Source organism: Chelon labrosus (genome assembly GCF_963514085.1).
Source record: "Chelon labrosus genome assembly, chromosome: 7".
NCBI lineage: Eukaryota > Metazoa > Chordata > Actinopteri > Mugiliformes > Mugilidae > Chelon > Chelon labrosus.
This window is the reverse complement of record NC_140343.1, coordinates 22486811-22558606: the sequence shown is the minus strand read 5'-3', so window position 1 is coordinate 22558606 and position 71796 is coordinate 22486811. Positions and strand designations below refer to the sequence as shown.

Genomic DNA, 71796 nt, shown 5'->3' with positions numbered 1-71796 from the left:
TTTGAGTACCAATAGGTAGAAAGGCGCTGTATAAAAACAAGGCCATTTATCAATTAACGTCTGTCTGAAAAATGGAGGACTGGCGTTTTAGCTAGCTCTTCTGGATTCTTTCACTAATGTGCATTGTTCATATTAAACAGGCTGAGAAATTAATTAAATATATTAATGTCCTTAAGTCACACTGAGCCATCGTATCTTTTGTATGTCATGCTAAATGCTCCATTTATATTGATTAGTTTACTTATTACCCAAATGACTGAACTTCAAACTACTTTTACAGTTTTTCTTCAAATAATTCCACCCAGCTGAAACCACCAGCACCAGCTGACATTTCTAAAATCTGTTTATACTGAAAGAAGAAAATCTTTAAAGTATAGCAAGGTTAGTGTTCAACATTAGGGTCACAGGCTTTCTCTAAGTACTAAGAGATAAGGTGGTCTTAAAGGTCCCTTCCACTTGTTCACAGAGTCTAATGAAAGAGCTACACACAAAGCCACAGATGAATGAATGGGGGCATTCAGAGGTGAATGGTCACCAAAAGTGGAAACGCGTTAAGGATCAAATGCCAGCAACCGTGTGAAATCAAAGGCAAAGACAGACAGTGAGGCACCTTTTACCATTTAGAGGCAGCTGTATAGGAAGTGCAGCTTTCATTATGGATGTAATGGAGAGCCAGCCAAGGTCAGAAAGCAATCATCATCCTGACACCTCGCCCAGCAGTGGTGCTCCTCTGAGCTCCGCCGGAGCTGGAAGAGCCGTCTTACACATAACAACAACAGGTGACAGAGGCCAAAGGCAATGTCACGGGCCACACCTCCATCGATAACAGTGCAAAGGACGTGTAAGAGAAATTTCTCGTGGCAGAAAATGGAGCCTGTCAGCGAGCAAAATTCTAGGGCTTCATGTCAGAGACCGTAATCTGTCGTGTGATCATGGGTGTGGACATGTGTTGACTTGACATGCTATGTATCCAAACTGGCTGGAGAGGAACTGAGTCAAGAATAGGTGTCTCTTTTATGGACAAATGTCGGAGCTATGTGCGATAGGGCCGGGCCCGTGGCGGCTTAAAACAGGAGGCAGAAGAGTGCGGGCTCGTCTCAGGCATGAGCTGCCATCCCTGTAGAGGAGCCCTGTAATTAGCAAGGCTAATGAAGAATCGGGCTGAGGACTAATGTCCCCGCTGACCTCTTAGCCCTGTTGGCAGGGTGGTAGGGTGGACTTCAACAGAGCAGAACATGATACTATGCTAAAGCCATTAACCCTGACCCAGCGCTCCCCTCAGGCTTACATCTGGTGCAGGACTGGACCGGTACCAAGTCTCAGTGGGCAGCAAGACTGAATACTTGGGTCCACAGGTAATGAATTGTCAGATAGACCCTATTATTTCTCATCTACTCCAATTCATTAACTGTAAATCCAACCTTTAGAAGACAGTGTGTTATTACCAGGTTGTTATTCTCCTGCTGCTGCTATTGACTTAAAAATGCTAACATACACCTGAGGCACACACATACTGTGGATATTCCATCATTATAAAAACTGTTGTTGTGTGTTGTGCACAGCATGGGTCCTCACACTGTGATTACATACTGGAGGGAGACACCTGTCACATGGAGCTGTTATGGGCTGTTACTAGCTGTCATGGCGTCCTGCAGATTGGCTGCTGCTCAAATGAACGCGTAGGGAAAAAAAATGACGAACCTAATCTTGAAACATATCATTTTTGCCTGCGTATGCCCTCATCCCAGTTTCAGAAACAAAATGCCACAAATGGTAAAGAGGCAAAACAATTGCAGGGGTTTCAAATCGAGTTTTTGTTCGAGGCTGTGGTGTTACTGCTAGGTGTTTGAGATTGGAGACAGGAGGGCTAAAGTGCTGCTGTGTATGCTGTGTATATATTGTATGCATTAAATGACTTGTGATGACATATTTGAGTGGCAACAAAGCAATATGACTGTCACCAGCTGCCATTATAAACAGCAGCCCCACAGATCTGTGTCAAGATTCGCATGTAAAAAAAAAAATAAACAATGCAAAATAATGGACATTCCAGAAGAAAGCAGCAAAAAGCACTGATGGCTATTATCACAATTCCTCAACCAATCTGTCAAATAATGTTAAATTATAATGAAATCACGAATAACTATTGAAATGGTCCAGTTACGTCCGGGAAGGTATTGTTTAGCTATGCTAGTGATGTTGGTCCATCATCATTTTCACCACATACATGAAACTACTGTACGAATTGTAATTCAGTCTAGACATTAATGGTTCTCATTGGAGGAAGCCTAATAATTCTGATCATCCCCTGTTGTCAAGCATCACAGTAAGGTTGGCATTTGGGACCCTGAGTGAGTAACCTCTCCAAAGATTGGAGAGGTCTTCTATAGGTTTAAAAGAGGAAGGAGTAAAATAAATTTAATGATTTCTTCTTCATTAAGAGTTATGATCAGGTCATGCACCGATCAGACATAACATTATGACCACCTTCCTAATATTGTGTAGGTCTCCCTTGTGCCTCCAAAACAGCTGTGATTCATCAGAGAATGGACATGGTCCTTCTGAGGGTGTCCTGTGGTGTCTGGCAACAGAATGTTGTGGGGGTCTTTGGGTCATATGGTTTGAAGGGAGGGGCCTCTGTGGATCAGGCTTGTTCCAGTGCATCCCACAGATACTTGATCAGTTTAGGATCTAGGGAATTTGGAGGCCAGGTCAACACCTTGTGCTGTTTTTCATGTTTTTTTTGTTTTTTTTTAGTTGTTATTAAACCGTTTTTGTGTGTGTGTCAGGCTGTATCCTGCTGGGGATGGCTGCTGCCATCAAGGAGTGTCATTGCTTTGGGGTGGGGGTGCCTGGTCTGGTCTAGGTGGGTACTACATGTCTAAGTAACATCCACATGAATGCCAGGTCCAAACGTTTCCCAGCAGAACACTGTACTGTCACAAGATGTTCAATGTTATTTACTTCTCCTGTCAGTGGTTTTAATGTTGTGGCTGATCATGTATTTGTAATGAGTCACAGAGGCCATTACTCGAAATGGGCCACATGTCCAGTCTACTGTGGCAAGTCAAAATGTATGTTGTGAAAAACACCCATACTTGAAATTTCCATTACCTTGGCCATAGCGCTAAATGTTAGCATGCTAACATGATTCTGTTTTCTCAAGACACCATCTTAGTAAAGGCTTTTGGCATGCTAACTAATGATGTTTAGGAGGTATACGATTTACTGTGTTGCTGTCTTGTTTAGCATATTAGCATTGCCATTGCAATCGTGTTAGCATGCTGACATTAGCATTTAGCCCAAGGCCTCTCAGTATTGCCAGCATGGCTCTGGACTGTTAAGTCTTTAAATTATAAATCATCAAATGAGACAAAAAGAGAAAGCGCTTCCAGCCTTAAGATATTTTATGTATTCTTATTCTTGTGATACCAATACAATAGCATTAGCATTTCATTATTTAGTTTTCAATGATAAAATGTATGATAAAAAAAAAACTATTTTATTCTAATTAGGCTGCATCGTATGGGCTTATTAAAACAGTCGTCTCATGTATTCTACTCATATACTGCATCAGAGTTGTACTATAAGGTTTTATACACAGTGGCATTGTGTGAAAGAAAAAAATATGGTCTGGATAATCAAATGAAACGCTCCTGTAAAACAGTAATATATACAGTGGGATATGTGAAAAGAAGAGTTAAGAAAAAAGCTATGTATGTCTGTTTGATTAGACCAAGTTGAGGAAGAGGACAGATAAATATTGTATAAATGAATTTATTGTGTAATGTGAGCAATCAAATTAATTAAGGGGTCCACAGCTGTTGGAGGCGAATAAGGCCATGAATTTTTCAGTGCTACCACTTCTCCCTAAGATTTTACAATAAATATTTCTGGAGGTCTTGGATGAATTTTTCATGGCTGAGTGGGGGAGATGAAAGGCGAATGAGGGATCCAGGGGACGGGAGCTCTCTGCTGCTGACACACCACAGAAAGGTGCATCGGCTCCAATCTTTATCAATGAAACCCAACCGGCACTATTGCTTTAATTACCCTGCTTTGTCAAGCATTCCGCTATCAATAAAGAAAGGCTGGGCCGCGTGGTCGGCTAAAGGAGCGGGAGGAGGGGGGCGGGAGGAGAGCTGAGCGATGCCGGGAGTTCAACTTGTTTTGTGCCCTCCCGTTTTAAGAGAGGAAATGATGTAACCGTGATCGAAGAGACTTACCTAGACCACCTCTTCATGCCACTGCAATACAACTGCAACCTGTGTTTGGTGTAGAGGCTCGGAAGATTTCCTCACAGTCATTTAAATCCCAGCAGCGAGGTGGTGTCAGAAACAGCGGCACCACCTTTAAATTCAAGGCTGTATCTTTTATTAATCCATGATATCCTTGTAGGAGACAAATCAATGAGGCATCAAACTGAGATATATAGTGTTCTGCCGTACACTATACGCCATGAATGAGTAACAGACGCCATTGATTTGCATGCTGTTGTCTAGGCATGAGGTATAGATTGATGAATAAATCTGAATTGGGCTCAACATGTGTGTTTGCCCTGATTTGGTATTCAGGGAGGGGGCAGAGGTAACTAATTCAGAGGAGACATCTGTTTGGTGGGCAGTACACCAGCAATATTCCACCTGGAATAGCATCCATAAACAGCATCCCCTCATTGTTTTTTTACCCCTCCGGTGCTAAAACACAGGGGACAGAGAGTAGAGGGGGTGGTGATGGTGCAGGTTATATGATATATGCACAGGATATGACAGTTTTATCACCACTTATGACAGGTTTTAAATAACTTGCCTCAAGATTTTGAACAGTCTAGTACCTGAGAAGTAGTCTAGTGTAGCCAGACTTGATTCTTATCAGAGTCTGTTAACACGCCATTGGGATTTCATTACGTTTCAGCCGACACAGAGGAAAAAACGTCTGTACACAGTTGGATAGTCCTGCAACCAATTAGAGTCACTTTGTTGTAAACAAAATCAACTCCACGTTGCTCAGATGGTGCGTATGACTGTGTCGCTGTTACTCTTCTGTCCATCACTGTATAAAGCCCACCTAAACGTTTTGATCAACCAAAGTAGTTCTGGCCTCTGTGGATCAGGTTTGTTCCAGTGCATCCCACAGATACTTGATCAGTTTGGGATCTAGTGAATTTGGAGGCCAGGTCAACACCTTGTGCTGTTCTTCATGTTTTTTGAGTTGTTCCTAAACTGTTTTTGTGTGTGTGCCTGTGTCAGGCTGCATCCTGCTGTCATCAAGGAGTGTCATTGCTATGGGGTGGAGGTGCCTGGTCTGGTCTAGGTGGGTGGTACACGTCCAAGTAACGTCCACATGAATGCCAGGTCCAGAGGATTCACCAGAACATTGAATTGTCACAAGATGATGTCAGTGTTATTTGCTTGACATGTCAGTGGTCATAATGTTATGCCTGATAGGTGTATATCACAGTAACTGTTTGGGGAGGGCTTTATTTCTGCAGCAACATATTGATGTCACCGTGCAGGAAGTTTCCAACACGCAATTTCCATCCAATCCAGTCCCATGCAGGCTTTAATATCTTTAGCCGTACGTACAGTTGTCATGCGCAGATATTGTAAAGAAAATGATCTAAATAACCCATCGTTCCGTACAATTGTCCTGTATCAACAGTAGTAATGCTCCTGTCACAATGGAAAGAAATCTGCAGCCAGGTTCATGCAGCAAATTAATGCCCGTGGCTGTAATGTCTGGCTGTCCAGACATACTTTCTACTATATAGTGAATTGTATATTGCAGCTCAATGCCAGTCTGGTATTCTGTGTCCTACGAGCTGTTTTTTTTTTCCCTCACAATCTATTAATAGAAAGGAAAACAGGCTTTCTAGAACAGACAGCTCCACTCTGCACTGCTGAGGAGGACCGATTGTTTAATTCTGTTATATTCTCTCCAATCAATGCGTTCACTTCAAAGCGATGGGAAACGCTTGCATCCAAAGTACATTGATCAGTTCTAATACAAGTCATTAACATACAAGTTGTTAACAAGTGAGGCCTCTGTACTGTATCTCGGAATCAAGAGAGCCATCGATAAAGCCAATTTAAGACTTTTAACGTCTTAAAACCTTGAGTACACACTCCTCCACTCCAGAAGAGGAGAAAGCCACTGTTAAACCGTTTTCTCTCTTTCCCCCGCGCTCTGTTCCTCCATCTATCTCTCTCGCTCTCTCTCTCTCTGTCCTCCGTTCGCCCGCTCAACCACAGCCACTTAGCTTGAAGCCTGTACCGCGGCATGAGACCACTGGTATACTTTACTGATGATAAATTTATAAGCCAAACTGAGGGGAAACTATTAAACAACCTTGTGAATAGCCAGGGTTCGCTTTAACCGGGGCGGCGTATCTTTTTCATCAACAAAAATAACTCTTCAAAGGCAGTAAAAGCATGCTTAGAAAGTAAAAGACCATTTTAGCGGACGAGGCCAGCGGTGGTAGGGGTGAAAACAGAAACAATCCAGCCTCTGATAGCCCACAACCACCCCCCTACGCACACACACACACACACACACACACTCCCTCCAGCCCCTCCCTCCTCTCCCTACTATCCCCAACGCCTGGCCACACCACAAGCAACACAGCGCATATCCCACCCCTTAAAAAAAAAGCTAAATCAAGGCTTTGAAAAACATACAGTGTCTTTAATAATTCAAGCATTGGTGGGTTTGAATAGCCTCTTTAGCATAGGAATATACAGTCTCCTGATATAAGATCAGTCCCTCAGGGGGGCCCCCTCACCATCTTACTGCACTGTGCCCTTTCCTAACAGCAATATGGGCTCCTGCTTAAGATGCAACTACCTGCCTGATTAGATTAAGCAGAGAAATAGAATGTATACACAATTGTACAGGGTGTACCAGCAGTTTCAAATATATATATTTTTAATGGGCGCGCGTTTAAAAAAAGGAAAGCGCTCTGAACTTGTATAACACCCTCTGAATCCATGAATCAAGCGCAAAGTTTTGCAGTAAAGCAATTATTGCAGTTGACTAGCATCTTTACTGGGGTTGTGGACTAACACAGGATTGTAAATATTTAACTATCTTTGCACCCAATGCACATTCATATTTCATCAGGTTTCTTGCAGTTTATTCTCAAAGCAAAGTGTTGGACTGCATAATTATTTCAGTTTAGCATTTTTTTTTTTCCTCCAACCTATTACTTCCATAAATACAGGAATTTGAGTTATAGCTCCTTGGAGGGCTAATTTAAGAAAAGCATGCATTAATTAATACAACCTAGATGGAAAGGAAGAAATCCCTAAGTAAGTAAGCTGTTGGCAGATATGAAGGATGATTTTCGCCTTCAAAGGAAATGGGGATGGATTTGAGAGGATGCGGCGGTTTAATCAATACTGTTGACTCTTGAGGTTGGCAGGTGTGGTTGGTGTGTACTTCTCAGCAGAAGCATTTCCATCATTCAGGAAGAAAACCTCAACGTGCCCGCTGTGGAAATCTACTCCCAACTTTCCAAGGCCCTCGGTTGTCGTTCGAAGTGCTTAATCGCAGTTAATTTCCGACTTTGCTGTAGGAATGGGCGGCAGCCGCGTTCATTTACATTCACCCAGGCCCTTCTTTGTCTTTGCTTGGACCACTTGAGCGTGCAGTACAGCATGTGACTTTAAGCCTTTTGTTGCACGCTTCCATTTGTGTGTATGTCCATTCTCACATCTGATGTGTGGAATAATGAAATAAATATCGAAAGCCTTAAATATTTTAGTGCATTCTAGGAGTAAAGTGGAAGTGTTTTTCTGACAGACCTTGCCTGCACCCCACCACCACACCGCACCCCACCCCCGTTTCTCTTCACAAATGCATTGTGTGCACCGGCCGGCCCAATCCATCACTCGCCGTCTGGCGGGAGAAAAAGCACTTTCCCAGGGTGGGTGTTTTTTAGTTCTGCCAGCGCTGCTGTTTCAGTGGGCACCCGTGAGACCTCGCTGATGGACACTCTGGTCATCACTGGCAGGGAGCTTTGGGACTCTCTTCAACCTCCCATCCCTCCCTCTAACCCCCCCTCTATCTCCACCTCAGCCTGCTCCACTCACCTCATGTTTTCACCAGCACCTTCCTTTGTCCCAGCAGTGTTGTGCACTCCCTTTTTGACAATGATGACTATTGTACCTGCCTGAATTCTCCCTTGCAAAGTGGCTCGGCCTTCAGAGACCAGCCACACTCCGTTCGAGGGCTCGGGCCTCTCAGGGTGTTGGGAGACTTTTACCACATGAAAACAAATAGACTGTAATAATGCTAGCAGGGGGAGACACACCTTTCCGATGGTAATTTCTGTAGTTCTGGTCGATATTTAAGTTCGAAGCCTAGCAGACAGTTCCATTCTGAAGGGAATCTCAACGGTGCAGCCAGAGAGACGCTCACCGTATCAGCCTCATTTTGCATCACAACCAGGCAAAGCGCAGAAAAAGAGGGGCTTGTGCATGTATGTGCTCAGAACAATTATGTAGAAATAAATCTATTCAAATTGAAGCCTGCTCCAGTTTTACTCTGACAAACTGAGATTTGATTTCCAAAATGCTCGCTCGTCTCTTCTACACAAAGAAGCCAGCGGGGAGAGGGTGCAATCGCTGGAGAGAAGTGGGCTGGAAGGCAAATCTAGGTGATGCGTATGTTCTTAGAGTGCCCCTGGGTCTTCCATGGGTAGGTAGGATCTGACAAAAGAGATCTGTACAGCAAAAAAATCCTCCACTCTGCTTGAGCATGGGAAATTAAGCCCAGATAAAGATTCTCTCTTAAACATACTCCCTTCTCTCTTTTCATCCCTCCTTTTTCCCCTCCCTCTGCAGTGGCAGAAGAAATTATCCATTGTAGCATTAGATAAACCCAAACAGCCCTCTTCGTAAGACCTCCAGTTCCTCGTGCAGTCCCAGCTTGGCGTCCCTCGGGTGTTTGTTCAAAAGGAAAACTCTGCGGTGCCTCCAGGGGATGTTTAACTCATTGCAGTGGCAAGTATTTAGAGAAAACTCAACAAGTTTGAGGCTGTCAAAGCCAGAATCCAACTGTCAGGCAGAATTATGTCTCCAAGGCATCTGATGTGAGGTAATGACCAATTGCATCATTTTGACAAACCCACCGTCGATGAGAACTAGGGCAGACTGCGATTGCTTTTGCACAAGTGTTTCATTTGAATTTGAAACACTGCTGCTAAGTGCATTAAATGATGCTGATTAACTAAGATTATGGCTGCAGCAGGGATGTGATTTCTGTTTTGATACGGAGCATAAATTGAGGCAGAGCAAACAGTTTTTTGAGTGGCTGATGAATAATTGAAAGTCAGCAGAGGGTACATCAATAAAGTGGTAATGAGGCATATTTGTGTGAAATTTCTAATTCTCAAACTCTGTCACTCTCCGAGCGGTCTATAGCATCTATTACTACTACTGTACCTGCAGCTACAGCTGATCATGGCTGCTTATTGTTACTAATAATTACTTTATTTTTCACTCAGAATATTTACCCTTGTTTCTGTCATGTTATTTTGACATCTGACCCAAGAGAGAACGCTAACCCTGACCCCAAACCCTAACCTCTGGTTATTATTAGTCGCTGTCGGATTATGCCCATGTCGTGTAGCCAGCTCTTCCAAAATAGAATATTGCCAAACCGGAATGCATAATGTTTACAGTTTTTAATTGCCTCCAGTGTTTGTCATGTCATGTAGCCATCACCAAAAGTCAAATTTCGTAACTCTTACCTTCACCCCTGCAGAAAAAAAAATTACTACTATCAGGTTCTCGTCACGCCATTTAGCTGTTTCATCAGAACTTGTCCAGTTGTGCGTGTATTTATGTAATCTGTCCCATGTTATTTACACTGACAACCAATTATCTATATATAAAATATAAATATCTATTTATATTGGTTGCATTCGTGCAACATAACCGTCCCTGTGCAAACAGATATTTAGTGAAATAAATTCCTTCCACATCACAGATATCACTATTATTATTATTATTATTATTATTATTATTATTAGCCCTCTGGCTAGCCTCTAAGGCTATAATTAAATTAAAATATTCACTAACCACTAAGCACACAAAGCATTTCAAATCATCTGTGTTGATCTTTCAACAGCAATCCTTCCAAATCTGAGCCTTTGGTGCCCTCTATCTTTCAGTCTGAGTAGCAAAAAAATCAAAACCATTATTGACTCAATTTAAACTCATCAGCCATTTCTTGACAATTTCATTTGGAGTCATTCATGATTAATTTCTTTTTCTTTTTTTTTTGTGTGACACGCAGGCATAAATCTGTGATGGACATGACACTGAATAACAGATTATTCTGTCCACAGACACATTTTTATGTATAACCTCACGGTGATATTGTTGTTGATGCTGAACGATTCACTTTGAAAAAACAAAAAAAGAAGAATGAACAAAAGCATCACTTTGATTTTTTATTTACGACAGTGTTCTACAGGTCACTTTCTTTGGAGAAAAACTGTTCCTTTGTTCTGCCTTTTTCTAACAACGGTGTGGCATGTTGTGTCCACCTGGAGTACTGTTGACCTTCTGCGAGGCAGCTAGCTAGTTAAAGAAGTCCATTTTCAAGGCTGTTCTTGCTCATATCAAAACTCCATTATAGATTTTACCTCCAGGGGAACCTAGGGCTCACAAGGTCCTTGGCAATTTTACCTGAGGAAGAAGCTAAAAGGATTTGAATCTCCCAGGATGGGTGAGGAGGGGGGAGGGTGTGAGGACAAGAGAGAGGGTGGGATGCACACCCCAGGACCCGAGCCCCTAATCTTTCTCTGCCAAGCAGGGAGCAAAGCAGAGCAAAAATGGAGATTTGGAGATGGTTCACTGGCACTGAACCCTGAACATCGGGGCCTGCAGAAGTGGTGGAGGAGGCAGGGAAACCTTGGAAACGAGAGGTGGAAAAGAAGAGCTGAGAGATTGTTGTCGAGGATTGCTAAGGGAGCTAGTTTCAGCTCCCAGAAAACAGAGCTTCCAATACATTTAACATATATGAAAGAACAACTGCTCTCTCTCCTCACACCATCCTTAACTATGTGTACTAACAAGACAGATGGAGGCCAAAGATGCAGACAGATCACATCAGGACATCTGTCACTTCATGGCAACAGCCTCCTTAATAAGTGACAAGGCTTCCTCACCCCGTGGGCACAGGATGGGGGGAGGTGGGGGTTAGTGTCTCGGAGCTGTGGCTGTGCAAAGCAGCCGTCAAAGTCATGTGGTGCCCCTTTTTTTTCTCTTTTTTTTTTTTAAACAACTTTTTCCAATTACAGCCAATCACATGCGATCTGTGCCCTTGATTATCATCCTGGGCAGTAGACATCAAAGCTGCCTTCTATGGGTGCTGACACGAGGCTGTGCAGTAATTAGCGGACTTCACTGGAGAGAGTTTCATCACCAAATGTTTTCAAAATACTGAATGTCTTAATTTGCGGGGAGGAGGGAGGATGGGGGGTGGCGGGGGGACGGTGGGGTGGGGGGTGGTGGTTTCACGTCGGGAGAGAATAATGCCCCACAGAAATAATTAAAGCATAATTACAGCTCATCAGCTGTGCAAGTGCTCGCAAAGTGCTGTCGCTGAAGATCTGCTGCTCGGGGGCATCGGGCTAGTAGCAGGCCACGTACGAATACAAAATTCACAGCACAGCCGCATTTGGACCCAATAAATACTCGTGTCTTATTACCAGAGATACCAGAAGGAAAATCAATTGGACGCAACAGGCCAAATACAAATGAATTTCTCTCGCAGTCACACGGGTACGTACAGCATGAGCACTTATTATCCTCAATAAACACCTGCATTTGTTAAAAATATGTTGTCTGCCAAGGACAAACCAGACACCGCTCATCAAACCAAAGAAGCCCAGAATGCACAGCAGGTCGTTATAGCAATAACTTGTCTCCTCGGCTGATGTGTCAAACCGTATGCTCAATGCAGGACTGAGATGCACGGACTGAGGAGGCAGTCAACCTTTCAAATTGACATCATGTTAGCTCTCTGTCCCCGGGATGCAGTATGGCTTCATGGCTATTCTATGCTTTACGTTGACCACTTCCTACAAATATGGCTGGGAGTGTGGTCCTGCAAAGGGGGCGGGGGGCAGCACACGCTAAGTGTTTGTGACGAGTGCTAAGGCCACTGCTTGATCCCAAGGAAGTAATGAAGGCTGGACTGCAGGCCATGTGTTTTCTTCGTCCACCTGATGGCCGACTTATAACAACCCCAGTGTCAGGCCGGCTTAAAGTCACGCATCCTTTTCCTCTACTGCTGCACCCGGAGTTATCATGACATTTATTCACCCCTCCTGGGCCAGAGCCCAGCAGCCACATGGCACAATGGTCACCATCAAGTCTGCTTTGATGATACTGTTTGCCTTCTGTGTGCTTGTTTGCATGTGTGTGTGTATGGTTGATAGAACATGAGCTAAAAGCATGCTGGGATAAAACAGATCCGCCCTCTAGTGGTGATGCACTGTACATGCACAAACAAGATGAGAAGGAAAAATGAAAACATAAATATCATTTAACAGGATTATAGACTAACGTTACATAGTAAAAAGTGTACTATACACTGTACTATACTGTTTCTGTAAGGCAAAATAAATGCATCTGCACGTTTGTAATGTGTGTATCATAAATTATACTTCACATATTAAGTAAGTAACTGGTGCAAAAACAATTAATGAATGCTTGGTAACACAGTTTAACATAACTGTATGATTACATGTGTAAATAAAGGCAGAACATTACAAACCAAACTGTTTCTGTACACATGAACAAACTAAATGTCAAAAAAACTAGACAAAAAAAACCCAAAACATTACAGTGTGTTGTAATCTTATCAATGCATTCCAGTGCTTGTGTTTTTCCTTCTTTGAAACATATTTTATGGCACATTCACACCTCCATATGTAGCCTGATGCACAGAATCACACATAGTGAACGCATTTGACAGTCAATTAAATACTTAATGTCTGTAATGATGATCTCTTGTGAGATATCTGCGCAAATCCACAGAGTAAGACCTTGGTTAGTTATTTCTTGACTGGATCAAGGATATTCTACCCTGTTTCTGTTCCTGGAATCAAAACTTTTAATTGATTTTCACTACATAACTCACATAACATTTGCAAACTTGGTCAACAGGTTCCACGCGGTGTAGAAATGCCAGTCCAACGCCACACAGAAGACCTGGTCTGGATGTTGTGTGAGTAAAGCTGGGCACACACTACACAACTTTCACAGTCTTTACAGATTTTGAAAAGACTCAGAGCACACACTAACAGACTGGCTTCAGCAGATTTTTGTATGACGACTGAAAGACCGGGGGTCACACACTTAACAACTGCAGACTATAGGATTTGTCAAACCAACTAAAGCCAACCGAACGCATCAAACTCTCATGGTATGCACTGCAACTAACATCATATACAGTCATGGACGAAAGTATTGGCACCCCTGGAACTTTTCCAGAAAATGCACCATTTCTCCCAGAAAAAGTGTTGAAATTACAAATGTTTTGGTATACACGTTTATTTCCTTTAAGTGCATTGGGACAACACAAAAAAGCAGAAGAAAAAAGCCAAATTTGACATAATTTTACACAAAACTCAAAAATTGACTGGACAAAATCATTGGCACCCTCAACTTAATATTTGGTTGCACACCCTTTGGACAAAATAACTGAAACCAATCGCTTCCTATAACCATCAACAAGTTTCTTACACCTCTCAACTGGAATTTTGGACCACTCTTCTTTTGCAAACTGTTCCAGGTCTCTCAGATTTGAAGGGTGCCTTCTCGCAACAGCAATTTTTAGATCTTTCCATAGGTGTTCTATGGGATTTAGATCCGGACTCATTGCTGGCCACTTCAGAATTCTCCAGCGCTTTGTCTCCAACCATTTCTGGGTGCTTTGTGAGGTGTGTTTTGGATCATTGTCCTGCTGGAACACCCATGACCTCTGATGCAGACCCAGCTTTCTGACACTAGGCCCTACATTACGGGCCAGAATGTTTTGATAGTCTCCAGATTTCATGATTCCTTGCACACAATCAATGCACCCAGTCCCAGAGGCAGCAAAACAACCCCAAAACATCTCTGAACCCCCACCGTATTTGACTGTAGGTACCGTGTTCTTTTCTTTGTAGGCCTCATTCGTTTTTCTGTAAACAGTAGAATGACGTGCTTTGCTAAAAAGCTCTACCTTAGTCTCATCTGTCCACAAAACATTGTCCCAGAAGGATTGAGGCTTACTCAGGTATGTTCTTGCAAACTGCAGTCTTGCTTTTTTATGCCTCTGTGTCAGAAGTGGGGTTCTCCGCGGTCTCCTGCCATAGCGCTTCATCTCATTCAGACGACGACGTATTGTTCGAGCTGACACCGTTGCATCCTGAGTCTGCAAGACAGCCTGAATTTGTGTGGAAGTTGACTGAGGTTGTTTATCCACCATTCGAACAATCCTGCGTTGCATTCTTGCATCAATTTTTCTCTTTCGTCCACGTCCAGGGAGATTTGCCACAGTTCCATGGGTTAAAAACTTCTTGATTATATTGCGCACAGTTGACAAAGGAACTTTAAGATCTCTGGAGATTGACTTGTAACCTTGAGATTGTTGATATTTTTCCACAATTTTGCTTCTTAAGTCCTCAGACAATTCTCGGCTCTTCTTTCTCTTCTCCATGCTTGGTGTGGCATACACAGGCAAACAACACAAAGGTTGAGTCAACTTTTATACATTCCAACTGGCTTCAGTTTTGATTTCTATATTGCCAGCACCTGTTACTTGCCACAGGTGAGTTTAAATGAGGATCACATGCTTGAAATGAAATTATTTACCCACAGTTTTAATAGGGTGCCAATGATTTTGTCCAGTCAATTTTTGAGTTTTGTGTAAAATTATGTCAAATTTGGCTTTTTTCTTCTGCTTTTTTGTGTTGTCCCAATGCACTTAAAGGAAATAAACGTGTATACCAAAACATTTGTAATTTCAACACTTCTTCTGGGAGAAATGGTGCATTTTCTGGAAAAGTTCCAGGGGTGCCAATACTTTCGTCCATGACTGTAGGTACTTCTGCTCCTGACACAACTCAATTAATTTCTCCTCCATTTCTGTGGTGCAGGTTCACTTTGTCCCCACTATCGCATTCTTGCTGCCATCCTTGTTTTTATATTCACGCTACTTGTCTTCTGACTCTGTTTCCTGTGCCTCTTTTTCATTGGCTGTCGGCAACACGTGTTTGCAGTTGGGCCATTAATCACTTCACACTACCCAACTGCGTCCAGATTCCGCTAAAAAAAATTCAAACATGTTTGATTGACTGCGACTGAGATCAGGTCAGGTCCTTTCCCCTCACACTCTAATAATATGCCAACTACCCATGCCGGCTGTCCCCAACTAAAGCAGACTGGTGCAGACTTTGCCCAACTGGGAATTATGGGTAAAATCTGGCAAAGAATCTTGGTAGTGTGTCCTCAGCTTAACACTTTCATGTTGCTGTGCTTCTGTCTGACTACACAGAGCAGGACAGAAAATGAACTGACAAAGTTCTGGAGAGTTACGTGCATTTTTACCAAACCTTAGTTTTAAAGTCGGGTCCGTCAAACTGATGAGGTAGATTCTTATAATCTAATTTACACTAAATAGCACATGTGTGGATGCTTTCTTTGTACACCATACAAATGGTGGATATGCTCCACACATGCGTTAGTGCTCTTTAAGTTTATCTATCTAATTTGTGTGACATCATAATATGCAGTTTTTTTCGTAACTGCTCAGTCAATGAAAATACACAGAAATACTGCACGTTCTTCACTTCACTGTTTCAAGTCACCTTTGCACCTTGTAGTGGTTCATAGGTGAAGCCAATAATGAGAGTGTTAAACACTTTTTAACATGAATACAACAGAATACATGATTAAAATGAAATAAACTAAAGTTATGGCCAAAAACCTTTCAATAAAGCCAAAAGCCAGACTAAAAAGGTAGATTTTAAGTATATGTTTGAAGACATCAACCATTTGGATCACCCGCAGGCAGTGACCGCCTGAAAGTCCACCAGCTGTAGAGAAGGAGGCAAGCAAGCAACGACAATTTCAGTTCTCTGGATTCAGTTCTATAGTAAACCCCATTCAGGTGTTGATTGTTAGAGACTGGATAAGACTGAGTGATGCTAAAATATGAAGCGGTAATAAAGGCATGGATGACTTCACACATCAGAGTTTCATAGAACTGACCTGAGTTTGGAGACTTTCAGGTAGAACTTTATGAAACGGGATTAGACTTCCAGAATTTCTGTGCTGATCACGAGACGTTTTTGCATTTTAATTTAGAAAAATTCTTGAATACAATTACTGAGGCACTTGAGGTTCTTGCACTGCAAAGGTTTCTTGAGGGAGGTAGATTTGTATATAAAGAAAAATTTGATCAATCACTAAATTGTTACCTTACATTTACTTAAAACAAATTATATTTAGCCTGTATCTTGACAATATACTGTAAATTTAAGTAAGCCACGATTGAAAAAAAAGCATGTATGTAGTAACGCTTTATTTCCACCAGGGGGCAACACTACACAGGAAATGGGTTTACTTTGGTTTCTGTTTGGTATCATTTTCTCCTTAATATGTTTGTGAATTTTGATGTTGACGTTAATAACGACTATAGTTTTCAGTAGTAAATCCCGGCAGTAACATTACAAGTGATATTGCATGATCTATTTTTTGATTTCACTCAAAGAGTGACACTGAAGCATACTGCAGGATTGTAACCCTAACCCTGACCCTAAGCCCAGCTTTAGACTTTCATCAACTGTAAACATGTGCTAGAGGTCCAGTGGGAAAGAGTGAGAAATACTTGAAATGTTGGTCAACAGTCACGCTGTCTGAGAAGCTGCTGTCTTTTGTTATATTCACGTGTTTTGGATCTTACAGTTCATAAAATCCATGTTGAACCAACTGATGTACATGTGATTATCGAGTGTTTATTATCCTGTGAACAGATAGGGAATAAAAGAGGTCACGTATCAGAAAGTGCCAGAAACACTGGATGAGTTTGATCCGATTATTCTAAAACATGAAAACTGGTTGTAAATTCAGTACATGTTGTTTTTCCTGTAGTGAATGATTTGCATCCTAAAAGAACACACACTCCTATGAATGTTGCGTGTACACGATGTTGATCATCAGAATATCCATTAAAGCTATAGTAGAAATCTAGAAAATAATTTGTGATGTTAAATTTTCCAAAATGTGGTGAGGACTTGGTGTGCAGGCGTGTCATTACACAATAATTTAGCAGAAAGTTTGTTTTTTAGTTCAAAAATAGGGTTGCAATGCAATTTCAGTGTCATGTCTATAATAATTCCTTTATTCATATAACACAGCTTAAAAACAGCTTTACAAACTGCTGTTCTGAAAGAACACATAAAAGACAACTGGAAAATGCACATGAGATATACGGTAACATAATTAAACCTAACAGCAAAAGTACAATTAATTAAAAGCGTCATTGTGGTTTGGATGAACACATGAACGTTTTTTCCCCCCACTTCCTAGAGAAAATCTACCGTATCAAAAATAATTGCATGATTGAAGACACAAGAAAAATAGAAATGGTTTATGTCAGTTTGGTACACAACATGAAACTATGTTACGAGCATACTGAAAGTGGAATGCATGAGTTTATTAATATTATGTCATGGATTTGCGGTATATAATGTCGTGGTTTTACAAATATAAGAGTTTTTAAAGGTTGAGGATTATAGGTCATTCTTGATAACGGCTGGAGAGGAAAAAATCGACTTCACTTGGTTTTATTTCCTGACATTCTGAGAAATCTGTCTCCGAGATATTTTTCTCCATCCTGGTACTAAACTAATTTTATGTTGAAAAATGTACATGCAATAGATTAATAAAAAAATGACATACTGGTTAAAAATGAAATAAAAAGCAACAAGGCCTGAATTATTGAGGATTATGTTACTGTTTGATTTTTGTATATTTGAACTGACTTATGTTTATGCTTATTATACCAACCACCACAACAAATTCCTCGTATGCGTGAACATATGTGGCAATAACGACGATTCTGATTCTGAGAAAGCAATAAAAACTATGGCACATAAAATAAATAATAAAATAAATGTGCTTGGTTATGTACCGTATTTGATTTTTATTTTTTATTTAAATGTGCACTGACCCTTTAAAAGAGATAGTTTGACATTTTGGGACGTTTTTTCATCTTGTGTTAGATGGAAAGATTAATACCACTTTCATGTATGATAAATATGAAGCTACAATTAGCTGGTTAGCTGAGCTTAGCATAAAGAAAATAAGCACCACCAGCCAGGACCAACGTTACAAACGAGATGCTTGCTGTTAGCAAAACCAGCTGTTTCCCCCTTTTTCTTTACTCTTAATACTCAGCGAAGGCTCTCCTGGTTGTAGATTCGTATCTAATGGACAGATATGATTATTTAACAGTGGTACCGATCTCTTCATCTAACTCTCAGCAGGTGAAAATAACTAAATGAGCCTATTCCCAAACTGACAAATTTAGGAAAACATTATTTAAGCCGATACTTCGGTATCATGGCAGTCAACTGTTTGTTGTTTAATCTGAACCTACAATAAAAAGGGACTGTTTAAAAATGATACAAATTTCCCCAAATCCACAGTATTTGTGTATATAAAAGATTAAGAAATACTTTCCTAAGTGGTACCAACCTTGTATGTGCTGTGCTATGATCACTGACCATGAAGTGTACTCTACTTTGAACTACTGTTTCTAATAATAATGGTATGTTTTTTTAAAAAAAAAAAAAACTATGATGATATGCCTGACATAGGATGTTACAACCGTCCGTCACTTAGACACTTACACCCGTTTGCAAAAGAAACAGCTGATTCCTGATTGATGCTCTCTTTGACGTCAATGGGGAGCGAGTCAAAGAGGTGATCCTCCACCATCAGGCAGCTCCTGCGGAGGAGGCCGCACTGGCCGAGCTGAGCTGGGAGACGATCCAGGCAGTTTCCCTTCAGTTCCAAATGTGTGAGCTGCGAGAGATGGCCAATTTTCTCAGGAATAGAAGAGATACAGTTGTGGCTGAGGCATAGTGTCCTTAGTTTGGTGCACTTGAACAGTTGCTTGGGGACTACTTCCACTTTGTTGCCTGTGATAGCAAAATGCTGGAGGTTCTGCAGAAAGCCTACCTCCAGCGGTATTGTAACTATAGAGTTATGGCTAACATCGAGGTACCTCAGCTTGAGAAGGGTGAATAACGATGAGGGTAGAGACTCCAGCTTGTTGTGCGAGAGATAAAGCGATTCGAGGTTTTTGACATGGCTGATAGACAGTGGAATGGTGATGATCTTATTGTGCCAAAGTTTGAGGCACGTTAGTCTTTTGAGGTGCTGGAAGCTGATGATCTCCTCGATGGTACGAATGTTGTTGGATTTTAGATCAAGTTCCTGAAGGGTGTTCAAGCTAAAGATGGCGTGTGGGATTCTCTCCAGCTCACAGTTATGAAGCTCCAGCTCTGCAAGGTTCAACATTTTCTTCAGACTATTCAGCACTAAGAGCTTTGTGCCGTCGTTATGAATTACCAGCTTGATCAGATGTGGCGACAGATCTGTTATGTTCGTCGGAATCTTTGTGAGGTTGCTTTTGAGATGCAGAATCTTTAAGTGCCTGAGATCTCGCAGGGACTCGAGTCCGATCAGTTTGTTGTTTTCTGAGTTCAGGTTACCCACCAAGTACAGTTCCCTTAAATTTTTCAACATGTACACCCAGCTAGGAATCTCAGCGACGTCTGTGAATTTGACATGAAGGCACCGGAGGTGATCACGAAGGAAAATGAAAGCTGTCTGCTCAACTTTGGCAGGACAGTGGTAGAAGTGTAGCTCTTGGAGGTTTATCATTTGTGAGATCTTAGCTGTTATCCTGGCCTCTGGGATTAATTCTAGTTTCAGGATTTCCAAGTCCGTGAGGTCAAACACGGCATCTGGCACTCCAGATAGCATGAAAAGATGAAGTTCCAGCTTTTCTTGAGGATTGCGCGTCACATGCTGCCTCAACTTCTCAAAGGTCCACTCGTGGTTTAGGCTGATCTCCCGAAGTTTGTTCTCACTCACCTCCGAAAGAAAAACCCCAAAACGTTTTGAATACAGCTGGTCGTATTGATCAACCATATGCAGGAGGAAGGCAAAGTCATTCTTAACATCGGGAATGTCACTGAAGCTGCTCTCCTCTCTGACTTTTTCAAAGGAATACTCCTTAAGTGGTCGCCGAAAAAGCCAGAACAGTGTGTATATACAGATAACACCATAAGCGCATATGAGAGCAATATAACTGACAAGGAGTTTCTTTAGCATAAAGGCCATGTTATGTGTGCAATGGAACTTAGCATATCCTGTCAAATGCTTTATTTCAGGCTCACACACATGGTCAAAATCTATAGAGGCAACAAATGTCATTGTGTAGCACAAGATCAAAATGAACTTCACTGTTTTGATGACTGTCTGAATGGCGTAGAGTCTGTAGATCAAATCACTGTCTTCCACGTGGGCACGGAATTTACGGACTTTTTCGAACAAGGCCTTCGCTTGCTCGCCGTCTTTCTTGTCCAGTATGGTCATGGAGGGAACTTCACTCACGAGCTTTTCTGCGGAAAAGGTGACCCCAGTTTTAGTGAGTATGGGGGCGGACTGGTTCGGACTCCCCTCCTCGCTGCTTGTGGACAGATGTTTGAGGAGAGAGGAGGCGCCAGCTAGCCTCTGCTTGTTCTCCTCCGAGTCCTCGCACGCGGTCTCAGACAGTGCTTTAGTAGTCCAAGGGGATTCGAAACATTTTCCAAGTATGGAAACAAAATGTTCTATTTTTGAACTCGTCTTTGGGTATTTGAACCAGAAGTTGCTACTGACCATTAGTACTATAGTGTGAATAAGAGCAAGGTATGGGAAATATTTGGAGTACCAAGGAAGTGCAACATGGTAGCACATCTGGTTGACAAAAACATATTGCTGAAAATCCAGCTTGGTCCTGACTCCTGTAGGCTGGGGCTGCCCAAGAGCGGGCGCCTGTGTGAAGTGTATTGTGGGGGCGATGTTGTCGGGAGGCCTTTTAGCCATTAGAGGAGCAGCTTGCTCCCCAATGGCGCTCTCCTTGTTCCACAAACCATCAGTCGGCTCTGGTGGCTGGGGTTCCAAGAAGCCCCCGGCCCCCTCAGGAGTTTGTTCCAGTATGGGCAGACAAACCACCTGGTCCTTGGTTAACTGCATGGTTCCAGAGAAGATGGCCAGCATCAACATGACAATACCCAGATAGTCCATGAAGACATCCCACCATGGTTTCAGTATGCGGTACGTTGGCTGGATGTCGTTCAGGGAAGCTACTTCTGTGAGGGTGAACATTCCTGAAAAAGAGAATATCAATTAACATGCGTTTAATGATTTTAACTGAACTGATGTCAGTCTTTTTTTCCTGATGCTTTTTGTGATTACATGGACCTAATGAATTGTTTCCTCATAATGTCTACTATTTATAATGGGCCCTATAATGGGGCAGCTATAGCTCAGTAGGTAGAGCGGTTTGTCCATGAACCAGAGGGTTAGCAGTGCGCTTGTGTGAACGAATTTAACTGTAAATTGCTTGGAATACCAATAAGGAGAGAAATACAAGACCTTTTATGATTACTCAAATGGACGGACTGTTACTGATCCCTTACTTTCTCACATACACATTGGCCAAACAGCTGTTTCCCAGAGCTATTCCTGGTGTTTTGCAGTAGCCCCTCCCAACTTGTAAAGAAGGGCAAAGTGGTAAACAAGTTACGACCACAGTATGTTTACAGTGCAAAGTGTGACTTCTGTGTTACATGTAGCTCAGTGATGCGTTTGTCAATGTGATGATGAGGAACATATCCAGGCCGCCGTGTTTACGTCTGGCCATAATCCATTATTCACATCCTGCAGGGGTTTGCTCATTGGTCCAGTTTAGAGAACTCAGGGATAGAAGGGCTGTGCCCATTGTAATCCACTGTAATCCAACACAACAACGCCTTTCCATAAATCATGCCTTTTGTGACACTTTTAAAATGACCCTGACAGAGAGAGAGAAAGAAAGAGAGACAGATGGGTGTGGATTGCTGTTATTTAAGGTGGTGTTGCGTTACATATCTTTAAACTGTAATCTGTAGCATATATTAGATAACAATGCTTTATATTTACACCTCTGTGACTAATACAGCATCATCAAGAGCATAACTGAAGCAGATAAAACAATTTTAGCGAGACCGGATCTGTTTTCTGATGAGCTGATGAGAAATAATGTTGTTTTTTCTCACCTCAAATTTCAAGCAAGGCCACATTTCTCTGGCACATTTAGACAAGGCACAGAGGGGGAAAGCCTTGCGAGACTGGCATGGATTTAAAGAGAGGGCTGCCCTTGAACTAGGGCACAGCGCATGACATGTGTTGTCAGTGTGTGTGTGTATATCATGTGTACATGCCAGACCAACTCAAAGTCTGATTCATCAATCTCGTGTCTTTTCTGTGTGCTGTGCCTTTCTCCGCATCTTACTCCACATGAGCCCAGACGAGTTTACAGTCGGTGCCCTGACAGCTCAAATTCTCACTATAATACTGGCTCAGTGAAGCCTGGATGTGTTGACAGTAAATAATGTTTGTGTATGGCGAACTCGGTATACACATCAAACTGTTCCAGTGCCGTTGTTACATAAAAGACATATTAAATAATAAGCAAAAAAATAAAAAATTATTTCTGCAATATCACTGCGATTGGAGTCGATTGTGTGCATGAAGGTCACTATTTCTACTGAGTCTGCAGAGCAGGCTGAGACCGGCTCCCGGCGCATCCATAGACGCAAAACAAAAGGTGGAGCTGATGTCCGTGAAGCCTTTAAACGCAGCACTACAGTCCGGGTTCCGCCGCAGAAAATCCCGACGTGTTCGCATTAAAGCAGTATATCCAGTATCGGTTTAACCAACCCACTGATCAGTGCCAATACATTTCACCATGCTACGTAGCCTGCTAACATTAGTGGGCCGAAGCACTGCGGCGATATCTCTACACTTCACAGGACCTCAACTCTAGCGTCCGGATACTCACCTTCAGGGGGTCTGATCCAGTTATGTGGATGCCAGCGGAACCGAGCAGCGCTTCTTCTTACAGCCCATGTTCCGCTGATGTGATGACGCCGTCCATTCTTCTCACCAGTTCAACCGTGGGCCTGCTGGCAGGGCGGTAAGCAGCTTAGCTGACTACCCCCACTCCGCTTCAGATGGTCGGGTCCTCTGCCTCTGACTGGCGACACAGCACCAGCTGCTGGAGGTGTACCCGCCTTGATGTGAACACGTTCACCGAGACGGATCCTCCGCAAGGTTCAGCAGGACAGACACCTGACACGGTTGTAGGGCGAAGCTGAAATCTCGCCTGATGTTGCACAGTTTTTTTTGTTTTTTTTACTTCAGGGACCGATATGATGCAAAGCATAAGAGCGTTTTGAAAAAACCGTGCTCGAATACACAGTGAACGGGATTATTACCCCCTGAAATTAGGGACCGTCGTAAAAGTACATTATGATTATGTATCAATCAACCAGGTCTCTGCAGGTATTATGGTGTTAAGAATGTAAGGTTGGTGTTGCTCCATTAGAGGACAACTGTTCTGTCATGACTTTATGCGTGCAAAATGTAAATATTAAATGTAAAAATGTAAATATTAAATAAATCTGTGGCCTTAGATTGTCTTATACACTGATCAGGCATAACATATGACCACCTTCCTAACATTGTGTACGTCTCCCTTGTGCCTACAGAACAGTCGTGACTCAGAGAATGGACATGGGCCTTCTGAGGGTGTCCTGTGGTGTCTGGCAACAGAATGTTTTTAGTGGGGGCCTTTGGGTCCTATGGGTTGAAGGGAGGGGCCTCTGTGGATCATCCCACAGATACTTGATCAGTTTGGGATCTAGTGAATTTGGAGGCCAGGTCAACACCTTGTGCTGTTCTTCATGTTTTTTGAGTTGTTCCCTAACCGTTTTTGTGTGTGTGTCTGTGTCAGGCTGCATCCTGCTGGGGATGGCTGCTGCCGTCAAGGAGTGTCATTGCTATGGGGTGGGGGCGTCTGGTCTGCTCTAGGTGGGTGGTGCATCTCATATTTAGTTGCTACTGAAGAAGTGAATGAAGTTGCTACTTGTATATTAATATACAGTATGTCCATATGGTGCACTCACACTAGCTGTGAGAGAGTGACATGGTTCAATACATTTTCAGTGGAAGCCAACGATATGAAGCGACAAGCCGACCTCCAACACTTGACGTTAGTTGTCAGGGAGACGTGCAACATAAAAGCTGAGCTGGTTTCAACTTTGAGTTGTAGGTTTTGTTGCTTCTAGTGTGAATGCACCATTAGTTTTTTACAAGTTGAAAGTTTACTTGAATTAAATTTACAAACTGTTCTGACAGCTGCAATATGTGTTCTTACAGAAGCATACTGCATTCACAAACAAAATTTATTTTTTATTTTTTAATTATGACTCACTGTCCCATAATTCTGAGGAACAATCATATGGCAAACCCTGAATGTCTCCGAGAACAGAGGGTAAGCCATAGTTTAGAGATAAGCTGTCTTTTTTCTTGTGAGAATGCAATGCATTTTGTTACATAGTAAATAAAATCTTTTGTTTTACTGCAGCCATAATCTGTAGGCTCTTCAGACCAACTTTATTTGATCACCAAAGCCTCATACACGCACAATAATAGAATAATCTTCTTTGTACTTATTAATCCTCACCAGCCAGCAGGCCTCATCTCCCAACACAACTGAAAATAGGACATGGTGCTATTTGCAGTTAGCTCTTTCAGATACTTGAGAGACTTTTTGACCCTTTAGCACTATGGTTTACGTTGATTAAGTTATTTCAGTTTAATTAAATTTTCTCTTGTTAATGTTTGCACCTCTTGAAATTTCAAACTCACAAATCAGATTTGCAAATACATCAAATTCCATTTGTGCTTTTATATAAGGGACTGCAGAGTTCACATACATATTTTACGAATTAAATAAAAACAACATTGTAACATAGTCCTTTAAGTTTAATGCACTTTAAAATGCCAGCATTCTACGATACAAAATTGAATAGCCAAGTTATTACATGTACTTATGTAAGATATGTCTGTTGTTGTATTGTATTTCCCCTGCTTCTGTCCATGTGAGCTAACAGTCTCTTAAGAGCAACATATACAATACAGCATAAGGCTACTGGCCTACGTTTAAGTGAGGTCTACAGTTTATATTTACATTCAATAATCAAATTATTTAATGTAGCCGTGACAGGAAATGTGTTTGACATCATGGAAAAAAAAATCTTTCCAAGAGACAGATGAGAAGATCGATGTCAGTCTCATGTCCGTGTACGAAGCTACAGCCAGCAGACAGTTAGCTTAGCATTAATACTGTAGGGTGAACGAATTGTCCAGGTGTTGTCCAGTGATGACTAGTTTGTGTTCAAAGTACAGGAATGAGACTGACAATAATCTTCTCCTAGAACTCTTCACATCCCCAAAATGCTGAACTATACCTTTAAGAACAACTGTGACCATGGATATGTCCTTGTTGTAGCCACACACAATGTGACAATACATGAATTCGCAATTTCCTTTCTTTAAGAAAACTTAACAAAACCATAACATATAACTTTGCAACAGTAGTGTAGTACAGTATGTTAATGACTTCATATAAAGCAGATGCTTTGAACTGGTAGACAGAACAAGCATCAGGCACTGTGGCTGTAATAAGGCATCTCACTCTGCCTTCATTTGGTCCCTGACATCTGAAGGCAGAGTTTCAAACAGTGTCTCTTCCACTATAAGGCCACTACGCTTCAAAGCACGACAGCAACCAAGCTCCTGAGGCAGGAGCTCAAAGTGGTTGCCTTTGAGCTCCAGGTAGGTCAGTAGAGCTAGGTAGGAAATTTTTGGTGACAGAATGGACAGTGAGTTCTTTCCGAGCTTCAGCGTTTTCAGCTTTTTGCAAAAGAACAGTTCATCTGGTAGATTTTCAATTTTGTTACAAGTGACAGAGAAGTACTGCAGACTCTGAAGGACTCCGATTTCCGGAGGGATGAATCGGATGTCATTGTTTGACAGGTCCAGGTAGCGCAGCTTGTTGCACAGGAACAGGTGCGAGGGCAATATCTCAATCTTGTTGTGGCTGAAGTACAGGCGCTCAAGACTGCCAAGCTTTTTGATATGCTCTGGGATGTACATGATGCCATTGTACCAGAGTTTGAGGCAAGTGAGCTTTCGAAGATGCTGGAAGCTGAGGATCTCCTCTATGGAGCGGAGGTTGTTCTCTTTCAGGTCGAGCTCTTGCAGACTCGTCAGGCTGAAGATTGCATGTGGAATCCGCTCCAGATCACAGCGCACAAGCTCCAGCTCTATCAGATTGGTCATTTTCTTCAGGTTGTTGAGCATTACTAGCTTTGTGCCATCATTATGTAAGTACAGCCGCTGCAGATGACTGGAGACATCCACAATTGACTGGGGTATCTTTGTCAAATTGCTCTTAAGGGAGAGAGTTTTCAGACACTTCATCTCCCGCAGAGATTCAAGAACAATGTTCTTGGAGGCATCAGGGCTGAGTGACCCGGCGAGATAGAGCTCCTCTAAGTTGCGCAATCCGTACATCCAGTGGGGCAGTTCCCTGTTATCATCAAACTTGACACGAAGCACTTTTAGGTTTTCTTTGAGGAAGGAGGTAGCAGTTGTGTGCAACTTTAAAGAGCACTGGTAAAGAGACAGCTCCTGAAGATCCTCCAGCTGAGAGATTGAGGCAGGAATGGTGATATTGTTGATGATCTCCAGCTTGAGTGACTGCAGCTCCGTCAACTCAAAGACAGTGTCAGGTAGACCAGGGAGCATGAACAGCTGAAGCTCAAGTCTGTTGTGTGTGTTAGTCTGCAGCCTCTGACGCAATTTCTCCGCAGTCCATTCGTGGTTGAGATTGAGCTGTTTCAGTTTGTTCTCACTGACCTCGGATAGAAACACAGCAAACCGTTTAGAGTACAGCGGGTCATACTGATCAATCATGTGCAGCATGAAAGCAAAGTCATTTTTGACGTCTGGGATGTCATTGATGCCTGTCTCCTGTCGCACATACTCGAAGGAGTATTCTTTCAGTGAGCGATAGAACAGCCAGTAGGAGGTGTAAAGGCTTGTTAATCCATAGACAGCCACCAAGCACAGGTAACAGTAAGAAAGCTTAGAAAACAGGTGAGCCATGGTGTGATTACACTCAAAGTCTTTGTAGCCTGTCATGTCCTGGATCTCAACTTTGCAAGATACTCTATTCCTCACTTGATTCACAAAAGAGCTGTTGTAGGCAATGATCAGAAGGAATTTAAACACCTTGAATACAGTCTGACGAACATACATAAGATAGAGGATATCTCCTTCCTCAACGTGCAAACGGAACTTTTTCACTTTCTCAAAAAGAGCCTTAGCTTGCTCACCCTCTTTTTTGTCAAGAACACTTGCCGACGGCTTGTCAACAACAATCTTTTCAGGGATAGAACGGAGAGACTGCGTCTTCTCCAGACTGCCTTCTCCAGGAGACACAGCAATGTTGGACCTTGAAGTGCCACTCTTCTTCTGGTCCTTTTCTTCCGGATTTTCTCCAGATACCTCCGACAAGGCCCTTGTGGTCCAGGGAGAGTCGAAGCACTTGCCGAGCATTGAAATAAAATGCTCTATTTTAGAGCTCGAGCCTGGGAATTTGAACCAGAAGTTGCTGCACACCATGAAAACTAGAGTGTGTATCAGCACCAAATAGGGAAAGTACTTTGCATACCAATGCAGAGCCTTCTCATAACACATCTGATTGATGAAACTGTACTGCTGAAGATCCAGATCAGTTTTCAGGCCTGTCATTTCTCTTGGTATAGCTGAGGTGTTGGATTGCAGGTGTAACAGTGACTTCAGTTCCACTCCACTTCTGTTCTCTGAGGGTGATGATATTCTCTGAGGAAGGCATATGATTTTATCTTGCATTACCTAAAACAAAATGTAAAAAAATGATTAGCAATATTACTCAACACACAACTAGAGACCTGTTATGCTACATAATTGTGGTAGGTGGTTGTGCCTGTCAATTCATAAAGTTTTCTAATTGGCTTTTTACATACACAACGTTTCATCCATCCTCTTATTACAAATCTTGCTGTGATCTCTCAAGACTCTTTTCGCAAACTAACAAATCTCATGAGAGCAGCAACAAGATTAGTCCAAGTGTGAGGGAGATCCAAAACAAGATAGAAGCGCCAATCCTGAAAACACCATCAGCCCTAAAATTGGATGATGAGAGAAAAGAGCTGCACAAAAGCAAAGCCAAATGCAAGACTAGAGCTAAAATATTGTACAAATAGCACAAACTACTGACAACATTATCAAGTAAAATTGTTTTGAATCTGAAATATCTCTGACCTTGTAAATTGGAATCAAATCGAATCAGGAAATCTTTACTTCTTTACAGATTAAGTATCTCAAAAGCCTTTATAGGTCTATTAATTCAAACTGAACTTCCCATATTATTAATAATCTGTCTTTCCAGCGCCTGAAATTACTACTACAGAGCACTAGTTATTGGTTTGAATGCCCTGTTATTCTAGGTAGATATTTCTGGCCATGTATAAATGGGTCTATTTATGACCTTTTACATGAAGGGAGAGCACAGTGTTCACCACACTACTGCACTTGCTTGCGTACTTTGTGGAAGTCTAAATAGGCTAAATAATCAGTCAAATTTGTTTTCACTACACAGTCTCTCCTCTGAATGCACCTGCAGTGCACTCAAACACACACCCACACACAAAGTAAAAGTACTGCTTACCCCACAGGCACTTATATTTTTACGTATGTTTGTCTCTAGACTTTTATAACTATTTTATTTTTAACTATTTTTGGCATTCAGTGTGAGATGCTCATGCATTACCTGTGCAAGCATTCCAATGGGACTGCAAATTACTTGAATTGAAGTTATTATAACTTCCGTTGAGGAACAATATCATTAAGGTGTGCCTTAACCCTCTTCCTATCTGTTCATCTCAGTACTCAAGCCCCCACCCTCCCCCTCCCTCTCTTTTCCTTTCTTCGTCTTCCATCTGCCATTAAAGGAACCAGGGTGACAAGGAGCCAAAGCTTCCTGAGATGTGCCCCCACCCTGGGTCTCACTGCATCCTGTCTACCAATAACCTTCCTTGCGTCAATTAGGGCTTTGTCTTTGGTAGTGAACTTGGGCTTAAACAAAGCTTTGCCAGATTTTTACAGTGCACAGAGGTTACTCTCTGTTTCCTCAGAACATGTATGTCTGCGGACTCGAGGCTCAAGTTGAGCTTAGTAAACAACAAATGCTTGTGGTGTTTACTTGCAAGGCAAATAATGAAACACAGCTGCTCGATACTGCAATCTTAATAACAGGAAATGGGCACTTTAATTCACTTGTGGCAGGCCTGGAGGGGAGACACTGTGCCCACTTTAGTGTAACTTCATCTGAAAGTATTGCAGTGTGTAAATGCACATGAACAGTGGGATCAGAGTGATGCCATTGCTACAGTCAGGGCAATGCAGCACATCAGAGATTGCAGTGCAAAGTCAGGTGCCTCCGAAGAGTTGATCTGCAGACTTTTACAAACTGTGCCTCTCTGTGTTTTTACTCTAAATCTAAATGGGTGGACTAGGGTGACGGCAGCGTAATGACAAGTAATTCCGCATTACAGCATGTTGATAATACTTGGACTTCTAAAGTAAACTTGGCCACAGAAGTCATTGTCCACTTAATTTCGAAACTATTAGATCATGTCCAAACACTGTGTTGGTAAAAGCGGGAAACAATAGCCCTGATAAATATCCTGTTAACAGTTTTTCATCAGATGTTTTGGTTTAATTTCCAGCATTTACACTACAGAGCATTACAGCAGCCAAAAATGACCCTATTCCATACAGAGAGGGAAGTCAAGCTTCAGGCCACAGGGGTTTGGAATCTTATGTTTACTAAAAGGGGCTGGGTGGGGAAATGTTTCCACTGGTAATCTCCTGATGGGCTGAAAGGTTCCCTTGCTGCACGCAGGCCCGGTTGTAAAAGCACAGAATTAGTGTTTTGAGCTGCTGCCAGAGCAGAAGGCAGGGCAGTAATGTTCCACCAGCGAGCCTATGGATTTTCTACCATAAATTTAATTATTCTATATTAAATGGAGAAAAAAAATAGTAGAGCAACTGCTCTTATCTCATAAACATGCTGGAGTTCCAACACGCATTAGTGTGCATTAGCTACATTCCTCCAGAGTCTACTATTAGAGCTTCTAACTTTAAATGGAGACATCATGATGAGCCATTGTTACTGACCTGAAGAGTGCATCCAAAGACACCAATCATGAGCATGATTACAGACAGATAGTCAGTGAACACGTCCCACCACGGCTTCAGGACTCTGAACGCTGGCTGCTGTTCAGAGAACTGCCGGAATTCCATCACAGGAATCATGGTGCCTGTTACAAAAGAACGGAAAGATTAGGACACATGGCTTTCGTTGAGTACATTAAGATAATGCATTGGCCATAATGTGGTGAAACGATGGCGTTTGAAGAACAAACAGTTTAAATCATGCTGTGCCTATATTTTCAGAGTCACTAGAAGGACAATTTTGGAATAGTTTAATGACAGCAGAAAACAAAACAGCATTTCTTGACACAGCAACTACCTCTCTGAAACTCCCAGTGGCACGATACTACATGTCTGTGAAGATTCTGAGTAATCCAGTTCATGGTATATCCTAAGACGTTCCACCACTCATTCAAGTAGCTTCAGCCCAAGGTTATTGTTGACATTTTGTAATGAAGACGGGGCGGCACGGTGGTGTGGTGGTTAGCACTGATGCCTCACAGCAAGAAGGTTCAGGGTTCAGATCCAGGCCGACTGGGGCCTTTCTGTGTGGAGTTTGCATGTTCTCCATGTGTCTGCGTGGGTTCTCTACGGGTACTCCGGCTTCCTCCCACCGTCCAAAGACATGCTGGTTAGGTTCATTGGTGATTCTAAATTGGCCGTAGGTGTGAGTATTAGTGTGAATGGTTGTCTGTCTCTCTATGTTGGCCCTGCGATAGACTGGCGACCTGTCCAGGGTGTACCCTGCCTCTCGCCCAATGACAGCTGGGATAGGCCCCAGCTCCCCTGTGATCCTCCAGAGGACAAGCGCTTACAGAAAATTAATGAATGAAGACCCTACAAGTCCATTTGCCTTTGTTTCTGCTTTTTTTGCTTGTTTTCTTTTTTGGACACACGTTACAACATGGCGCCTCTTAGCTACAGTGCTAATGCTGCTAGCCATTTAGCTCGGAGCGACTCCACGAAAGAGATGCTCTACTAGACAACGTGACAAATTACAGGCTGCGCTCATACACTCATACATCTCCAGAGTGGGTGCCGTTTGAAGTGTTGTGAACATTGTTTGGATGAATGACGGTATACTGGGATACTCAGGCCTATGAAGCTGGTATTAAATGTGACAGCAGCTCATATTAGCAGATAACTTATTTCCTGTCTGGATCCATTTGTCAGTACAAATGAGAAGTTTGCGTCTTATGTTGCAGTTCAGTTTTATAACTTTTGAGAGAGATATCTGTTTTACCAGATCTCATTAAAGTGTGCTGATGAAACATAGACAGATCTCGGTCATGGTGATTTTCGCCTGATTTTATCTGTCTGAAAACTGCAATGTCAGACTGTTTAGAAGGTATGTGGCTTGACAAAAATGGGTTCACTATTTAGTCAGTCCGAATATGTGCCCACGTTCACTTCTCCCGCTGGAGAGAGAAAGGAGTCCTGTCTCTGGTCTCCTAAGGGGGCAGGCCAGGGCCAAAATCCACGTGATGCAGATACAGGAAATGACTTAAGTGCACCGTTTCGTTTCTGAACCGTTCCTGGCCCAACTTCAGGTCTCACAGAGCTGCTAGCTCGGCTGCACAGTCTCAGTCTTGTTGAATCGTGACTCAAAAACCTAAATACTTTTTTCCCACGTTTCACAGGAGCTTTGAAACCTGACATTTTTCTCCTTGGCCCCCTTTGGATTTAGCTCAGTGGCAAACATCCATCCATCCATTTTCAGGTTCTTATCTGAAGTCGGGTCACAATGGATAATTAGGATAGGATAATCACGGTATTACAAACTTCCTTCTCCCTCGCAATGCATGCTTGTCGCCCGTGAGAACAGAATGTTTCCTCAAACCGGCGAGTGCCTCTCCAGTGGTGCACTGACATTATACAAATGCCCATTACAAATGTAATTATTTAAAAGTCATCTGCCGCAGAAAAGTAAATAAATGACTCACTTCGTGGGGCTTGTGTAAGGTGTTTGGACATATAATTTCACACTCCAAAAAGCCCAAAGTGGCTTCACATATTGGAACAAAGCGGACCAAAACCACATCTCAGTGCTTTGGTTGTTTACACTCATCCATTAATCTCTGGACTGACTATTAAAAACCTGAGTTTGTTAAGCGGTAGCATGAAAAACAGTGGCCTATCCCTGATGCTACTATCTGCTCACTCTCTCTGTGGTCACCTTCTGTAAAGTGCTGCAGCTGCAAGTATCACGTTTCCAAAAATCTTTCTGGCAGTAGGCTGGCTGCTGTGTCATTCAGACTGAAAAGACCTGGGATGAACAGTTTCAGTGGTGAATTTTGTAGTAAATCATCGCACTGTGAAATATACTGTACATACAGTAGCATGCCTCTGCAACCACTCAATCAAGGCCATGGTGTGAGTATATGCACAATCTGAAAGGTGCCAGACTATAACTGACAGTGATTTGTCATTATACAGCTCCTCAGCACCAAAGAGATAGCTGCTGTCAGTAGTTGAGTGCCCTCAAACTTTAGTCTATTATTAATAAGTCTATCTGATAGCTACTGTTAAATGGGTTGCTGAAAGCCGGTGTGCTTTTAGAGACAATGTTTTTCAAAGTTCAGTTAAGATTTTCACACAGACTGTCAATTGATTCTTCCAACTCTGTGTCAAAACAACAGGGGAGGATTTAGAATGGCTACTCAGGATTCATTTACACAGGCTATCTACTGACGGTCGACTTTAGGGCTCAGTTTAGCCAAATTCCCAAAATGATTTGTCTCACTTAGCTCTGGTTGTGCACAGGCATCCAGATAGTTGTTTACAGTAGAGCCAAGGATATCCATCTCAGTGGAATTTTGTAAATTAGGTGTTTTTAATTCAAGAAATCCAAAGTTTATGTCAGCATCCAGAAGTAATGCCCTAGTAAACCTGGATTATCACATTTAAATCCATAAAAACGTGTTAGTAATGTGGTACTCTACGATAACGTACTATATCTACTTGACAATTTTTGTGTTTCACGCAAAACATAGAGTGAATTTAAAGGATTCACATATTTTGCAGATCATTTTCAAACAATAATTCCAAGACCTGTCCCCACCTCGCACCGACTGGCTGACTGACTGAAGACCTGTAATAGTGAAACATCTGTATATTGTTGCTAAGGCAGTGATAGACAGTGATAATGATATTTGCAGCACACACTGCGAGGCAATTATTGGAAAATATAGCCCATGAAGTTCCATAATTATCATTTATTATTCAGTTATCAGCAGAATCGTACATTTCCCATGCTACAATAAGGGTATTGTTCGGAGGCCTGCAACCGCTCAGCAGCTCTAAAGTCAGAAACCTCTCGATCAGTAGTTGGGACAAGTATTAGTAGTTCCACGTTAACCAGCTACTAGGGGTGGGAAAAAAACATCGATTCTCCGATTTATTTCGATTCTATCCTGAACGATTCTGTCTCGATTCAAATAAGTTCATAATCGGAATTTTAAAATTAAAATTTTTAATTAGTTCGCCCGCTGCAATATTCTGTGCGCCTGCTGCGGAGCTCAAAAGAAAACTCTCCTCTCTGGCCTGCTGATTCTCTGCTATACGCGCATGCACACACACGTGCGAGTTGTTTACATGCGGCGATAAAATGGCTGCAACAGCGAGCGGTAGACCCATAAGACTTGCACCGGCTTCTTTAAAAGCTGACGTATGGCAGCATTTTGGATTTTTTGAGGATGGAGGAAAGATCGACAAGACTTTCACCGTTTGTAAGGTAAATTCTAAAAAAAATTAGAGAAGGTAATTCATCTGTTTTTCTTTCTCTAATGATCAACACAATAGTAGGAAATGATTTGCAAATTCTGAGTAGCAAACTCATATTTAAGAATCTGACCAAACTAAAATATGTGTGTGTGTGTGTGTGTGTGTATATATATATATCACAAAATTTAAAGTCACGCATGGAAATGTACATTAAAAAAAAAATAATCGATTAATCGATAATCGATTAATCGATAATCGTTTTAGAATCGAATCGTTGACCTCTGAATCGGAATCGAATCGAATCGTGAGGTGCCAAGAGATTCCCACCCGTACCAGCTACAGTGTCAAAATGCTGCTGGTATGTTTGTAAATCAGTGCAAATGATCCAACATATACACTATACTATCTTCCTGTACAATACAAGTACATTAGGTGTGAAGATTATAGTTTATTTTGATTCAGCACTACATGCAAGTACATTATGATAGAGCAACTTTTACCACAATGTTTTCCACCTGATTATTCTCATCATGCTGGGAGCACCACAATGTTAATTTTATTTAAACCACTGCACTCCAGTGAAGATGGGATACTCATAATATTGACTTAACAACATCCTCAGATTTAGCGCTCAGCAAATATTATTGTGTTGAGTATGGAAAGTGGTTGTTGCTCCATTAGACGGCCTCTGTGGATCAGGCTTGTCCCAGTGCATCCCACAGAAACTTGATCAGTTTGCTATCTAGTGAATGTGGAGGCCAGGTCAACACCTTGTGCTGTTTTTGATGTTTTTTTGAGTTGTTCCTAAACTGATTTTGTTTGTATGCCTGTGTCAGGCTGCATCCCGCTGGGGATGGCTGCTGCCGCCAAGGAGTGTCAGGTCCAAAAGTTTCCCAACAGAACATTGTATTGTCAGATGATGGTCAACGTTATTTACTTCTCCTGTCAGTGGTTTTAATGTTGTGGCTGACTGGTAAGACAACCAGCAACACGAGCACCTCCCTGATGTTTCTTCATTGAAAAATGAATTTCTATGATCTTTGGACTAAATCTATATTACAATATACACTCTCTTGCCAGTTCATTAGGTACACTAGTGAATGCATTCTAATATAACTGCCCTTCACTATTATTAGATTCATGGAAGTTATGGTATTCAGCATTAGTTTAAAATAACTGTGAGAGCTGTTGATTCAACTGTGCTTTAATTTTGGAGCCTGCGGTTTGTAGTAGTATTGAAATGTTTCTATTATTTTGACACCCCCATTTCAGTCAGTGGGCGAAACTAAATATCAGAAACATTTTAGTGTGATTAACTACATGCTCAAAAATAATCATCCAGCTGAATTACCAACTTTCTTTTTATTACCAAGTTTCATCATCACCTGAACATTACAACTGTCATGAATTAGGATTTAGTGTAGGACTGTTATAATAGATAATGTATTTGTTTTGTACCCAGTGAACTGGCAAGTGAGTGTATATATTATAATAAGAAGAATATTTCAGAAAATAATCATATTTATTCAATCACTTAATCTTAAATGGCTTACCATATAAATATTGCTGTTATCTATCTGAAATAATGTATTTTGACACAAAATTATCCAAGCATATTGGATATACTGTATGCCAATGATACGTTTATCATTTATATATACTGTACAGTGTCTGGCGTTTGTTATGAACCAAACAGCTGATGATCAGTGTGAGATCTAAGTGAGGGATTATTTAAACTGAGGAAAGTTCCTTTCCTGATACGTAGTGTGACATGTTGACATCCTTTCAACATGTCACATGTAAGCAGTCAACAATATCGGGTTTAAAATCTGTAGCACGCCCTCCTGTGAAAGGAGTGATTTCTTAAAATTTAGACCATTTAAATAAAAGCTATTTGTATTTTTATACAACACATATACTACATACTAAAAGTGAATGAAAACAGTACTTAGTTTTTGTCCTTATGAGGTCACGCAGTTAACAGAAAACTACTGTACTAACAGAGTATAAACAAACCTGATGACCCTCAGTTCAAACCAAAGTATGAGTGTGTGGATCAATACACAGAAATTACAGATAAGGGTGTTAGCCAACGTAGATATGGATCATTTATCACCAAATGTGTTTAAAGTTAGCTGACAGATTACCATTTTGTGTTTTTCTCTTACATGGCCCCAAGGGACCGGAGTGACCGGACCCTTGAGAATCATTAATGATGTGAAATCGTGAAGGAATTAATATAGCAGAGAAAAACAGGCGGACGAAGGGGCTTTTTGTGAGCCTACAATTTGTGTTAAGGAAAAACACTGTCCTTCTGCTGGATGAGTCAGGCATTGAATTGGGCTGAGCAGGCCATATCCTCGTAGCCTTCCTGACAGGAAACTTGTCTGAATCCCAGATATCCAAAAACAGACATGTTTGGAACACACCCAGCCCCTGGCACACACAAAAAGTCCTGTCTCGTTAAGGACGTGGAAAAAAAAAAAACCCTACCCGCATTGCAGGACTGACTGTATTTCAGCTCATGAGACACACTTTTCTCAGACTTTGCTGTGAGAGAGAGAAGCTGTACAGAAACTGTCCAAAGAAGCCGTGATTCATCCTGAGATCATCACAAACCACCAATCGGTCATCAGGTTAGGAGCTTTTGTTCGATCTTAAAATACTGATGGCAGATTTAATAAGAGGTAGCTATTCTGTCTGCTGCGAAGGTCGCTTTCCGCTGACTCTCCGTTCAGTCTCTTGTCTGTGTCTGAGAGGTAAACTAACGGTAATCAGGGTAAACTGGTTAATGAGACACGCTCATCTGTTGTAATCTACCCGTCGGATCTATAAGAGCATTAGCCAGTAGAGTCAAGATCATCAGTAGTGTTAGAGGTTTACCTTCTTTCAGATGGGAGCTGGACTCGAGGATGTGATCGGGTCGGCTTTCATGCGCTGAAGTCTGGGATCATGATGTTGGTGCGCGCGGCCGCCCCTCTTCTCTGTCCGCCAACCTTCCTGGATCCTCGGCCAGACCATGCAGGACTGAGCTGTCAGCCACAGGGGCGGGGACTTCGGAAGGAAAAAAACAAAAAACAGCACACACTCCTTAGTTTTGTGATGCAAGTTGTTTGTAAGGCAGATAGAAACCGCGGCAGTTCTCTGCTAATCAACATAAAGGCATGTTAGGACAGTATTTCTATTTGCGTTTTGCATCACGGTGAACGAAATAATGTGAGAGTCCAAGTGGCATATCAAGTAAAATAATCAAACTTATCAAAGCCCAGGCCCACTTGTTTTGCCGAAACAATGCCGTGTAAATGACATTAGGCTATTAGATTACTACCAGTCATGATATGTAGCTTAATTACATTTAGTCAACCACATGTTCGGGCTATTTGTACATTAGCTGAATTTTGATATGTTCTGCTTCTTTTTACCTCTAGATGCCCTTAGAAAATAATAGTGTACTGTCTACTCTATTCATGTGAAAACTTCCGTCAGGCAGCTTCTCTTGCGGAAAATTTGACTAAGCAAGGTTGCATAAACTGATCAGCCACAACATTATGACAGGAGAAGTAAATAACATTGACCATCTTGTTAGAATTCAATGTTCTGGTGGTAAACATTTGGACCTGGCATTCATTCATGTGGAAGTTACTTAGACATGTACCACCCACCGAGACCAGACCAGGCACCCCCACCCCATAGCAATGACACTCCTTGATGGCAGAAGCCATCCCCAGCAGGATGCAGCCTGACACAGACACACACACAAAAACAGTTTATGAACAACTCAAAAACCTGAAAAACAGCACAAGGTGTTGACCTGGCCTCCAAATTCACTAGATCCCAAACTGATCAAGTATCTGTGGGATGCACTGGATCCAAGCCTGATCCACAGACGCCCCTCCCCTCAACCCATAGGACCCAAAGGCCCCCACTAACAACATCCTGTTGCCAGACACCACAGGACACCCTCAGAAGGCCCATGTCCATTCTCTGATGAGTCACAACCGTTTTGGAGGCACAGGGGAGACTTACACAATATTAGGAAGGTGGTTTTAATGTTATGCCTGGTCTGTGTATCTCCAAACTTAGGAACATACAATGATCTGCACGGCGGTTATTTTGTCTGAATTTAGCCTTAAAGTTGACCTCCTATAGATAGTTGCATGTAAACATCTCCTGTTTGGTTTCACTAAAATAATTTTTGTTGTTTTGCCATGGAGTTGGAAGGATCAACATGCAGTCTGTGTGGAAACCTTAACCGAACTTGACCTAGACAGAAGGAATATTAAACCTAGATAGGAGGAACAGAACTCACAAGCAACCCAACGGTACATGCAGTGAGCCAGATGCAAATATCTGATGATGCACACATTAACTCAAAAGCAAAAGTCCAAAAGACCCTGCACGAGCTGCCACTTATGTAACGGCCCAGCCTGAGGGCCACAACACAATGTAACAATGCGTCTGTAATCCTAATCAAACTAAAGAATACTATTATTCTGAAATGACCTGTTCTTTATGATGCATGCTTTAACTAACTTTTGACATTTTTAAAATATAATATTTAGTTGATAATGTCCTTGTAGTTTAATATACAATTTGACTTGTTGTATTGTTGTTTTTATCTGACTACTCTTCTGCTGCTGATTGCTGGGAATGCATTTAGCAGAGTGGCAGACACATTGAGATCTTGACCTAACCTCAGAATTAAAAGTAAAAGTCCTGCATTAAAAATGTATTAGAAAGTAAAATGTTTCCAAAAGAAAGCCCGGAACGGTGGTCATTATTACTCATGTTAGTGTTGTACTGTTACTGTTGTCATTATGCAAATGTATCATTAGTAGTTATGCGACAACATGTAAGCAGCATGTTATGTTGCAGCTGGTCAAAGTGGAGTAAATTAGCCGATTAAGTGGATGAGCATCTGCAAATGGATTGTATTTAATATGAAGTACTGTATCTGGAAAGTAACTGCACATGTTAAATAAATATATGTTATATGATGAAGCAAAAAAAAAAGCTACAGTATCTCACAGTTGTTTACCTTCTCCCGTCATAGGCTATAAAAACGTTGGGAAGTACATGCTCCTTACACTGTAAACCCGAACAGTACAACAAACTCATAACTATTACCGGCAACTAAATCAAAGTGGGGTAATTAGTTAACCCGACACTGAAACATTAAGTATTCTGAACGAATAATAGCGTTTTGATTTCACAGGGATAAGTATGTTTAAGTGAACACCGTCACTTAACTTGAAACGTTTAGGTTAACAGGCGTACGTGAGGGGACGTGACGTCTGACGTCACTACATCCAACTGTTCAGGGCACGCATTCAGAAAATTCAAGATGGCTGGACCTTAGCGAGGGATGCGACCGGAGCGAAGAAAGGAGGTAAAACATTCATATTAATCAAAAAACCTGCACAACAACGCACATTTGTTGCTGTGCTGTTGTAAAATTGTCTTTTATCTGTGTTTTGTGTTCCGGGGGACCCTGATTTCAGGATTTGAAAGTTTTGCGCGCGCGACGGTGTAACTTAACGTAACGTTACAAAAGTTCAGCAAAAGTTCAATACAGCCTAGTTTTGTTAAACGATGTGAACGTGTGTAATGAAGTTACATGCTGCGATACTAGACTTATTTCCGACTGGTTTAAACTGAAGCGTACTTTGTAATTATCGTCAGTGTCGCTACTCAGCCCAGGTCGCTAACGTTACGTTACTTCGTTATTTCGTTACAACAACGTAACGTTAAGGGCAGTGGAAAGAGCCGTTCTTTGCCTTGAAAAAATATGCAGAGGACGACTTGTTTCAAATATTCGTGAGATGTTTGAATAAAGGCAGCTGCTACATATGTGAATGTTTTTTTTTTATCAGACATTGCAAAAATGCACTAAACATAGGTTTGTGCTCTCTCTTATGTTATAGTGCCAGAGCGGTTTTGTCATCCTGAGCAACCCTGAGCAACAGACAGCGTTGGTGAATTTTTTGGTAAGTATTTGTTTATTTAAAAACACTAGGGGTGTAACGGTACATGTATTCGTATTGAACCGATTCGGTACGGGGCGTTCGGTTCGGGCCAGCGCGGAGAACGATTTAGGGAGCCATTTTTTTTTTCCACTTCGGTGCCTCACTGTCTCTTCTCCCCCATGTGTTGTGCGTGTGCTCTGCAGATGCTGCAGAGCCAATGTGTTTTTTTTTCTTCGGTGCCTCACTGTCTCCTCTCCCTGACACTCTCCCTCGTGCCATGCCTGCTCTCACACATCTTGACCAATCACGTTCGGCTTTCAATTAAAAAAGTGGAGGAAAAAAGCAACTTTTTTTTCTCCACTTTTTTTGCATGAAAGCTGAAAATGTTTTAAACTTTATATAGTTTTTATACTTTTAATAATTAATCATTTATTTTGTAGACTTTGTTCAAGTGGCACTTGCGTTTGAAATAGTTAAAAGTTTGCCTAATTATGTCTTTATTTTTATGTTGTATAATTTATTTTGTGGCATTTTTTCAAGGTTGAGTGTGTTTGTAAAATAAAGCCATAAAGGATAAATATTTGATGTCATGTATGTATTTTACATTAGTAATTTATTTTTTCAGGCAGTTTTGCATTATTTTGGGTGATAAATTAGTTAGTAAGTTTTATTTATATAGCACATTTTTACACAGCATGCACTGACCAAAGTGCTTTACAATGTCAAAAATAAAAATATAATAACATTTAAAAATATAAAAATAATAATAACAGCAATAATATCATTATTATAATAATAATAATAATAATAATAATAATAATAATAATAATAATAATAATAATAAAACCAATTAATAAAATGCGAGGAGCCGTCTGGGAGCCGAAAGAGCCGGCTCCTTATAGTAAGCAGAGCCAAAAGAACCGGCTCTCCAAAAAGAGACGAAATTCCCATCACTAGGAGTGGAGATGGGGGCTGTGGCTCCTATCTCCTCTCTGTCTGTCTGCCTGTCCCTCTGTCCGTGCGTCCGTCTCCCTCTCTCTCTCTGTCTGTGTTGCGCACCGAGCTCCAGCAGCTGTGGATCAGCTGCAGACGCGCCGCCAATAGCAGGCACATGTCGCTGCTGTGTTGACACTACGTGCCGTCGTGATGTTATTCATTCATTTATTTAATCATTTGCGGCCGAATGGTTGCATCTTCAGGCAGCCGCTGTGGCATTTGCCCACATTGCCCTGTGGTCAGTCCGTCACTGGCTTCAACTGTTAGTGCTGCACTTTACATGTGTAAAAAAAAAAAAAATTGTATCAGGGACAGTGTACTTACAACATAACATTAGTAGGTGAGTAAAATAATTAGATTTGACTAAAACATGTAAATTTGGTTTAGAAAAATTCCTAATAAACAAGCAAATTTATGTTTTGCATTTGGTTGTCTTACTGTACTGAAAATGAACCGAACCGAGACCTCAAAACCGAGGTACATACCGAACCGTGACTTTTGTGTATCGTTACACCCCTAAAAAACACCTTTGGTTATGACGTTCATCATGATTTGGAAATTAATTACATGTGTTTATTCTCTCCCTGCAGGATTTGTGTGACCTCTTCTGCCCACCCCAGTTCACGGTAAATGGATTGGAAGTGCAAGTTGTGCTCTGTATCCTTGGAGACACGTGCAAAGTTATTTAGGCATTATCAATTGCACCATAACCACTTCTCAAGAGTCAGCCCTCTACCATGTTTGTACAGTGACTGCATTTGTACTTTCCAGTCATTTAATGCAGTTAAAGCTCATTTGTCACGGTGTCATAGTGATACAGGCAGAATAAATTTGGCTGATGGTTCACAGTCAGGAAGTGCATTTTTTACATGTCCCTTGTGTGGCACCAAGCAGCCATTTTCTGAGGCATCACTATTTTCTCATTTAAGGGGGCATTTAAGAAATCATGAAGTGGTAGTATGCCCATACAATAACTGCAGTTACAGTACAAATGCATACTCGTCCTTCAATGCACACAAAAGCCGAAACCATGCAGACAGTTCAGATTTTGATACAAATATTGTATGTTCAGAAAAGAATGGTACGCCTGGTGAAAATGTTGAGGAGGGACCTGCTCAGTGTGAGAGCTCAGACACCTTTGACTCTGTTGAGCTAGAGAGTCAGTGTGACACAGACACTTTAAGAGCGCAGCTGCACCAAAGTTTAGCATCGCTATTCTTAAAGATGAAAACAATTCTTCATGTGTCTGACTTGGCGACTCAGGACATAGTGGAGAATCTGACACAAATCTTTTCCCTGTCCCAGCCTCTAGTCAAACAATCTCTTAGAGAAGTCTTAGAACATCATGACATCTCTGTCAGTGAAAATACTCTCGATGACATAGTTACTGCTGTTCTGGAAAGCAACATTCTTGTAAACGCCACAGCTAAAGGTAGAGAGTTATCTACAACTAAAAGAAGGAAAACATTTGTTGAGAAAAACTACCCTGTGGTGAAGCCTGTAGAGTATGTGCTGGACCCAGGATACACAGCAGTCTATGTTCCTGTTCTTGACATGATTCAGAAAATGTTCAAACATACAGACATTCTGGACAAAATTCTAGAAACAAAGATGTCACAGGAAGGTCATTTCATGAGCCACCAAGATGGCTCATACTATAAAGAGAATGAATTATTCTCTTCCTCAGATGATCTAAAGCTACCACTCATTTTGTACATTGATGATCTGGAAATAGCAAACCCACTTGGAACATCACGGAAGATACATAAACTATGTTCAGTCTACTGGGTATTAGCTGATCTGCCGAGTAAATATAGATCATCATTGCATGTGCTTCAGTTAGCAGCATTATGTAAGGTGTCTGACGTTCAGCGGGTTGGATATGAAAGACTGTTTGCTCCTCTTTTGCGAGACATCCAAACTCTTGAGCAAGATGGTGTTTTTATTGAGTCCATCGGTAAAGCCATAAAGGGAACAGTCTTGGTTGTCGTGGCTGATAATCTTGCAGCTCATGCATTAGCAGGATTTACCAAGTGTTTCAGAGCTCAGTATGTGTGTAGATTCTGCACAGCTACCAGAGACCAAATTCAGGCTCATGATGTTGGGAGTGGAGAATTCAGTATGCGGACAAAAGCCAGTCATGATGTTGATGTTGATGCTGCACTGCATGGGGTTGGTCAGAGTGGTGTTCAGGGAGGCTGTGTTCTGAGGCAGGGTCTACAGTATTTTCATACAGTCACAGGCTTCCCACCAGATGTCCTGCACGATCTTCTTGAGGGCATTGTGCCCGTAGAGCTGGCCCTGTGTATTGGGAAAATGATACATCATAAATACTTCACCCTGGAGTATTTAAACAGAAAAATTGTCTCATTCCCATACAAGCATGCAGACAAGGTTGACAGACCTCAGCCTATCCCAAAGACCTTCACTGTGAAGAAATCAATTGGTGGCAATGGCCATGAAAATGCTACTTTGCTCAGACTGCTTCCATTGATCATTGGTAGTAAAGTTCCAGAAGAGGATGGAGCATGGAGTGTACTCATGGATTTGAAAGAGATAGTAGAGCTGATGATTTGCCCAGTGTTTACAGATGAATCCATCCAGTATTTGCAAATGAAGACACAGGACCATAGACACCTGCTGCAGGAAGTTTTTCCTGATTTCACACTCAGACCAAAGCATCACTACACTGAGCATTACGCTGACCTCATACGTTGTTTTGGACCTCTTGTCCACTTGTGGACGATGAGATTTGAGGGAAAGCACTGCTTTTTCAAGCGCGTTGTACATGACACACAAAACTTCAAGAATGTTTTGAAAACACTTGCAAACAGACACCAACACATGATGGCATACTCTCTCAGTGCCCCATCCTTCTTCAAACCTCACCAGCAGACATCTAGTGTCTCATCTGTGATGGTATCAGGGCTTCCTGATGTTGCAAAGGCATATGTCGAACACATGACAGACAGCAACATGATTTACAGCACATCAGTTGTCAGTGTTGATGGAACTGATTATGGCGTGGAGATGTTTGTGTCTGTGGGACAGGAGGGAGGTTTGCCTCAGTTCAGCAAAATTGAACAGATTCTCCTTGTTGATAACCAGATCGTCTTTCTTTGCAAGACACACACATCATATTACATTGAGCATCTGAGATCTTATGAACTTTCACCAGGGAACTTGGCTGTCCACCTTTTAAAAGAGCTCAATGACACTTTGCCTCTCTCTGCATACAGAACAGATGGAAGACTGCTCTTAACACCAAAACGGTTCATATTACTAGACTGACATCTCAGCTCATTTAAGGTAAATGGCTAATATGGTAACTTTATTCAAAGATCATTCTTAATCACAATCACACTAACTCTATTTACTGTTTTTTTTGTTGTTGCAGTACATCAACACATCAAGATATGGCTGCTCCGCAGAAATTTGTGCTCCGTGTATGTGTTGAAACAGATGTTGCCATGAAGCTCATCCTCACCGAGCGACCACAGTCAGTAGAAGAGCTCAAGAATATAATGCAAGAGAAGTTTAAGCCAAGGCTGGACTGTGAATTTACCCTTCAATATGAAGATCCTGACTTCGATGGACAGCTCAGTGTTCTTATGGATATTCAGGAGCTCCCTGAAAAAGGAACACTGAAAGTGGTGAGACCTGAAAGCGATGTATCCTCCACTGGAAGCTCCGACACAGACATACTCCCACATGTGCCTTTAAGACAGCGTCAGAAAAACTGGCCAGATTGTTTCCCTGTGCCAACTTTTTCTTATGAAGTTGAGCATGTATGTGCACAGGGAAATGCTGCCTTTGAAAGTTCTGGGAAGACAGTGAAATTAACAAGAGCCCAAAAACACAATATCCTGGAAAACATGGCTGAAACAATGTACAACTTCAAGCCATATCCACATGACAAGGAAGTGGGTATGGCTGCTGAAGCTCTAGTAGCAGCTCATCCATGCCTCCGAGAACATGGGAGTAAGAATGGATGGTATGGATGGAAGGTGGCCTTGAAGTTCAAGATGGGGAATTTTCGCACTAAGTTGGCCAGATCTGGTTGTGCAGAGGTCTCCATCAATGCAGGCAAGAGAAGCCAAACCAATCCTGAAAATGATCATCCTCATTCCAACATCAAAAGAGCCAGAAGAGCCGAAGTTAATTTCCTACCCAACTTCCCCAGGGGAGAGAATGAGGCAACCTTGGAGGAAATGAGAGTACAAATCGTACAAGAGACTGAAAAGACCGAGAGAGACCAGATACTGATAGAAAAGCTCATGCACACAACCTTTGCCCTTCGCCGCCAACACATTGTTCAAGGAAGTCCACAGGTGCAGGAATTCCTGGAGAAATGGCCAGCGTTGCGAATTCAGTCACAGGTAAATATATAGTATGTTTTAATTAGTAATAGTTAATAAAAGTTATTGATAGTTAACATTTCATGTCGTAGATATCAACTCAACATTGTTTTTACACCTAAATATTTGTGTGTACAGGTGTTTGCAGAGTTCCATCGCATCACAAACGTGAATCTACGCAACCAGTTTTACTGTGAACTTGACCGATACACACCAAAGCTTGTTGCACTGTATCGACAGAAGTCCTCAAGGACTGGAAAGGGAGCAGAGGCACTGCGAGAGATGCTGAGAATTTATGACTTGGAGGTAAGTTTATGTTTGACTTTTCCATGGGGACAATGCTGATCATATAATGTGTTGTCATTACAGATTACAGATGCCTTGATAGTCAGTCATCCTGCTGAATCATAGATAGATTACTATTTTCAACATGACTGCATAACTTCATAACTGAAGCATTACATTGTTATACCAGTGACACGGACTGGGCATGCTGGCAAAAATATTTCTATAAAGATTTTTTTCTCAATCTAGGAAGAACATGACATCAACATGCGACGCACTCTGGCTCTTCGCGCGCTTCCAGTGTATCTCCGGGAGGATGACACTGAATTCTACAAAACCTTTAATGTAAGTATTAGGGTTTCAGACAGGTATCTGCTAGTCACACACAGCCCCCACCCCTCCCCTACACATATTGTCTCTGCAGCCAGAGCTGCTTCACTCTCGCACACACAGTGATTAATCTCTGTTTAGCTTGACTCTAGCTCATGTTACTCTCTTCAGTACTCTTCAGTTTTCTTCAGCTCGCCTCTAAGTTTCTATGATATTTAGAGTTACTTAGGCTTCAATCTGCCTCCTCATGCTCCACTCCAGTATCATATTTCTACAGCAATAAGTACATATTACATAATATGTGATTATAATTTTTTTTATGTTGATTGCCCTGCTAATGATCAATAGGATTGGTTTTCACTTTCAGCATGTGTAAATACAGTAGATAGTAGCAACAAATTTCTAGTGAAGGTGATTCAGATCCATGCATGTAGCCATGTAACTTGAGCCCTCCACTGTATCTAGAATATGACAGACTGAGACCCAGCATCTGATAAAATGACAGTTTCAGTCAGATGTGGAGAGGAGAGAAGAGGATAGAGGAGAGGATATAGGAGAGTTGAGGGAGAGAAGAGGGGAAGGAACGATGATATTTAAGTTACTTGGTTAACTTGTTATGAAAGGAATAATATACCGTATTTTGGCTCTATAAACAAGGATTGTGTTACATCCCTCTGGATTGGTCGTTATAATTAATTTTCTTGTGTTTTGCAGGGTGAAGATGAGATGGAGACCACTGACACACCGCTAGCGCTCCTCTCTGTGGTCCCTGACTCCACTGGTTCCATCAGCTTCAGCCCTGAGAGCATATCCATTGTGATAGAGGATGAAGTTGTTATGAGCGAGCTTCCCAGGTTGGCTGATGCATTTGTGGTGCTGCTTGGTTTAATCTATGCATTACACTTGGATTATCCAAAGAAACTCACTCACACATTCACATTCGTCCAGAAAGTGCTGATGTGTCTGGATGATAACAAACCATTGAAACCATGCCTACTCTCCCTGAAAAATGATTTGTTAAAGGAATAAACAAGCTGAAAAAGGGATGCCCGACTGAGCAGGCATGCACAAATGTAATTAATATCAGCAACATTAGTACAGCCATGTTGTTCTGTTGCTCATTCTTAAATGTGTTTGATAGTATAGACTGTTAAAACGTGGAAAGCACTGTTAAAAGCTTTTTGTGTATGCCCAGTGGGCTTTCTTTAAGTTAAGCATGAGATTTTTTGTTTACTTTATTGTACTGCCTCCTTGACCTCATTGATCAGTATGCCCTCATTTTTAAAGGGATAGTTTACCCAAAATTGAAATTTCACTCATTATCTACTCACCCTCATGTCAACTAAGGGCTGGGAGAAGTTTCAGAGTCCTCCGTGGTTTCTCTGAGTTACAGGGGGTCTCGGTGTAGCAGTGCATGTCCATATAACGATTGCAAATGGATACCAACTGTCTTTGTAACAAAAGGACACACCAAATACCTGCATGTTACTCGTATGTAACGTCCGTTTTGTATTGAAGCCCCAAGATGCAAAATTTGTCCCAAAAAAATTGAATAAGTCTATATTTCAAACTTGTTTTGTCGCGAAAGCTTTTCGAAGCTGGACCCTGGTTCGTCCAAATTTGACAGACCAGGAAGAGGAGCTTCTGCGACAAAACAAGCTTGAAATATAGAATAGTTAAATTTTTTTTCCCAGAACAATTTCTCATTTCAGGGCTTCAATACAAGACGGACATTACATACGAGCAGTATGGAGGTATTTGGATGTTTTTTGGTGTGTCTTTTTGTTATGAAGACAGTTGGTTTCCATTTGCAACTGTTGTATGGACATGCACTGCTACAGCCAAACCCCCTGTAACTCAGAGAAGCCACGGATAACTCTGAAACTTCTCCCAGCCCTTAGTCGACATGAGGGTGAGTAGATAATGAGTGAAATTTCAATTTTGGGCGAACTATCCTTTTAATGGCCATTCAGTTATTTATTTCAATTATATTTTCTTTTATTTATTGTATTTTATTCTGTTTTATTTGGTATGTTTTTGATTTTCCTCATTTGCACAAATTTAGATATCTATGCTGCTGCTTTTATAAGATATTTTTATTATTATTTGAGGAAATACAGTGCAGAGATGGGGAAGTTTGCTCATTCCAAATTATTCAAAATAGGCAGCTAAATATATATGTGTAAAAAAAATAATGTTTGACTCCAGGTGTTGCACTTTAATGTTATTTGACATTTCACAGTTTTACTAAGCCTGATATATTGTTCTGAAAAGAAAAAATGTTTAAATGGAACAGTTGTTAATGCCTTTTTAAAAGGTCGGTTTTAAGGTGCTGTTTTATACACTAATAAATTATTGCAATTCTGAGGAACACTTTAGTCAAGAACCTTTTTTTGCATGGATGGTGGAGGGGGAGTGGGGGGGGGGGGGGTACAAAACACATCTCTCTGAAAACAGGGCGTCTTGTACATTTTTAAGTTGGCAAGTCATAAATATATTAACTTCATTAAGGTGTAATATTTTGAGTAGATAGAATTGATATAATATACATTGTTTTCAGTTAGTTTTTTCAAGTCCATGTGATTCACTTTTTATAAGTATATTCAGTCAAATAATTTAAGTATGAAGAAGACATAAATATTAAGTTAAGGAAATTTAAAAAATATATCAACCTTAAAATATAAATTAAGTCACGTGACAAAATATTTTTTAAGTATAGTGTAACTCAAAAAATTTATCACAATAACTTAAAAGTTCTTACGTAATCAGTTACGACAAAAATTTTGAGTTTTCTGAACTTATTCGGGTTTACAGTGTACCTCTCCATCTGTTCTCTCCACAGGAAGGCTTTCAAGCTTGTTTTTGAACATTGTTCGCCTTTACAGCTGGTGGGAACAATCAAACTGTTCCAGCAGACAATCCACAGACTGGCATTTGAAGATTTCCTCTGTCGGCTGCTGCACTGTTTTGTGTTTGTAATGTAAGTTGTCAGATTGCCACTGGGACACTGTTTGTTACTTTCCATTACAGTGCCACTTCAGCTGTGGTGGTTACTCAGTCTCATGATATAGCTGTGGTACCGTTGAATTGACATGCATTGTTTTCTGATATTTTGCCTCATTTATATCAATTGAGGGTTGTACTGTTTGCGCATTTCCAGTAACTGAGGCCATAGTAACCATTGTTTTGCACTTATGTAAACTTGGACAAGCTGCTACGGATCGCAGGTTACTGTCAAGTACTGTAGATGTAAGAAAAAAAGACCGATATTCCTTTCAAACACAGAAGATTTGAACAATATGATCTCTATTCATGTAAGGAAATGTATGAATCAATGCTGTCGTGAGCTCAACATGTCACTGTAGAAAAGCAACAGTGTCTCAGGGTTATAGTGTGTCCTCTCCTTAACTTGAAATAGTCTACTAACCTGAAGGACCACATGGATTGGTTTCCATTACAAAATATATAAGCTAAATAATATCAGTTGAACAATCTGAGTGAAAAGTTGATGGCAGTAGTACTGGAGCTGCATGGACTCCAATGGTTTGTTCAAACCCAATAATGGTTTCAGGAATGTTTGTCTTTCTCAGTCTTTAAGTGCTCCATGAATGCTCAGTGGTGATGAAGTCAGGTAACTGTGGAAGACAGTCCATGTCAGTCGGCACTCTTTGGTTGTCTTTGGTCTTCACGTACTTCTTCATTGGTTTTATGCCCATTATCCAGCTGAAGCATGAATCCTTCTGCACAACGACACAACCCAGAGGGTATAGCATGTTTCTGTAGAATGAAGTGCTACCCAGACTTGAAAATTCCCTCCCATGTTTACACATGGGGTGTCGTTCTCGCTCCTGTTTGTCTCCTTACAAAGATTCTGTTGTTACCGCCACCAATTTCTAACTGGATTTCATGAGTGTTTTTTTTCCTTCTCCACCATCCACTGTGAAATGCTGCTACATCTCAGCCCGGCCCAGGTGTTTAGATGTGTTTTCCCTCTTGAGTGGGGCGGCTGTGGCTCAGTAGGTAGAGCGGGTTGTCCATGAACCAGAGGGTTAGCGGTTCGATCCCCGGAATGTGCCACATGCCGAAGTGTCCTTGAGCAAGTCACTGAACCCCCAGTTGCTCCCAGTGCGTGGCACTGGTGTGTGAATGTGTGAGTGAATGGGTAGATGTGTGTATGACTGTAAAGTGCTTTGAGTACCAATAGGTAGAAAAGCGCTATATTAAAAAAAAAAGCAAGGCCAATGAGAGGTGGTTTAGACCTGACGCTCTGCTAGACAGATACTGCTGATCTTGTGAGTCTTGTGTCCTTTATTTTTAGCAAAATTCAGTTCACTCGAGCAGTGCTCTTCAATACATGCCTGTTAAGAAGGGAAAGTGGCTCGCAGCTTTCTTGAGAACTTCTGAGTTTCTTCCCATCATGCTCTGGATTCAACTGACCAAGTTCACATAAAGCTTTTTCAGAGTGCCATGCCCTGCCTTTTTATGAAACTGTAAGTCTATTCATCATTTGACGCTGGGGAAGCCCCTCTTTGATAGGAATTAGAATTACAGGTTTCCAGCAGAAGTGATGTTCTGCTGGAAATCTGAGGCACAGTTATAGGGGCTGCAAGTTGATTTTGCCTGCTTGCACAGGCCTCTGATAAGTAGATTGAATGCATGTGAGTATCTGCTGAACACTGAAAAATATAATAACTGAAGCAAATCTGACATTTTGTGCGAAGAACTTAACATGCCTCAGCCTCAGATGGCCTTCAACAGAATATCTGATCAGTTGTGCAGACGTGAAATAAATGGTCCACAATCTGAAATATTTCCTCTTTATGTTAGGTGTCATAACTTGTTGTGTAGGGCATAAAAATCAAGACATGTGTGAAGTATATGTTACTATATACTATATATATATATAAGTGCATAGAGTATACATTTTTTCCCCTGGAAAAGTGATATATTGCTATGATTAAACATAACTGAAATTAAATAATCACTATTATAGCTATTATTCTCATAGTTTATGTTCCCTTGTTACAAGAAAAAAAAATAACATGTATTGGACATCAGTGGCAGCACTGTTAGCAACTACCTGAATGTTATTATTGACCTTAGACTTAGATACAACTGTGCTGCTAAAAGCTTGGTCTGCATTTTTTCAAGATGTTGATCTGTCCATTACAGCTCGAAATGAAACGACAAAAGACAAGTGAGACAGAGTTGCTCAGATATGACAGCAATATAACACAAAGTGGGTGACCCCCCATGAACCCTTCTCCTACAGGCCAAACCATTTTAAACCAATCAAAAGTCCACTGAGAAGACAGAGTGCTGTGGATATTGCATTCTTGGCAGGATCCAACAATTTGAAATTTCCAAGCCCTAAAGGCGCCCCGAAGATGTCTCCAAATAACCCTGCAAACACATGACTGAAAGCTGGATAGACATAAGAAAGCGAGGAGACTTGTCAAAACTTGATAAGATAAAATGGATAAATTGTGCAAGCTGACCCCAATCATAATGAACACAAGGGCGTTACATGCAAGATGTTTGTTGAAGGACTGCTTTGTTTCATACATGTAAGATAACTGTTTCTCCAAATATAACCTCACTTGTGCTGTTAAACGTCATCAGGGTGTCAGGCTGCAGGCACAGTCACGCCAACAACGCATACAGGGCTGTTTGATTGGATGTGGTGGGGGCGAGACTGTTTGGCTGGCTTTGACATTGTAAATTAAATCATGGTCAGAAAGTAGTAAAGGGTAGTTATTGTCTTACTCCGCGTAACCACAAAGGTTATTTTATTTTAGCCACTAGCCCGTTCACTATTTGTAAAATCCCCAAAAAGAAATAACATGTGACGTGAACGTCTCTTGGCATCACTGACAGGTTCGCTGGGTTGACACGTAGAAAGTCTTCTTTATTTATTTGTTTGTTATATTTAAAGAAACCAACAAAATAACAGATTAATCCAAGAAGAACTTATGAAACCGTGCCTTTTTCCCCCCGGTGACGTGAACGCTTACTGTTGTAATGTTAATATTTAATTTGTGTCGTTGCGTCTGAGTGTGAAAGTTTTCGATTTTCCGGCAACAGTAAACGCAGCAGCACTTTCTGTGACAGGGTCTACTTCTCCTGATCGCTGTGATTCACTTCTCTGTTTGGGAAGAGTAACAGCAAGTAAGTAAGAAAGTGGCGCATGCTGACTCGGTGGCGTAACATCTATGGTATGTGTTTCCTGAAAAAGCACAATTTCTTTCATCACAGTGCTTCATAAAAACGGGAAGCTGACGGGGCAGCCACTCTGTCAACGCATCCATAACCTAAACACAGTGGCTAACGGTAGCTGAAGCTAGCTAGCTTTAGCTAACACCTAGCTAATGATAGCACATGGAAATAACATTCATTCTTCATGGGACCCAGCTGAGCAACAGAGACCTGAGGGCGACTTTCATTCAATAACTACGTATTCAATCATGTTTTATTGGGGTTTATCTGTTTATTACAGATAGTAAAAGTGTTAATACGTAGGGTTCTTCAGAACCACATAGCTATAGACTGAAGTCGGGACACCTTTTCTGAAATAGTGCTTTATTTAAAACAAGAAACAGCAACAAAAATATCCAGTGCAACACTCAAAACTTTAAACAATATACAAGACCGTCAATATACGAAAGAGAGAAACATTACGTGGAAACAAGTGTGTGGGGAATGTACTTTTTAATCTCCACATAGCAATAAAGTAAGTTGTCCTATCAGTACATTTGCACGTATGGATATGAAATTGCATTGATAAAGAATGCATGGTTCCAAACAAGCAGAGCATTTTTTTTTAGTGTGGATGTCACACTGAGTTTGATACTTTCTTCAAGAAATTTCTGTTTTATTTTTAAGAGCATTAGGTCGATCTAGGCCTGTGAATCTTGTGCAGGATTGTTGTGATGGACATTGGCGCCACCTAGTGTTGAATGATGGAAAACTGGGACAGTGCTTGGTGACATAATCAGCAGCAAAACGGAAAACGGCAAAGGCCCACTTTTAAGACGACTAATAACTATTTACTAATTGAAATGTCTGTTTTGGTTATGACTCCTATTTATGAATATGTGCACAACATAAACTGTTCAATGCATTATCCTTAAAATCTAATGTTGTCATCTTTGCTGGTACGTTTTCTCTTGTAATCTTAGATTGTGTCAAAATAGACCAGCATATATACGTATAAATGCTGGTCTATTTTGAGTTTGCACTTTGGGAGAAACGTATTATCTAAACCTAAAGATATCCAATTTAAAGTTATAATTGATATAATGAGATTTGTGAAGCTGGAATTAACTGATGTATGTTTGCATGTTATCATAAATGACATGAGTGATTAAGCAACTGGAGTGTAGCTCTTCTGTTATAAGTAGATAATGTTCTACTTATTGAAATGATAACTTTCTTACTTAATTTTCCTTTGTACATTACTGTATAATTCCCACACATTCATTAGGCAATGTACTGTATATTATTCACTAACTGAGGATAAATTGAATTTTATTTTTAGAACTTATGTTCTGCAGAAGTGCCTCGCCTTCACTAAAGAAAATGATTGGAGACATTAAATTGCATTTAATTCAACTAGTTCTGAGAAAAGCTCTCATAACTACAAGATCATGCACAATGGACTAATAGAATAGAAATAGGAGCGCTTCTTGCCTGAGAAACCTTTTTTTTTTTCTTTAGTATCAAAGTAATTCTGGCAAAGTCAATACACCTAAGGAAATCTTTTAATCCTGAAGTGCCCAAAATCTAAACATATACGCAAAGATAGGGCTAATGTTTTGTTATGTCCTGTAAAAGAGGCATATCATGGGAGAAAAGTGTGTTACTGACAGCATACAGCAACTCCAGATGGATTCATGTGGATTCAGCAACGCTTAACTTAGCAAGCAGCCAGTGTGACACGACAAATGTATGCAGAAAGATAGCAGCTAAGCCGGAGTGAGAGAAGAAAAATCAAAGACTGTGTTTTTTTTTTTTCTTTCTTCTCGTTTTGTGCAGCATGAGCATTGCACGGCAGGTCCTGATCTGTTCCAGACTTACATGCCGTTCAGCTTACATAAGCTGCAGAAGGAGGTTTTGTACTTCACAGGTAGGCCCTCATAGAAAAGCTCATAGAATAGCTGTCTTGCATAAGAAGTGTCTGCAATTAGCTGGATTTAGTATAAACAGGGCACTATTTAAAATACTAGAGGTGGAATGCACATGATTTGAACTGCTGTATAATTTGTACATGGTAATTTGTATGTATTCAAAATTCTGCTCTGTCATAACCACATTAGTTAAAAAACAACCAGGCAAAGTTCTGCAGTGTTAATGTACAGTAACAAGCTTTAGTGGTTGATTTCTTTTACTTCTGCAGGCCTCCTGGCAGTTGTTAAGCAGTTGTCATTGCAAGTGTCGAACATAATGTACGGGAACGATTAAGATGTTGTTTTTTCCTGTTGTGTTGCAGCACACAATGTCACGGCACGCGCACGCCAAAAGAATTGAGGGGCTGGACAAGAATGTCTGGTAAGTGAGCGATGAGTGATTAAAAGCCAGGAGCAGCAGCAGTCCAGTGGCTCACTGTGCTTCGTGCTACTTAGTTTGAATGCAATGTTGGGACAGTTAAACCTTCTCAGCAACAAGACATTTTGAAGCCAATATCTTGTACATCTCTTTTCACAATTAAAAGACAAGCTAGTTTTTAGCATGCTAACCTAGCTTCTATTCTGTCTTTATTCTTTCAGGGTGGCGTTTACTGCCATCTCTGCAGACCCATCTATAGTAAACCTTGGCCAAGGCTATCCAGACATCCCTCCACCTTCTTATGTCAAAGAGGCACTAGCAAAGGCAACATCAGTGGACAAACTGAACCAGTACACCAGAGGCTTTGTAAGTCTGAATAACCAAGTCTCATTGTAGACTGCTGTAAAGCTCACTAAATTAGCAGTTCTTGTAAGTCATCTTAAAAAGTAGCCCAACTGAGGTACTGGAAACTGATTTTGATACTGGTCTAAAATTTTCTAGAAATCATGTTAATAGTTAACGGTGCTGATGAAAACCATTTTCACTTTCAATATCCGTTTTTTCCTGGTTTACATTCCTTGCCCTACTAGCTGGCTCATTGCTGTGTCTTCATGTGCTCCACTGGTCTGGTTGAACTAAGATTTAAGTTCATAATATTTCATAAAAACACTGATTTAGACTTCTGTTTCTTCTCAGTTAAATTCTGCTCCCAGGCACACAGTCAGTTAGTCATTGTTCAGACCTTGCACCAACATCCGTTCTGGGCAATCCGATAGCAAGTTACAAGCTTTAGGTACTTGTGTTCACACCTCGCATTAAAATGCGTCTGCAGCCAGGTCTCCTGTTCCGATCTCAGTTTCGTGCTTTGTATTGAAATAAACACAGGCATCATTAGTGATGCAATAGAATATTATAACAGTGGCTGTCTCTAATGGATCTCTACCACTATTTCAGAACCGAGAACAGCAGTGTTGTTTGTGTGTGCGTTTTCACTCAGGCACACACGTTAAGTTAACATATGCTGATCTCCAGCCTGAATATAGTTATAAATCCAACCCAGGAAGCCTCCATACTCACGTAATCTCTGGTAATAAATAAGGAAATAAAGACACAGATGATTGACTAGTTCCGGGTTAGTTAAGAGCTACAAAGACAGAAGGATTTTCAAATGTTGTCATAACCAATCAACAGACATCACTTACAGTGCTTTTTCCTTTTCTGGTGATCATTAATTATAGTGTTTGTGTGTGTTTTTTTTTCTCAATGAATGAGCAAAAACTCAGATGACGCAAGAGCACCCCTGTGGAGCAGGTGGTCTTTAAAGTGACTCAGGACAGGTTATGCTTTCACCCTACCAAAAGAATGCAGACAAATGTGACCCATACCACCTCCAGATGTGGTCAGAGATCAGATCTCTCAAATACGTCCTGCGGGTGTTCACACCCGTACTTAAAGCTCGTCACTTGTGATTGGATTCCCCAGGATGGATGCTAATGCAAGGTGTGAACGGGGAATGGGGTGAACCCGTGATAACTATATTCTGCACTCTATCTGAACCTGGGTCCGTTCTGATGTAGTCAGATTTAGTTTGGCACACAGCTGCTCTTGAGTTTACCCCAACTCACTGTTTAACCAAATCTGTTGTTATCCGCAAACGCTTAGTGACAGATTCTGTCGGTAGCCGTGTCCTGCCATATCAAAATAAAATCTACATAATGATGAAGTATTTATTGATTGCTTTAGCCATAAGTTCACTAGTTGCTGGTTGTCCTTTTGTTGACTGTAAAGGGACATCCAACGTTGGTGAAGGCCCTCTCTCAGGTTTATGGGAAGGTCTGTGGACGTGAGATTGACCCCTTCAAAGAAATCCTGGTCACTGTGGGTGGTTACGGTTCCTTATTCAGCACCATGCAAGCACTGGTAGAAGAAGGAGATGAGGTGACGGTTTTTCTCTCCTTTAATTTACACTGATAAACATTGTTACATGCCCCTTGTGTTTGCGGTACATTTAATGTGTAATGTTCCTCCCTGCAGGTCATCATAATCGAGCCTTTCTTTGATTGCTATGTTCCTATGGTGCGAATGGCGGGGGCCAAGCCTGTGCTGATACCGTTACGCCTTGTAAGTTTGGTCTGGTGTTCACGTCAGAGTATCTGCAGTGTTCACCAAGTTCAGTTTAAGTTTATTCAATGCTACATGGCATTCATGGTAAAATACTACTCACTCATCTGGCCTGAGGATGTTAGCAGATCTTTGGAGTCATAACACAAAGTATCTTCTGTAAAATACTAGAAGTCTGGAAAGAAGGCAGTCTCAAGTGCTGACTGGTATCTTGACCCCGATGAGCTTTCCAGTAAATTCAACTCCAAGACCAAGGCCATCATCTTCAATACTCCCAACAATCCTATCGGGAAGGTAAGCAACATGACCCGGTGATCTCTCTCTGTGTTTAAGAAACCAAGCTGCTGAGTAGAAGATGAGTGCTTTAGTCGTTCCTGTCTTCTTCTTGCAGATTTTCACCAGAGACGAGGTGCAGATGATCGCAGACCTCTGTATTAAGCACGACACTCTGTGCTTCAGTGACGAGGTTTATGAGTGGCTCACCTACAGGGGACACCAACATGTCAAAATTGGTATGTTTTCAGTTAGCAAGTGAGCATATAGTATACGGTGTAAGAGTGTATTTGGAAGCGGGAGCCTGACCACTACTCCTGACTGGGTAGAAAACTAACTATGGTTATACGTTAGGCAGTGATTAACATGCTAGCCCTCCTTAGTAACATAACACCAAAGTAATCAAACCAGCTAGCTCAGCTCGTCTGATAGCCTCCTCCACTGGTGTGCTCTTTAGTTTGTCTCACCATAGATTCTGTTGCAATGAGCCGATCTCGGTCTCAATTCTTTCTGTTGTTGGCGTGATTTGCATGTCAATTATTTCTGCCAAAGTTTTGAAGAAAACACTAGATCTTTTTTTGGCATAAAAAAAGTTAGACACTGGCCTTAAAAGATTCTGTAGTACATTTCAATTTAGTTTTCTGTCTTTGTAGCCACTCTGCCTGGAATGTGGGACAGAACAATTACCATTGGAAGTGCAGGGAAAACCTTCAGTGTTACTGGGTGGAAAGTAAGAAACATGTCGATTTAGAACAGAATTCCCGATCCTGAATAATTACTGCTTTCACATTGTACAATTGGTATTTGTGTTGTCTAGCTTGGCTGGTCTATCGGACCCGAGCACTTGATAAAACATCTTCAGACCGTCATGCAGAATACTGTGTACACCTGTCCAACACCTATACAGGCAAGTTTATGAAACTTTCTTTTAATGAGGAAGGCTCCTTAGAATTCTAGAGAAAGCAAAAAATAACTGGTTTTACATTCAGTTTGATCTTTTTTTGTCTTCAGGAGGCGGTAGCACAAAGTTTGGTCCTGAACTATGACCTGATGGGTCAGCCTGAGTGCTATTTCACCTCACTTGCAGAGGAACTTGAGGGAAAGAGGGACCGCATGGCTGCCATCTTGCGGGAGGTTGGTATGACTCCCATCATCCCGGAGGGAGGTTACTTCATGCTCGTGGATGTCACATCTCTCAGTGAGTTACTGCAAATTTTTAACAGATATCACGAGCACTTACACAGTGAGTGCTCGTTGGACACACAGGGATCCAAGCGCAAGTTTAATAAATTGTGAAATCAGTGACTCCACAAGTAAAATAGCAACCCTGCTCTGTTGTCATTGTAGATCAGGACCTGTCACATATGGGTGACGATGAAGCCTATGACTACAAGTTTGTGAAGTGGATGATTAAAGAAAAGGTAAACATACTTCTTAATTGTTAAAAAACGCAGCAATATATTTTATTTCTTATTTCATATATTGATATATTTTATACAGAAACTGGCAGCTATTCCAGTTACAGCATTTGTTGGAGAAGAGTCCAAGAAGCACTTTGAGAAATATATCCGCTTTTGCTTTATTAAGGTAAGTTAAAAGTGTCCAGTTGTTACAAACCAAAAGTAAAGATTAATATTTGCTGAGGTGCAGTCTTCTCTCTCTTGAAAAACACACCGTCTCTGTCTCAACAGCAAGATAGTACTCTGGAAGCAGCAGGGACCATCTTGAAAAACTGGAAGAAGGTTTAATGGGATGTGCTGGCTGAAGTGGACTGCACACTACTAATTTAACAATTTAATTTTGTTTCCTTCCTCACTCTCGTGGAGAGGTTTAGGGGTTCAGTGCTTGCTCAAGGTACCTCAGCCATGGATGCGGGGGAGTGGGGTGCAAACCTGTGATACATATGCATTATTAAATTGATACTAGAACAGTGAATAATGAAATGTGTTCCCATATTTTGACCTGTAACCTGTAATAGGATAATGGATCCTGAAATCAACGTGATTGAAATGAAAAACTCGTGCCAATAAATGCCAGGTGAGATGTTTGTATTCATCATCCCAGAGTTGATATCAAACCTTTAGTCATTTCTGTTACCATTCAGTGTTGTTTGATTTGGTTGTTGAAGTTGATACTTACGTAGGATCGTAGCAGCAGACACGTAGCAGAGATGTTAGCAATAGGGATGTTCTGATCAAGTTTTTTTGTTTTGTCTCCGATCTTGCGTAAAACAAATACAAACGACTGGGCTCGGCTACGTGCTTAATCCAATGTGTTCATTTTTAAACCGGCTTGGTAGGCCTGTTACCAATCAGGACATCCTTAATTAGCATTGAGCTGCTGTGACTGAAACAGTGCTCTTTTTCTGTGTATTTTCTTTCCAGTAAACCTTCAGACACAGGTCTCAGGTTGGACTGCTCATTTAAACATGTTTTTAGACTGGATTACACATCACAGCTTTCATGTCTGGTTTCCAGCTATTTTTTCATAATAAAAAGCATTGACAGTCTGTCGTTTTGCGATTATTATGTTGTTGTTTTCATACCTAACATGATAACCTATTAAAAAAGATTTGAGCTCAATACAGGAACATGGGGAAAGACACTAAAAGTTATCATACTTCAGCTATCATATTGTTGTATTGTTTTATAGGTTGGTTGACCAAATAACTTATTTCATGCAAACTGAACCAAAAAGACCAGTGTTTTTTATTTTATTTTTATGCAGAAGGGAAATCCAGTTCATGTGGAGTGTGTGGCAGTCAAAATGAGAAACGCATGATGTTAATCAGCATTCTACCCCATTTCTTATTATTCCCCATTTCTGCAGTTATGTTAATTAACCACGATCGTATGCTCTAAAATGCATATTTTTTTTCCCTTTCTGCTTCATCAGTATAATGCATGCCATTATAAATACATTATCAGTTAAAGGCAATCTAAATGATGATGCTTTCAATTGGTGGAGAAAATAGTTGCAAGGCACTATGAGTGACCTTTTTCACAACAGACATTTTAACCGGTCAGAGCCTTTTAGTAAGCCATTCCTTGGAGAGATGTGAACACATGAAAAGGTAATTATGTGAATGATTGTTGGAGCTGACAATTACCTAAATTCAATAGCTCAAATAGGCAGCTAAAAGCACTGGGTAAATGGCTGAGAGCTAAGAGTTACCAGAGAGACACTTGCCTCTACAGTGTAGTTTAATGTGAGTTTATCTGCCTAGCCTGTGGTAGTGCATCAGGGAAACATGGTTTGGAGTCATTGCTTTAAGCCACTTGAGGGAGACAAAGTACATCAGACTGAGACCAAATTTGACTATCCACATTAAATGTACTATGTGGTACTTTTCAGGGGTGGCATATTGGCGCAGTCACGGCCACTATTGTGTCATGGACTGGAGGCCCATCCAGGGTGTAACCCACATCTGGCCCAATGCCAGCTGGAATAGGCTCCTGCCCCCGTGACCCTCTATAGAGTAAGCGGTCATAGATAATGGATGGCTGTAGAATTTGTCTTCCCATTTTACAGCGGTGATGGAAAAACAGCTGAACAAAATAAATACAGGCCAGTTAACTGTGTGCTTCATTTTTAATTTTTAATTTAGTGTTCTCACACATAACTTATATATGGAAGCATCAGGCATGGTCACATTAACACTGGGAGAAGCAGAAAGTATTCTGCCACAGAGTAAAGGTTTAAAATGATGTGCAAACTCTATAGAGATAGTTGTAATGTAAACACACCGATGTGAGCCACACATTTAAAATATTAAAAACACTCCTAGCTATACTGTTGTGACACGCAGTAATAGTTGAGAGCAGCATCTAGATGGTGGAAAATCTGTGTAACATCAGCAGGACATTAAGATTCAAGATTAATTTATTGTCAATTTCCCTATATATTCATGGCATACAGAAAAGTCAAAAAAACATTTCTCTCACACACATAAGAATATACAAAATAAAAAAATCTAAATGAACAAAATGTAAAGGCATAAAACAAGATAACATCAGATACAAAAGCGTTCAGCTCCCTGACAGCCTGGTGAACGAAGCTCTTCAAGAGTCTGGTGGAGCGGGCCCGGAGGCTCCAGGTACCTTATCCCCGATGGCAGGAGACTGAAGAGGGGATGTAAGGGGTGGGAAGGGTCACCAGCAGTGTCGATGGCTCTGCGAGGGAGACAGGCGTGCAAAAACTCTGCGAGGGAGGGCAGAGGGGCACCAGTGATCTTGCCGGCTGTGTTCACTATGCGTTGCAGTGTCTTTCGGCAGGAGGCAGTGCAGCCTCCGTACCACACAGCGATGCAGCCAGTGAGGACACTCTCAATGGTGCCCCAGTAGAATGAGCACATGATGGAGGACGGGAGTTGTGGTCTTCGCAGTTTGCGGAGAAAGTAGAGGCGTTTTTGAGCCCTCTTGGCCAGTGATGTTGTGTTGTTAGTCCAGTTACTTCTCCACAGCAGCACCTTCGATGGTCAGCGGGGGATGCTGGGGGTGACCTCTCCTGAAGTCGGCAACAATCTCTTTTGTTTTCTCTACATTGAGGATGAGATTGTCTTCACACCACTGCACCAGTAGGCTCACCTCCCTTCTGTAGTTGGCTCCATCGTTGTTGGTGATGAGGCCCACCACAGTTGTGTCATCCGCAGACATGATAATGTGGTTGGTGCTGTAGGTTGGAGCACAGTCGTGGGTCAGCAGGGTGAAGAGCAGCGGGCTGAGCACACACCCTTGTGGGACCCCTGTGCTCAGCGTGATGGTCTTTGAGGTGCTGCTGCCGACCCGCACGGTTTGTGGCCTCGCTGTGAGGAAGTCCAGCACCCAGTTGCAGAGGGAGTTTTTTGAGTCCGAGGTGGCTTAGTTTTGGTATCAGTTGCTGGGGAATGATTGTGTTAAATGCTGAACTAAAATCTAAGAACAGCATTCGCACAAGGCTTGGCTCAGGGAGATGTTGTCTGGTCCAGCTGCCTTTTGTGGCCAGTGGGAGGGTGAGCTTCTGTGCCAGTGTGCTGTTGCGTGTGTCAAAGCGGCCGTAGAAGTCACTGAGGCTGTTCAGCAGTGTGATGTCGCTCTCACAGGTCTGCGGTTTGAGGGTTTGAATGCCGCACCATAAAGACTGAGCATCATTTGGATCAAATGTTTAACGGGCTGTTTATTAATAAATCATATTCTCCCAGTACGTGAAATGGATGTTTGTGTGTAGACCATATCAATTCCACAATGAAATACACTGATCAGGCATAACATTATGACCACCGGCAGGAAAAGCAAACAACACTGACCATCTTGTGACAATGCAATGTTCTGCTGGGAATTCCGTAGCTCCTAAACTGATCAAGTATCTGTGGGATGAGCCACAGAGGCCCCTCCCCTCAACCCAAAGGCCCCCACTAACAACATTCTGTTGCCAGACACCACAGGACACCCTCAGAAGGCCCATGTCCATCCTCTAGTCAGAACTGTTTTGGAGGCACAAGGGAGACCTACACAATACTTGGCAAATGGTCATAATGTTATGCCTGATTGGTTTAGTGTACCACAGAAAAACACAGGTGTGTTAACTTGTGCTTTATTGTACGTCATAAAGAAAGCTATAAATAATTGTTCAAGCTGCACAGATTATATATATATATATTTTTCTCTTTATCAGTTGGAACCGGTTGAAACACGCCCCATAATGAAATCCAAATGGGTACCAGGCTCGTATTCTGATAAGAATTGAGTCTGACAATGCCTCCCTGAAAGACAAATGATGGCATCCCACGCCTGAAGCACGTCACCGTGTTCTCTGAAAATGTGGCTCAATAAATATCCAACTTAAAGCTATTTCCAGCTGTAATAATCAACAGCACTTAATTTGGTGGAGGAAGCATTATCTGATGAAATGCTTTTAATTGTAGCCTCAGAGTTAATAGTTAACGTTCCAAGCTACTCGGCATGAAATTGTGCTGTTGGTAGGGATGAAGGTGCTCTGTTCTGCCAGACAAACAGAGACGGTGAGGAGGGGCGCCCCCTCCGACCTCTAGATTAACATCAACACCGCATGGCTGTGTGAACCTTTCAATGTATGCAAGCTAATGATGTCATGGAAACCAGAAGCCAGGCTTGTGACCACGCACAAAAAAAAAAAAAATACACCTGCACCTTGGACAAAGGCTCCATTTCCTTTGCATACACATTTCTGCAACTGCCCTTACTCTGTCCCTCTACTGCGTCCACAGCCTCATGTGAATGTTAAAAGCTAGCCCATCGGGTAATTTGATCCCTGGGTCTGTGGTACCAAAGAACTAGAAATCATGAACTTGCTGGAGGAGGGGTTTACTGTGACTTGAGTGTACAGCATTCAAATATTAAACGGATTAAACATTATGCATGTTTATCAGTATTATTTTCAGTTTGAAACATGAGGCTCTTCTCACTTGTCTGCTATATTTGATAATCATTGGTGTTTTTAGGGCCTTCATCTCACAGTTTTTTCATTAATTTATCCTTTATATACACTATGTAGCATTATCTCATACACTATCTGCCATGTTGAGCGAATTGTCCATGCACAGGAATATCCTGCATCATAAATGTTTAATACTACATTGATGTAATGTGGTGTGAGAACCGGTGCTGGGAACACAACTGCAGTTAAAAATCTGATTAGGATTATAATGCAGTCTGCTGCAATCAGACATATTTAACGTGCAGTTTCCAGATCCCCGTGGATTAGATGTCTGTCAGCATAATACCAAAATAATTTATGTTAATTATTTTTGATTGTGCCAATAATCTAATGTCACGAGCCTGCTATGAAGGAGGATTTAGGTTACTGTGGCCTTTAAAATGAGACCAGATGTTGGTGTTATTCTGGGCTGCCTCTAGGTGGCCATGTTGGTCATATTCTGGGGTTGAAGAGAGTTGGTCAGACCGCCTTTCTTCGTGCTCAGATGGGTGTCTGATGTGGCCAGTGCAGAGGGTGGTCTTGGTATTTTCTATTATTTAATTAAGTCACTCCACTTGCGCCATATCAAACACATATGGCTGAAGTTTTTTCCTGAACTATATCTAGGAATTTCTATTCCTAACACTAACAGTAAAGCAGACATATCCAGCTTTTTTTGTCTATCTAGTGTCAAGCTTTGACTCGGAAACTCTGGATCCTACATTTATCACAGTGCCGCTCAGTAGCATCTTTTCAGATCCCGCAGAGTCTACTGTCTCTCATCAGAATCTCGTCTCTGTCTCGTAATCGCCCAAATGAGCCGGTCTCCTCTACTCCTTTACTGTTTTAAGTAGAAAATCACAAGGCCAAGCACACATGATTGTCAAGACACCCCTTTTACATCCTCGGGAGCGACAAAAGGCTGCTTTCACAGGCTGAAACTTGCTGGCGGAGTGGATAATTATTGCTGCGACAAAGTTAATTTGTCAAGTTTAGGAAAGAAACACCATTCAGACACACATTTTTAGCATTAAACGGTGTCACAGCAGAATTACATTTCCAAAGGAGGACTAAGAACTAAGCCTCCGAACAGCAATCACCGCGGCATGATAATAAATTAGACTAATTCCGCAGCATTTTACAGCATATGTTGTATATCCATTGTGACCAAGACATAAATATCTGTGAGAATTTAAGGGGTGTGCCACACAGCACCCCCCCCCGCCCCCCCAAATGATGTCCGCTCTCACACAGGCCATATGGCAGTGTGTGCCCGGCTCTTATTGCCAGCCCCTGCTCTCTCCACGCGGGCTAACAGCTTGGTGGACACATAATTAATTTGCTTAGGCGTCTGCCATTTATTTTCCAACCTACATTTTGTTAATTGGACAAAGGAGGCTAAATTCAAATGAATGTTTGTGGGTCTGTTAAGGCTACTAATTGCACGGAATTTACAAGATAGCGCTCGCTTGTGGGAATACGGAGTCAGGGGTGATGTTGGGGAGGAATGCAGTGAAAGCGTCAAATGGTTCTGCTAATGTGCTCAGCGAAGCTTATGTTAAAGTATGCAGGGGAAAGGGGGGAAAAAAATGTCAATTAATAATTGGAGAAAAAAAAACGATGAAATGAGAAAATCCCTTTTCACAGATGTAGAGACGGATTTTACACGAGTTGTATTGTTGTAATGTGTCATTTCTGCTGTTGTCCTGAGTTGTTTACGGCTTAATGGAACCTGACAAAGCTCCCTCCCTCCTTTTCTCCGTTACGTCATTTTGCCCATGCTTCTTCTTCTTCTTCTTTTTTTTTTTTAATTCACAAAGCAATAACTGTCTGTGTAAGCAAAGTTGAATCAGACTTGGAATATGAATTTAATCAAGTTAATTGACTAGTAAATGCAAATGTTATTAAGAGGCGAATGTGCGGCATAAATCAAGCAAGCCTGGGTTTTGTATTTTGTAAACATCAAAAGATGATGATGAAAGTTGTTATCTAAATGATCAGAGCGATAGAAAATGTGTATAAAGAGAAACCGTTAATTAGAAATCCTGAATATAAAATGGGCCTCTCATTGTATTATGTTTTCATTTAACACAGTTCCTCCATGCTCAATAATTAAAAATGCCAGTATCCTCAGATAGCAAATAATTAGCCGAGATGGATTAGAAACATTTAGGAGTGTCGCATGAGATGATACGCTCAAGATATCAGCAGCTTTTTCACGCCGTGGAACTTTTTCTTTGCGTCTGGTGCTTTTCTTTAAGTGCTAAGGCCAGTGTACCAGGGGTTAATGACAATACAAATGACTGCACTCGTTCTGACTTCAGGGGATGAGCCAGCTAGCCAGCGCCTGGAGCAGCCGTGTAGAAGGGGTGTTCGTATGGTGCCCCTCGAGCTGAGCAAAACAGGGCACGCAGTCCACGCCGGCAATCCCTGCTGTTGTTAATCACCTGCCCCCCCCCGAAATCTCACCCCTCAACCCCCTCCCTTTCTTCGGTTCTTTCGCTCTCTCTTTCCCCTGCACTGATTTGCAAGCGCAGATTAATCAGAGCATGGGGGCCTTGATGAAATTTTGCTGTTATTGTTCCCAATTTTAGCAACATCTTTTATTGTCTTCATCATTCATTTACAGGAGGCAGAAGGAGGGAGGGGGTGGGGGAGTTGGGGGGGGGGGACTGTGTCAATTATGCAAATGATGTTGCACACTTTTGCAGATTACTTCATTCGGTTGCCATTGTTTGTGAGAATTTAATTATTAAATATTATTATGCTCATGTTTCCTTCAATTTTCCGAAGCTTTGTTTCAATTCCATCTCTCCTCCAGCTGCTCATCCCTCCGCTCCGTGCCAGAATCAAAGCAGGCTGGCACGCCGAAGACAAATAAACTCCCCTCCATTTAATGATTTTGAAGTTAGTACCTCGCTCTCATCTGTGGGCTCAAAATTGTGATTGGGAAAAGGCAGACCACATCCAGTTTAATGACCATGAATTGAATTCAAGTTTATTCAAAACTGACATTCAATTATGTAGCACCTAATGATATTTTAATCTCTTTTCTTTAATTCCCAGGAATTGGCTTTTCAAAGGCTTTGTCTGGCAGCAACACAGACGGCCTGAATAAAGAATACAGATTGGTATTAGATCCCGGTGATGATAGGGAAATTAAAGCTTTTATAGTTCACACACTCAGAGGAAAGGCAGTGGTCCCTTATTAGACATTTCAACTTGTGTTTCTTGAAGCCACTGCGGCCATCTTTCCTCTGACATGATAAGCTGGAAATTTAAATTTGGAAGTTCATTTTTAGAAAGCATTAATCAATTTCTCCTTACTTTTATTTGATAATACATGATTATTTTAGATCGTAGTCTTGATTGGCTTATGATGATTCAATCATACCGACTGATCCTTGTAAGTTTTATCATTTGCTATTGTAAAAAAAAAAAAAGCTATTTAAATAGAAAAAGTACTGCTGATAGACACAGACCTCTGAGTCAGAAGTTTGAGCTGAACTTAACCAACTGTCCATACAACCTACTCCACCTTCTACGGCTTATAAGATTAGTCGATTGACTCATATGCTGCAGCTTTCCCAACTGATTTAAAGATGGGTATTTTTGACTTGATCGTTCTCAGAGATGTTATACGCCAGACTCTTGCCCAGTAAACTGACAGAATAATTGGTAGTTTAATCAAAAGTGAAAATAATCCTCGGTTGCAGCCACAATTTGCTCTCACCGGTGGAGCTATAAATTGAAGACTCTGTCCTCAATTTATCAGACTCTTAAGAATTACACTTGATGCTTGGCAAAAGGTCTGCGCTCAGCAGTGACAGATTTTAGGTGAATACCTACTCTTCCTGTGAAAGAAACTGAGTGTGTATTTAGGTCCTTTTGTCAGCCACGTGACCTGAGGCTGCTTTCTGACTGGTTGTCACAGCTGTTCTGCACTGATCTGTGCCAGGGACACAGCCACGTTTATTAGCAGTGCAGATTATAGCACTATAGCTTGTATTTCTTTCTTTCTTTATTTCATGTTATTTGAAGATTTTCAAGACCTATCAAGGACAGTCCAGTTTAAGTGAGTGTGTTCACACAGACTTCCCAGAGAAACTTGGACAAGCCCCTATCCTGGTTTTGAGAACCGAGTCCTCAGAAAGAAGTCAGGATATTGTTTCATATACACCGATCAGGTATAACATTATGACCTCCTTCTTAAAATTGTGTAGGTCTCTCTCTTGAACATTGGAAACATTTCTGGCTCATCAGAGAATGGACATGGGCCTTCTGTGGGTGTCCTGTGGTGTCTGGCTACACAATGTTAGTGGTAACCTTTTGTTCCTATGGGTTGAGGGGAGAGGCCTCTGTGGATCAGGTTTGTTCCAGTGCATCCCACAGATACTTGATCAGTTTGGGATCTAGTGATTTTGGAGGCCAGGTCAACACCTTGTGCTGTTTCATGTTTTTTGAGTTGTTCCTAAACAGTTTTTGTGTGTGTGCCTGGTCTGGTCTGAGTGGGTGGTACATGTGGATAAATAACATCCACATGAATGCAAAGTCCAAAGGTTTCCCAGCAGAACATTATATTGTATTGTATTGTATAGTCGATGTTATTCACTTCACCCGTCATAATGTTATGCCTGAACACCTATACGTGTATCTTATCCTAGTTTTGGGCATCAAATAAAACTAATGCCGTAGTCTGCAGTAATCAGGCAACAGGACAAAGGGTTCCCAACATCTACAGTAAAACCAAGTCAGGTCACAGTGGAAAACTAATGAAACACTGCCATGCCATTCATTTGTTGCTGGTTTGCGTTGTAAACACACAGACGCCTGTGCTGACAGCATGCAGTAATCAGTGACCGGGATACTAGTATTTGTCATGTATACAGGGATATGAATGACCACATTTCTCTGTGTTTCATGTAAACGCCATGTCCCCGACATAATCAAAACCGGATAAACCTCCCAACGGGGAGACTGGTGCACATGTAAACACAATCTGTGGAACTGATGAGTTTCAGGTTGGTGCAGCTGTTGCAAAGAAAGGAAAGCGATGACATGTAAGCAGTTTTGCAATTAAAATGAACTCAAATCTATCTGTACAGTACAATTAGATATAGAATATTAGGGAATTGGTTGAAATGGAATTAAAAATAAACATAATAGATAATACCACCTTGCAATTATAGCAAAAAAGATCTGCGCCAGTGGTTTTCTTGTCTAGTGCACATGAACTACCTTATTCTGAGGAGTGTTTATGACAATATTTTTACAGTCACTCCATAACATATCTTATAAGGTGCTCTGTTCTACTCTTAAATTATTAAGGAGACATTTAGAACCTACATTAAGATTGTTTAAAGTTAAGCAAAATGTGGCAAATGGATTTTATTATTAGGTAGGTATACACCAGTTGGGAATAAACTTAAACTTGTAATCTTTTTTTGCAGTTTGATAAATAGAGGTCCTGAACGTACATGCCCTGTTTGAGACATCCTGCAGGATTCCTGCAGTCTATCTCATGCGCATGCCTTTCCTCACCACAGGTTGCTGGTGGAATTACACACCAACTGCACCTTTGACTGCACCAATTTAAAGGGACAGGATGGGGTCATGAGACAGCCTCATGAACAGTCTTGTGAAGGGGAGCGGCTGGTTCATGAGGGGTTGGGGGCTGGGCTTGAAAAACATAACCCGAGGAGCACTTTCTCGCTGATTATTCATTGACGTTTTCCTGCCTCGTGGGATACTTCTATTTCTGACAGTTGCACCCTCGGTGGGTGTGTTCAGTGGCATGTCCGGCGCCACTCGTCATGTTGGCCATGGCTGTGGCTGGGAGGAACAGCTGTCTGTGTTAACGAGGCCATAGCTACACAGACCGGGGAGGCGGCAGTGCTCGAGCAGACCAGAGCACCACTCAGGCTCCACAAGGCCCCGGGATACGTAAACAACGACTTAATGAGAATGCGTGCCATTACTGTAATTAACACAGCTCACGTCAAGCACTGTCAGCTTTCAAGAGTTTCAGGAAGGTCTTGCATTACATTGAAAAGGCTGGCATGCAATGACCAGAGGCTCTCCCTTCTACATTCACAAACCACCCTGTATAGGATATAAACACACTCAATAAAACAGTACATAAAAAGATTACAGTCCACCATCTGTAATTAAAAGAACACGCATAAATCTCATTATCCACAAGATGCAATTTTTATGTTCTGAGCTATAATTACATCTGAAGTCTTTTTCTTAGTTTTCAGTTACATTTTCACAAGAAATGCATGAATCCCGAGTCCCATCGAAGTGTAAATAACTGTATAAACATATTATGTTCAGTGAGTAAAAATAGTATCTTTCCATCTTTCCATTCTATATGCTTTGGAAAAGACACTTTACATTAAGAAAGTGAAATTCATCTTAATATGCTGTCCCTTCCATCACAAGAAAGTCATATTCCACACGTATTTTGAAATCTAGTAGCTTTCGTGCAGTTTTATGCAGTAGATTTTTTATTTTTTTTTCATTCATTCATCTTCTGTAACCGCTTAGTCCTGTTAAGGGTCACGGGGTCTGCTGAAGCCTATCCCAGCTGTCATCGGGCGAGCCACTTTTTTTTTTTTCAAATGGTAATCTTTAGCTTGTGAAATGTAGGCCTGGTAGCAATGCAGGTTGTGAGTTATAATGTACTTCTAAAACAAATATATTTTTGAATAAGCTTGAATCTTCAACTTAGTGAAAAAAAAAAAACAGATAGCTTTTTTATGCAGGTGTTAAATTTTGGACTGATTGAATGGGGAGATCATAGGTACAGAAGTATTCCAACTGTGACATAAGATTTAGTTTGGGAACCTGATCACTCCCTGTTTCAGGTCATGAAAGACTAGCTGTGACTGGACCAGAACCAGTATGTAGTCTGTCCTTTCCCAAGTGTCAAGGCAAGAAAGTATCACTCTGTAATTTCCTCATCTGATACAGTCGCCATATAATCAGGAAAAGTTCAGAATGCACTTGCAATTAGCTCCTCAAAACCTCTTCTGTGTCCCTCTGCAAAAGGTTGACTCTCATTGGGCTGTTTTGAGGCTGCGTATTTGCCGTGAGAGACACTAGGGCAGAGGTGTTAGGTATCCATGTCTCACTGAGTCAGATGTAGACAGTTGGACAGTATTTGAGAAATTCTGGTCGACAAACTAAACAAAGACCTCCGCATTGTCAAAGAGTGTACAATAGATTATGGACTGTCAGATTCATGGGTTGAGATCTCAAATATCCAAACATTAAATGGAAAATCAGCATTAACAAATAACAATTGTGTTTGGATTATTGTACCATATTGCATATATTTTAAAATGTTGCACTCAACTCAAAGGTTGAGTGCACAGGACTCAACCTCAGGACTTGAGGTTTTGTAAGGTCTGATAGTTGAAGTGTATTATACTAATGGGACTGGTTATGACATCAGAAGTTGTTTGCAAAAGAAGTTTGATGTTCAGGTGGTGATATCAGCTGTCATGAGAACACGACTACCAGGCAACTGTTGGCATCCACCTAGGCCTTCAATGCCCTCCAACCTCATTCAAAAAATGTCTTAATGTTCAATCGTTATGACGCCACTGCTATAGAAACTATCAACATCATATGGATATGCAATAAAATGTAATGACGTTGCATCCTAGACAGGTATCTCATATAGCGATATAAATGCCATTACTAAAGCAAGACACTCACTTAGAACAATTCAAAAAGTCTCCTCTCACTCTCTGCAGCCACCGCTGTGCTGCAGCTGCACACCAGCGCCACATACATCAAATCCAACGGAAGTATCAATGTCGACCCAATAAAATGGCAAAAATATAAACAAAAGGTGTAAATATCATTCATTTTACTCACCAGAACTTGAGAAACAATGTACAGTTCTCCTCATAGAGCTCATAGTTGCTGAAAGTGGCGGACACACCCTTTTCCCGGCTGGGTCAGGCAAGCTAGGTCTGGGATTAGGCGGCCTTTCCTTCAAAGTCCATCGTGAAAATGGGTTTCTAAGAAGATCTATAACCAAACCGATAGCCTCCGCTCCTTCCGCCATCATGTGGGTTAAAAAATAGCTGTCAAAACGTTAATGGGGACAATTTGCTTGTGCATCTTGCAACAGATTAACATGAATAGCTAGCTTGGCTTAAATGGAGTGGCTCTCTGACCGTCCAATCAGAGGACGCGAAAATGCTGACACTACCGTAGGCCACAGAGAAGGCCTAGGAATACCATCCTGAAATGTGAACAGTG

General features: G+C 41.4%; 3 protein-coding genes across 7 annotated transcripts; 2 read left to right on the top strand and 1 right to left on the bottom strand.

Moving 5' to 3' along the window:
• Window positions 1–17244: 17244 nt before the first annotated feature.
• Window positions 17245–37215, bottom strand: LOC311491185 (uncharacterized protein). Its single transcript, XM_084549043.1, has 6 exons — window positions 37098–37215; window positions 30456–30598; window positions 25864–28109; window positions 23360–23426; window positions 23164–23263; window positions 17245–21448 (listed from the first exon to the last, which is right to left on the bottom strand). The coding sequence occupies exons 2-6, from the start codon at window positions 30591–30593 to the stop codon at window positions 18888–18890; spliced, it is 5112 nt and encodes a 1703-aa protein (XP_084405169.1). The 5' UTR covers window positions 30594–30598; window positions 37098–37215; the 3' UTR covers window positions 17245–18887.
• A 2098-nt stretch (window positions 37216–39313) lies between these two features.
• On the top strand, window positions 39314–48551 carry LOC311490317 (uncharacterized protein). Of its 4 annotated transcripts, none has more exons than XM_084547746.1 (8): window positions 39314–39603; window positions 40139–40201; window positions 41767–41802; window positions 44421–44485; window positions 44574–45555; window positions 45673–45840; window positions 46069–46164; window positions 46864–48551. In XM_084547746.1, the coding sequence occupies exons 5-8, from the start codon at window positions 44593–44595 to the stop codon at window positions 47176–47178; spliced, it is 1542 nt and encodes a 513-aa protein (XP_084403872.1). In that variant the 5' UTR covers window positions 39314–39603; window positions 40139–40201; window positions 41767–41802; window positions 44421–44485; window positions 44574–44592; the 3' UTR covers window positions 47179–48551. The 4 variants fall into 4 exon arrangements, with proteins under 4 accessions (XP_084403872.1, XP_084403870.1, XP_084403871.1 ...); XM_084547744.1 differs by having other exon boundaries at window positions 44416–44485; XM_084547745.1 differs by having other exon boundaries at window positions 44421–45555.
• A 3700-nt stretch (window positions 48552–52251) lies between these two features.
• LOC311490677 (kynurenine--oxoglutarate transaminase 3-like) lies at window positions 52252–59596 on the top strand. 2 transcript variants are annotated; one of them, XM_084548294.1, is made up of 14 exons: window positions 52252–52317; window positions 54184–54274; window positions 54638–54696; window positions 54915–55059; window positions 56482–56631; window positions 56728–56814; window positions 56986–57108; window positions 57206–57326; window positions 57741–57817; window positions 57905–57994; window positions 58099–58285; window positions 58435–58508; window positions 58588–58674; window positions 58779–59596. In XM_084548294.1, the coding sequence occupies exons 2-14, from the start codon at window positions 54185–54187 to the stop codon at window positions 58833–58835; spliced, it is 1347 nt and encodes a 448-aa protein (XP_084404420.1). In that variant the 5' UTR covers window positions 52252–52317; window position 54184; the 3' UTR covers window positions 58836–59596. The 2 variants fall into 2 exon arrangements, with proteins under 2 accessions (XP_084404420.1, XP_084404419.1); XM_084548293.1 differs by having other exon boundaries at window positions 52300–52364.
• Window positions 59597–71796: the final 12200 nt, after the last annotated feature.

What these genes read in the sequence shown, in the direction of transcription:
- LOC311490317 (XM_084547746.1), top strand. Translation starts at nt 44,593, where the DNA reads ATGGCTGCTCCGCAGAAATTTGTGCTCCGTGTATGTGTTGAAACAGAT. An exon ending in CGTTGCGAATTCAGTCACAG is followed by an intron (nt 45,556 to 45,672) that starts GTAAATATATAG and finishes TTGTGTGTACAG; the next exon opens with GTGTTTGCAGAGTTCCATCG. An exon ending in AATTCTACAAAACCTTTAAT is followed by an intron (nt 46,165 to 46,863) that starts GTAAGTATTAGG and finishes TGTGTTTTGCAG; the next exon opens with GGTGAAGATGAGATGGAGAC.
- LOC311491185 (XM_084549043.1), bottom strand. Translation starts at nt 30,593, where the DNA reads ATGATTCCTGTGATGGAATTCCGGCAGTTCTCTGAACAGCAGCCAGCG. An exon ending in AGGGACCAAATGAAGGCAGA is followed by an intron (nt 23,427 to 25,863) that starts GTGAGATGCCTT and finishes AACCTTGCGGAG; the next exon opens with GATCCGTCTCGGTGAACGTG. An exon ending in CTGGATCAGACCCCCTGAAG is followed by an intron (nt 21,449 to 23,163) that starts GTGAGTATCCGG and finishes TCTCTTTTTCAG; the next exon opens with GAATGTTCACCCTCACAGAA.
- LOC311490677 (XM_084548294.1), top strand. Translation starts at nt 54,185, where the DNA reads ATGAGCATTGCACGGCAGGTCCTGATCTGTTCCAGACTTACATGCCGT. An exon ending in TGGTAGAAGAAGGAGATGAG is followed by an intron (nt 56,632 to 56,727) that starts GTGACGGTTTTT and finishes TCCTCCCTGCAG; the next exon opens with GTCATCATAATCGAGCCTTT. An exon ending in AGTGGATGATTAAAGAAAAG is followed by an intron (nt 58,509 to 58,587) that starts GTAAACATACTT and finishes TATTTTATACAG; the next exon opens with AAACTGGCAGCTATTCCAGT.